Genomic DNA, 72,089 nt, shown 5'->3' with positions numbered 1-72,089 from the left:
CTTAATAAATAGAGCAAGCGTCATAATTGCCCGTCAAGAGTAATAACACCATTCGTATTTTAAGTTACAAACATGCTTTTTTCGCTTGTCACTCAGGAATATAATAAAATTATTTATTTGAACCAGTAAAATGCTATGAATTCCGTGAATATGAACAATATTAACTCTACCACCAGTTCGAAAAGTAATTCTCACTAGAGGAAAACGGACGAAAAACTCTAATGTTGCTCTTTTTAAAATAAGCTTAAGGTATATATTACATATTAAACATATATATAAAAGTTTTTTTGTGTTTTTGTTTAAAGCAATTCATTAATATACCCGCAAAGTAGGTAATAAATTATTTTCTAAATTCCAATACGAGTACACAACCTTCTGAATTTAGTATTTACTCTGGCTACAATTTGTTAAGCCAAACAGTGCTCGCAATAGTATTTTGCGCCGAATATAGCCATCAGATTTAATACCAACGTATGTGCATCATCATTTCAATTCCAAAATAAAGCGATTTTTAACCCAAGCCAGGGAAATTTTATACTCAAAATACAAGTAGTTAAATAACCCTCATCCTCTTCAGACAATCCCGTACTTACCTTCAAAAGAGATATCCATTTTTGTCCTCCAATCCGTGACAAAATATGGAAGAGCTCAGTCTTGCACCATTTACAGAAAATTTAGAGGTCTAGGTAATTTTGCCGCTCCCGGTACAAAATTACAGGAACACATACATACATAGGAAGCTCTTTCAGTAAATTTTATAGTAAAAAATTCAACACTAGTGGTCAACGGACAAAGAAAGTTGGTCGGAACAATTTTCTACTTGAAAAAGAAGTGCGGGATTATTACATCGATGGGTAAATTAATTTGATCTGTTGGATGCGGCAACTATCAATTAATTTGTATTCTCTATATGACTGTCATTTTGTATTATTTGCAAATGTATCATTATCATTTAAATGTATTAAAAAGGCTAGAAGCATCACAATTTTATTAAATATAAAGTATATATTTAAACCAGCCGCACTAGGCCAGCTTTATTGACTAAAAACTAACCAAGTAGTAAACTTAAACAGTAGTAGTAGTTGCCTTCTATTATTAATATACCTGCTTTGATGAAGGTGATTAAATTGTTTGGTGGAAAAGAAGACCTTATTGCTAGTTAATAACATTATTTAGTTCAGTTACGTAACATCGTAAAATATAAAAAAAAATTCAAAAAAGGTATTTTTAATTAAATTCGGAATTATTTTTATGCCATATCTAACGTTTTGCAATTCTTGTCCCCCTGGCCGGCCATTGACAGTAAAATGTTCCGAGAGTGCTTTAAACTTCAGCGTTTCACAAAGCGTTCAATAGTAAACAAAAAACGAAAAGAACTGAACTAATCTCACTGTTACTGACGTGTATAATCCTTCTGATAACTGGGCGCGGTTCGTATGTTTGAGAATATTTGGCAGCACAAAGAGATTTGATGGATGGACCAACTTTGTCAGTGAAAATTTGTAATATGTTTGTGATTGAAATTAGTATAGATATAGATGATTTTACGTTATTTTTTTTATACATGCAAAATGACCTAACTGGAGCTGATGGTACGTGGACCCCACTCCACTATAAGAGTGTCGACTGACGAAAGATGATTAGTCGATAGTTGACACAATTAAACCGGCCTATTCCATAATGGTAAGTATTGGAATGTAGACATAAACCTCGTGGAACCAAACTTCATGCTATTGTCTGTCAAAATTTATTTTTCCTTTGTAACTGTCTTTTTATATTATAACTAACAATAATTATTACAAATCGTATTTTAGTTTTAGTAAGCAATAAGGAAAAACAGCTAATAAGGCGGTATCACGAATGCTCGTATACAATACTTTTATATAGCATAGAGTAGATATTTGGTGTATAAAGAGACGGGAAGTTCTTTTTCATACGGGGACGACAAAGAGATCCCACCGCACCTGATGGTAAGTGGGTTGGGGTCTAATACAATCTCGACTGACGAGAGATGATTACCCCTCGGCAGTCGACACAATTATGCCGGCCTGTTGGAACTGGATATACACAGGTTGATCCCGGAACGCGACACACTTACGTAGGTTATTATGGTGGGTTTTAACTTGTGTACGGTGGTCGCTATCCAGACGGATATAATATATATCCTAACACCACCAAATAGTGTTGATTGAATTATTTGATAAAGTTATATAATTTTTATTATAAAAATAAAGATAAAGATATTAATAATGAATATGAAATTTGTTTGGAATTAAAGCATTTGGAAACAAATTTCATTACAGCTGTCACGGCTAATGCATTTTTAAATTAACAATAATAAATTACATTAATAAGTAATTGACCTAAACCTCCTTCTTTGAAAAAATAAAAGAATCAAAACAGTTATCATTCATTATAAAAATACGCTTTAAAAATGTATTAATTAAAAAATATTAATTATGCATAGTAACACACAGTAAGAGACAATCAAAGCACATTATACAGAGTGATCCGTAACACAAAAGCTTGTAAACGAGTCGGTAATTCGTGTACAATATAAAGTAAATAACATTCGACGTTATTATTTAGAGTGACACACCCGCTCCTGGGCCATTAAACAATACGACCTGCGATTTTCTTTCAACTACTTCCTTCTTATAGAGGGTGCTCCTTTTTTATGTTTTTTTTATAATGATACGGCTTAGCTATAGCTATTGTTTTATAATTTTGAAAAGCAGTTGACGATAAATTACGCAGTTTAAAATTATTTCACTGTTTGATGTAACGTAAAAATTGGGAATGTATATGTTGGCACTAACATCTCAATTAATACATTTTTTTATCAATTTGTAAATTGGCTTTAATAATAGCGAGTTATTAGCAAGTTCAGTACCATCTAAAGGTAATTACGAGCAGCATTGTAATCAATTAACTCGTAATAAAATGAAAAATTGGATAATTAAAATTGAACCATAAGTATTTAATGCACAGTTTAATGCTAAAACACCTATTTAATGTTTATGCTCTTTTTTATTTGACAACGTAGAAAAAACATAAACCTAAATCCCTTTTCCACGCACCCTGTATTTCAGACAAATTGGAAGCAATGAAGTCGAAAGCGTAAGTTCTCAATCATGCAACTTAACGACAACCGAGAAGAGGGTGCGTTGCAGAGCTACGAATGTTTTATTTAAATGGAGGTGACACATGCGTTGATATTTTTGGAAACAACTTTTGAGACCTATTATTAAATAAACATTTCGGCACTCTTGAATTCTCACTCTTGTCTCGCATTATTATTCTATTCTTAGTGTCTGATTAAAAAAATACTATTTATTCATATTATATTAAAATTAATGTGATTGATTAAAAAAAATACAATTTATTCCTATTAAAATAACTTTTAGGCCTTTTGCAGATGATGTTAACTTGCTGACCACATTATACAAAGTGACGACAATAATTTGTCCATGTTGCATTGTTATCATGGAATTATTATGCACTGTATATATTTTCATATAATCTTTAACGTAATCAAAATTCGTAACTTTTTCTACATAGGTTCCAAAAAATATTTTTATAGAAACTGAAATACATCTAGTAGTAACTTAAGTAGCTAAATACATTGCTTATAGGACTGAAATCCGTTGGGCACACGTCATTTATCAAATTTTCTTACAAGTAACGCATCCATCATTTCCGACCTCCGCGTGACCGGTTCACGAAGCTATAACAACTTAATAGTGTAAGAGCATGTTGATTGTCGACTAGGCCGACTAATGGCGGCCCTAAACAATTCACAACAGTTTTTATCCTCGCTACGTTTTTCCTGTATTGTTATTTTTATTTGTTGATTGTAACTATGGAAAGGAAAAGCGAGCATTGATAGTAGAAGTGGAAAATCTTTTATAGTATGTTAAGTGATTTTGAGTCTTAGTTAGTTTTTTTAGGCATATTTAATTTTCTACATACATAGTTTAGTCTTCTGCCCTTCAATTGTGTTATTTAAATAGTAGTTAAGACCAAATTAGTACATCAAATATGAAATTATATAATATTAGATTTTTTTTTATTAAACGTACATAGTTTTCCCGAAGCTCGTGTAAATCCTTGATTCTTATAAAATTCCAAAAATATCAACAACTCAACTCAAACATAATCCTTCTGGTATTATGCGTCTTCGTGGGAAATTCCAATCACTTACTATCAGAGAAGTTTATCATCGTTTAAAATTATATCAAAATGTAATACATTTAACATCGATATATATTATGTACAAAGTATGAAATTTGGCGTTCCAAACATTCAATGTGTTCAACTGAACTGGAATCCATTTAAACTGACTAGTATGGTCAATATTGACAGCTTGTAATTGTGTACGGAGTGGCGCTCATGATATAAGAACTCGAGTCTAAGGGTAAACCTGGATTTGAATAAAAAATATTAGTCAAATAAGTAAAATTGTTTACTGTTCACGTGAATAAGTAGGTTACACAGTGACGTTTTTGTTGCGATTTTAGTTCAGATTTTGAACAAACAGTTTATATGGACGTTCGTGTCTATAGAATATACGTCAATGACATTTAACAAACGACATCGGGTGTGAAAGCTAGTGCAGACCACATTTTGACACCATTCAAACGAGCTTTGTGTGAATAATGTCGCGTTCAGTTATAATAAATAAGGCCTTTGTGAACGCTGCGGTCAGATTACGTCATTTTCACCTGACATTCGATAAGCTTTTGACAGTTTTTCAAGATTCCTGTTGATGATCATGACATTGCCCCAGTTTATTTATTTTAATAATGATTATGATATTTTTGCTACATATTTACCATTGTATTGTATATGTTCGTCGTAGTTGGCTGGGTTTTCTCTGCTCCATTAATTTGCGTTTAAGACAAAATAAATATTTCTTGATGTGTGCATTTATTCGCGATTCAAATCAATCTTCGCGAGGAATGAATGCGTTATCGATACCATGACTTAAGGGATGAAAGGATCGGTTATGTTGGTTTCACCGATCTTACAGCTCAAGAAGCTATATTTTAATCTAATGTTTTTTCGTTTGTGGAAAACATGAGTGAATAGTATTTTTTAGTTTCTACCAACATGAGAATTTTATATAAATACTTATAACATAAATATAAATTATCATATCACCTTGTTATACTAAACCAGCAATTTGTTACAAACGTTTTTATTGTTATTTTTATTTTTTATTTATTTAAGGGCCTCCAACAAAGGATACACGGCTTATAATAAATAAAATGTCGTAATATTGGTATAATTAACAATGTGACGTGCCTCTTCAATTACAGGAGACCACAGCATGCAAATTTATATATTAGTACAGCGGCAAAAATAATAATATTTGTTACTAATATTATTTAGGTATATAAGTAGAAACTTAAAGCAGACAAAAGGGATAAAACATAATAAGAAGTGAAAAAACATAACAACATCTTATGTTATAACATGTGGTGGTGAATGTGATTAATTATAATTATTAATTGTGAGTACGTAACAGTTGTAGGACTTGTTTCCTGTACTTAGAAATGTCCGTGATATCAAAGTCATGCGTTTTTGCAAGAGCATTATACTACGTTATGTGAGATATATGAGCCAACCAAATTAAAACTAAACGAAGCCATCATAGGAATTAAAACACCCAACCCATCAACATTAACGCGAAAGCGCATGTCGTTAGCTTTGTGCGTTCAGTCAAAATAGTCGACAAACCAACCGAAACGGCCGCGTTGACACTACTTTGTGTGCATTCCCAATTAACACCTCATTTAAAATGGCACCGAAAATATACAACATGATACCTAAAATATACAACAGTAAGGCCAGATCTCGCTGCTACGAAGCCATACTCTTCATTCTGCTATTGTGCGGTTACAACTACAATTACTTCGATAAAAATATGTTCTACAAAATCACTGCCAAATTCTACTGCCTCATCCTGGTTTCCGTTATGGTATACACGACATTCGCATGTCGCAACACCCAGAATTGGCCGCATATATGGTTATTACTGGAATACGTCTTCTCAGCTCTAATAATATTGTGTTATCGGACGAAAATGAACCTATTCCTGCAGAAATTAAAGCTGATAGACATGTATTTGAGGATCAATTACAGACATTACAATTGGGAGTTGTGGAAGATCATCGGTTTCACTATTGTCTTATGGGCTTTGAGGATCGGACATATGTACTTATATTGCGCTAAAGATTGGTGTTACGACATCTTTAGCATTTTTTTGATTAGTCAGTTCTCTACTATCGCTTTGGACGTCAACGGCGTGTGGCGATGCGCGATCTTTGACATCATACGATATCGGTTGAAGATACTCCGGATTAGATTAGAAGAGTCACCCGAAAATAACTTTTATTTGTATGTAAATAAAAACAAAACGCTCAAAGAGAACAAGATTAGACTTATGTTGTTTATTTATAGAACTATTGCTGATGTGCTTGCGATGATATCGCCGGAATTGGATGCAACAGTGAGTATTACGTTTTATCTGGTTACCTATTTTTATTTATACCTATAAATGAAGCTATAAGTAATCGTAAGTCGTTTAATCGTAAATGACACGACTTAGATAGATAAGTGGATGAATGAATCCCTCCTAGCCGAATTTCGACCACGGCCAACCTCATCGGAGATCAGTTAAGTACACACGAGATATTATAGCACACAAGTGTGTGCGCAATACACAGGTGCACTCTCTGTTCCTTCACTCTCATAGTCCGGTGAGACGTCAATCCGACATGACCGCAGAAGGATCAGGTGCAGGACCAACAGCTATACGTGCTTTCTGAGGCACAGGGGTATCACACCGCCAACTTCCTGACTCCGAGCTGCGACTGAGTAATATTTTAAAATGGAAAAAACCAGTCACAAATATTTTGGCATGACCCGGGATTGGAACCCAGGACCTAAACGCAGTAGTCGTATTCGAGGCGTGTACAATTATAACTACGCCATCGAGGTAGTGATTATATTATGAAAACATCATATAGTAACATCACCTAAACATTTAATAATGAAGCTCTGCTCGCGTTATCCTAAGCGATTTTATTTCTTATTTCTCTGCCAGCCTATGTTTTAAAAATGTTGATCTATAATTCCAGTTGTTCCTGAGCGTAGTATTCAATGTACCAACATTAATAGCTCACATCTACCACGTTCTACTGGTTTTAGAGACGGGCGTGAGTACTTTACTAAATTAATTCATCTACATCAAAACCTTTTAGCTTATTGAATATACGACATCATCATCAGCCCTGTATTATATACTGTCACACTGTTGGGCACGGGCCTCCTCTACTACTGAGAGGGATTAAGCCTTAGTCCACCACGCTGGCCTAATGCGGATTGGTAGACTTCACACACCCTCAAAATTTCTATAGAGAACTTCTCAGATATGCAGGTTTCCTCACGATGTTTTCCTTCACCGTTAAAGCGAAAGATAAATTCACAAAGAATACACACATGATTTTTTTAGAAAACTCAGAGGTGTGTGCCCTTGGGATTTGAACCTGCGGACATTCGTCTCGGCAGTCCGTTCCACACTCAACTAGGCCCTCGCCGCTTTTTATTTAATATGGGACATTATTTTAGGTAAAAAAAAACAGATACTTTATATAATGTTTTGGATACGAAAGGTAAAAACTTTACACTGTTATTGGTTTAAATGTATTTATAATGCAAGCACATATCGCTCGATGACCTGATACTGTCCATAAGCAAAAGCAATACCAACCAAATTTTATAATTATAATACTGCATCACTGGATTTCGCTCGTCATCCTCATCCAGTATCGTCTACTAATATTTTTTTTTTCACAGGAACCAACCTTACTCTTCGTATGTGGATTTCTCATGTTGCACACACTTCAGATAATATTATTTCTCTTCACACCTTTCCTGATAGTGGAATTTTATTCGATTGAAGTGGAAAGAATTATATTGTTTTTAATTCATAAAGTAATTGACGAAACAGGTGAGCTTTTGCTACTGTATTAATATTTTTCTGAGGATCCATTTTAATAATCCACTAATCCTTTTACTCAGTTCATGTTCCTTCTCTTTCTTAAAAATTATAATATTGTTGTATTCTTACTCGGGTCACATCCCATCTCTGTTTTAAGTCCGTGATTCATGATTTTTTTAGTAAAGGTGTACGATGGAGACTTTAGCATCAAGTAACCTAATTTTTTCAGATTGATTATTTTATTTTATTACTTTGAATAACGTGACGCGGCTGTCATTGGCCTGATGGTTAGCGATATGACCGATAAACAGTAGAAACACCATCCGATACCTTGAATTACAAAGTATTGTTTGGTATTCCACTGCGCTCGCCAAGTTGAGACATGAGATGTTAAGTCTTACTATGTCCAATAGTTATACTGGCCACAATATCCTTCAAACCGGAATATAACAGTAACTACACACTACTGATTGATGGCGGAAATAGACATTGCGGTGGTACCTACCCAGGCGGACTCTCACATATGAGAAACCTACCACCAGTAATTGACACCACCAGTTACAAATAAGCCTGTAAAATCATGTATTTAGATACGATGATAAAGGAACAGAACAATATTTGTCATAATTCGCATATGAAATATTGAATATCATTCAACCACCCATTTATTAAATTTTTTTTTTATTACAGATCCAGGAACAAAAGTAGATGCTAAGCTATTCATAAAGTATATACAGATAAGGTCATTCCGATACAAAATTTGGCGAATTTTAAGAGTAAACGCTGACCTGCCATTCGAGTTGATCAATGTGTGCGTCAACTTCGTGTTGGTTTTACGAAATTTCATGCATTTGTATTAATAAAAAATGTATTATTTACGTGCTCAGGATTTCAGAATATCCATACCAAAATTCATCATAATTGGTTAAGTAGTTTTTGAGTTTATCGCATTCAGACAAGCGGACAGCGGCGGAGGACTTTGTTTTATAATATATTTCTAGAACATTTAATAATATGTGAAGAATTCCAACATAAATTATTTTTGCATTATTTTAACCGTTTCAAACTGGAAGAAATGTTTTAGCAACATTTTTCATTGATGTTCCGCTGCTATTGGTCATAGCGTGATGTTATATATCTTATAGCATTCCTCGATAAATGGGGTATCCAACACTTAAATAAATTTTATATCCAAATCAGAAGTTGCTAAGATTAGCGCATTCAAACAAACAAAATCTTCAGTTTTATATGTTAATATAAATGTACAAGACTGGCCATAAATATAAAAAATACCATACTTTTAATACCACCCACGTACATTGCACAACTTCCAGAAAATAATACACAATAAACAGACACCATTATCACGAAATATCCAAAGCTTAAAACTACTACGATATAACGAAACTTTATAAAACAAACATGAAAAGAAAGTGAGCCGATAAGGAAGCCGTTACACGAGTATATAATGAAACTAACGTACATTGAACCCCGGATATTGCGCTATGAAAACTCAGTTCCTTAATATTGTTCAAGATAAAACGAATGCGGGCGTTTCATATTGTGTTGGAGATTTTCTAAGATCTTGATCATTTAATAAAAATGAATTAGGCGACTCGCTGAGGTCTTAGATGCCACTCAATTTCGCTCTGAAATGTTATATCAGCTAAGACGCTGTTAACGTCAGCATCTTAAGATCGTGGCTATTTAACAAATAGATATTAACATCTCAAGTAATATTTTAAGTCACAATATAACGGATTATGTGCTTCTTAGCTCGGGGTCATCTAGATAGCTCCACCACGGCATCCCCTGCCTGTCGTAAGAGGCGACTAATTGGTGGGGGGCTGCTCGTTTGACCACAGCGACTCTGAGATGGATGACAATGCGGGTAGTCCGTCTCCCGTAGACGCCAAAGGCATCATTTAGCGTGTGGCGCCAAAGAAGGCCACCGCGGGTTTGACTCGATCCAAAGCTCGCTTGGATGATGCTATACATCCAAGTGTCAATATTGGGCTGTGAGACCTGTAAACCCAACATAATTACTCAACTCACACTCCAAGTGGTGATAGCAATAACGCGTTTTTTTTTCGCGAAAAAAAACTGCATATCGCGGATTATGACAGCTATGTTTATTAATTACTGCCTCGGTGGCGAAGTTGTACTGCATGCGCAGTATGACAGCGCTCTGAGGTCCTGGGTTCGAATCTCGGGTCGGGCAAAGTGATATTTGGGTTTTTCTGCTCAGTAAAAGCTCGGAATCTGGAATTCGTGCCCGATATGGCGATAGGCTCGGCCCCTATCACATCATGGGACGGAACTCACTTGGCGAAAAGTGGGTGCCTTGGTTGCGCCTCTGCATACCCCTTTTGGGGATAAATGCGTGATGTTGTGTGTGTGTATTTATTAAATAGCGCCGACTCAGCTGAATACTGATGCTCAAATGACAGCTCAAGTTTTGTTTGACATATAATTCAATAACTTAATATAATAATAATAATAATATCAGCCCTGTATTATATACTTGCCCACTGCTGAGCACGGGCCTCCTCTACTACTGAGAGGGACTAGGCCTTAGTCCACCACGCTGGCCTAGTGCGGGTTGGTAGACTTCACACACCTTCGAAATTCCTATAGAGAACTTCTCGGATGTGCAGGTTTCCTCACGATGTTTTCCTTCACCGTTAAAGCGAACGATAAATTCACAAAGAATACACACATGATTTTTTTTAGAAAAGTCAGAGGTGTGTGCCCTTGGGATTTGAACCTGCGGACATTCGTCTTGGCAGACCGTTCCACACCCAACTAGGCTATCGCCGCTTTAACCTTTACCTTAAACGTCTACTTAAAATCGAACTCAGAGGCGAGACTGGTCCATTAATGCGACCCATAGTTTCGTGACGATTACGGTAGTTAGGTGACGGTATGGATCGCTTGTGTGATTTTGGATTTTTTGTAAAGGCTTCTTTTAGGTAAAGCCACGAGCAACACCTATTATTTCATAAAGAATTTAATTAAAAACCTATTCAATATACCCACATAATACAAAATGCAGCCTCATTTTCTTAAATATAGCAATTATGTAAAGTGCTTCATTCGGAACAAAAAGCGGTGATTAATAACATCAGGAACTATCAGTCTAGACGATGTATAAAGCATAGCTCATTTTGCTAAACACCATGCTGATTCAGCAGTATGTATCGGTGCTGTTGTGAGGTCGTTAACTTTATATCAAAGGTTTTGTACATTAGTCGCGGCTGCGTCAAGTTTATTTCAGACGAACGTAACAGAAGGAGAAATAAACACACTTTTGAATTAATGACATTTTTCTTTAATCTTCTAGAAGGAATTTGGTGAAATCAGGAAGCATTTTTTAACCATAATATTGTTATTTTCGAATACAATAACAATATACTTAAATTACTAATATAAACAAACAGAGAAAATACATTTAAAAATACAAGCACAAAATAAGAACCTCTTTTTTGGAAGTTAGTTTACAAAGTTAATCTACAAAAAACAAATACAACTGAAATTCTCATTATCAATGTCGTCTCATTATCAATGTATTCTTTGAATATTTACTTCTTTTCCTCAACGTTGTGAAGTGTGCTTTGAACTTTGTAAACTTTTGTATCGTTAATCCGATGTTCAGTCGATCAATCACCTTCAAAGGCTATCGTTTCCTTTATGGCATTTTATCGAGGGTCGACTGTGTAGTAAATAAATATCTTCAAAATATTGTTTCAGTTTATGAAATACGTTTTACGTGTTCATATTTCCTTACAATTCTTCTTCTTCTTCAAGTGCCTCTTCATCGTTGAAGGTTGGCCGTCTCAGCTTTGCATTTATTTTTTTCCTTTTTCTTGCATTCCCCCTTGTCATTGGCCACACGGAACAGGTATTCAATGCTGGCGATACCGATCCTCTCCAGGATGTTTCGATATGGTTACCATCCTGTATCATTTGACTATGGATGAAATTACTGCAACCCAGTGGCGAAGCGTAAAATTTTCCAAAAGGGTCACAAAAAATAGGTACTTATACTAATTATAATTAAGTTTTAGCCCACTATGCTATAAATATTTATTTATTTTTAATTTTATTTATTTTAATAATGTGCTTATATATATATAACAAAAAAAAAGCCGGCAGGAATCGTGCTATATGCACCCTTCGCCACTGGTACAATTGTAGTTTGATGAGCTGATTTCTACCTGAACAGGACACAAATATACCATGATAATAAGTTAATGAGTTTAACAATTATAAAAATATTTTTTGATCTAAGAATGAACCTCGGGACGGCCGCATCCTAAGTACATTGTCAATATACCAATTAAGCCATAAATCATTGTTAACATATAGCATTTTTTTATTAAGACTGTCAGTCTTTATTATGCCTTTGACGTGCGGTGCTTGTAAAAAAACTTAAATATAAGTAAATACGATTAAATTCAATAATTATTTATAGAAACTTAATTCCAATGACCTAAAGTTTCTATTTGAAAGGTCATATAATAAATTTATACATACTAATAAAATAACATCCACCTATTGTCTAATTACTTGAAACTCGGAGACACAAGAACAATTCCGCACCATCCATTCCGCAAAGCAATCCAATCCATTTGCAAATAGAAGTTGAATTCGTTGGGTTAATTGTCGTCATGCAACATACCATCTACCGTTGCTAAAACTTCATCGATTTCATTTTGGTCTTTATTCTCGTGATCATAGAGACATGGTGCAGCGTTATTGATTGTTGAATTTAACTTGGTTTCGAGTTGGCGGTGTTGGGCTTCGAAATACGAGTATTGTTCGCACGGTGAGTGTATTGCTTGTGAAATGTGAAGGGTTGTAGACACGGCCGTCGCAACTCTTGTTTAGATTTTATTGAATGCGAATGAACTTTTATTTATAGTGTTTACTTTGGGATTGTTCGTTTCGGTACATAATTATTTGTGATGGTCACTTTAATTTATCTTGCGATACGATTAACGATTGAACCATTCATAAATAAGGCAAATAATTAATTGTATTAGTGTGTATTGTGGGATTGTGTTGCTATTTAGAACTAAAAGAAGTTAACACTTATAAGCTTCTTGAATCAAAGTCTTCGTAAATATTTTTTAAATTTCTTACTACCGATATTATATGAGAAATGAGATGAGATGAAATGAGATAATTTATTTGAACCTGTAAAATCTTATACATTATTTGGATTCCGTCAATATTAACTCTACCAACAGTTCGAAGCAGTACTCAGAGGAGAACGGGTAAGAACCTCTGGTGTTGCTTTTTTCAACATCAGTTTAAGGTATAAGGCATATGATACAGAGAAAAGAAAAATTCAAAATCACTACATAGTATAAAACAAAGTCGCTTTCTCTGTCCCTATATCCCTTTGTATGCTTAAATCTTTAAAACTACGCAACGGATTTTGATGCGTTTTTTTTAATAGATAGAGTGATTCAAGGAAGGTTTATATGTATAATAATATCCATTAAATAGTGGAGAAATACTGTTATTTTGTTATGTTATACCCGTGCGAAGCCAGAGCGGGCCGCTATGTTTTTATATACAACGTTCACAGTTTTTCTGTAGTGTATTTAGTATGAGCATTGCACCCGTGCGATGCCGGGGCGGGTCGCTAGTAACAAATGAAATTTCCATACAAGTGCACAATCTTCTCAGGAATCATGAAATATAATATTTATAATACCCCTAACAAATAGTAATAGTAAGCGAAATGGGCAGAGCAGTCCACACAAGCACCCTATATTACCTATATTAATCTGCGCACAATAATATACACAAAAAAAACATACCACATCCTTATGAGTACTCTATATACAAACAAACAAAGCTGGACCAAGCCATTCCAAAACCCATACAAGTAAACAAACTTGAAATTGGAATGCATTCCGTACACGAATTTTGAAAAAACGAATCCCGATACTAGGGTTTCCTTTATTACGGAAAGCAATAAAATATAATAAGACAAACAGGCCGGCATGAAACGCGATATTTTAAAAAGAAAAAATGGACATGGGAAAACCTTAAAACGATTCCCCTAGGGATACGCAATTTGATTTTCCAAAGGACAGTGAAATCCAAAACATATTGGACGCGATACAAATACAATGCTTTGATGTTATACAATCTTTTATTGATATTGGCTTAGTTTGTCCGAATTTTTACCCAATTTGATGGACGTGTTTTAAAATAAATTGGTAGGATTTGCGTCTTACGATCTCAACTATACGCGTGTGTTTTTTACTAGAGTAATTGATTGTCATTTGAGTAGTTCTCAAAATAAATGTAAGTAATGAAACAGTTTTAAAAAATGTTATTACAATTTTTTAAAATTTGTTTTTTTTTCTTATACATTCGTTCTGTATATTATTTGACAGAGTGAATGTATTAACAAACAAAAATGAAACATATGAGGCAGAAAAACTACTTCGTTACGTATGTTACATTTATTTTGAGAAATACTGGTTTATGAATAAAATGTAACAAGCAACATATTTTTTTTAATTTAATAGATAGTAGATCAATAATTTCTCCAAATAATCTTATATTCCTCACCATATTAATGTCTAATAAAAATTTTATCAAAATAAAATTATGGGTGCAGTATAAAATAATAGTTCCTTATACTTAACATGTTGCATAACAAACTAAACTTTTGATACATACAATGCTTATAGGCACTGTCAAATCTTCACAAAAACCTTAACATGAAGTGATCCATTTACCTATCTATCGCGACACTGTAATAATTCACATTATAATATCACATTCCACCAAAACATAATTAAACACCTCACCCGCTATAAAATAATTAAACCAATAGAGCTGCAGATGAAAAATAAAATGACAGCGCCGGGTCAAAGCGACGGCCCCTTTGTGCCGGTCACGTCGCAAAATTTTAATAATTCGCATTCTCTTTGACAAACGTACGCTTTAATTCCGATAATAATGCTATTTGATCTTTTTAGCGGAAATTGTGAAGTAAAAGTGTTTGCATATTAAATTTTGATAATTAACGCTTTTACGCAATTGGTGGGATTTAAAATAAATCAAAATGCTTTATTTATCACGTAGGCGAACTTAGTTGCACTTATAAGTCAAGGGTACATGAAAATATTTAATTGTTACTTAAATAAAGTCGCTTATATAAACTAAAGACAATTTATATTGGATATAAAATAAAAAAAGGTACAGAGTAAACAAAGAAACCAGCTCTGGCTGGCAGGAAAGAAAAGAATGAAATTGGATGTCGGTGTCATATTTTTTAAATATTTATTGCGTACTAGGTGTATCTTGCGCCTTCGCCCGCGTATAGTGTCTTTCTCACAACAAAGGCCTTGACATAATATAAGACATCAGCGCCATCTATTTCAAACCTCCTAAAACATAGGCAGGGATCTCAGCACGCAGGCAATAACAGTACACCACCGAAACAACTACCTACTTTATTTTATTCTAAGTTGACTGCACCATCACAATATCAAATCGACACCATAACTTGAGTCGTCAAACAACAAACTCATTAGCACTTACCGCGCGCGTTAAGTTAACGCGAGCGTAAACGGCGCGCTAATCCCGCGCGAGCGTAAAAAGCGCTTTGAGCGCGCGTTAAATGTGCGTAAACGTTATCAAAGTCACGCGTGCGTTGTTATGATTATTATGTACGTAGTTACCAAACAGTGATATGATATTAAAGAGGTCATATTATAAATGCAATCTTATACTAAATTTTACTTGGGAATCTGTCCGCTCAAACTCTCCGAAAAAAAACTAACCCATAGATCGTATGGGTAATAAAAATATCACGGTGGCTATTAATGAAAGATTTATTTAAATATGTTTAATAGTTTTTGGTTTTATCAATTACAAAGAAACATACAAAATTAGTTTAGATTCATTCAGTGTGAGAAAAGAATTCTGAATATTTTATATGATAGAAGGTTAGGAAATAAATTAGATGATCAGCTTTTAGGAAATTGTTACGTATGAAATTATCATATTTTACAATTCTGTGTGTGCGATATCGTAACTTTAAATATTTTTCATGGTAGGCAAGAAAGAGCTGATTAAAATGAACAAACAAAAAATACACAAAAACAAACGTTAAAAATGTGTACAAACATAAAAAAAAGCCAAAACTCTAATAATTAAAAATTGCTAATTATTTTTCACTTACATTATTCTTTATAACAGCAAAACGAACTCTACTTTCAAAATTCCTAAACGTTAATCCGCAATTACAAGAACATCTGAGATGAAATTTTAATCGCCCCAACAATCCTCATTAACAGCATCCCAAGATTTAGAGTCATCTCCCGTTGATGAGTTGTAAAGTCGCGTGTGTTTTATCTCGTCGACTGAGCAGTCAGTTTTAATGATTATTAAGGAGGGTAGTCATGATTAGTAGGTTTTCACTGCCGCCATGACGAAGGCGTAAGAAGCAACTCGAATTTACGCCATAAAGGTTGGTGGAAATGTTTCGAATCTATTTTAACTAAGTTTCGTGAAGATAGGCCGATTCATGATTTTATTGCTGGTAGGTCTCTCATATGTGAGAGTCCGCCTGGGTAGGTACTACATGATACCACTGGTTAGGTATATTTTGCCGCCAAGCAGCAATGTGTAGTCACTGTTTGCAGGACATTGTAGCTAGTGTAACTACTGGACATAATGAGACTAAACATCTCATGTCTCAGGATGGCGGGCGCAGTGAAATACCAAACAAAACTTTGTAATTCAAGGTGTTGAATGGTGTTTCTACTGTTTATAGGCGGTCCTATCGTTTACCATCAGGCGAACGTCAAGCTCGTCTCGTCAGTCAAAGCAATAAAAAATAAATTAAAAAATACTAGGCATGCGGTAAATAAAACACTATTCATCATCATAGTAGTCGATGAAGAGTAACTTCCCATTCTTATAAAATTGTTCATTTATGTATGAAACGGCGATAACCTAGTTGGGTGTGGAACGGACTGCCGAAACGAATGACCGCATGTTCATAACCAAAGGGCACGCACCTCTGACTTTTCTAAAATGATGTGTGTATTCTTAGTGAATTATTGCTTGCTTTTATGGTAAAGGAAAACATCGTGAGAAAACCTGCATACCTGAGAAGTTCTGTATAGGAATTTTGAGTGTGTGACAAGCCTTTCAATTCGCACTACAGCGTGGTGGACTAAGACCTAATCCCTCTCAGTAGTAGAGGAGGCGTTTTATACATATTTAAAATCAGCTATTTTTGTTAACTAGTTAAAAATTTTCGAAATGTCGCTTTAGTCATTAGCCTTTCAACCACCGATATAATTTAAATATTACCATATTTTACGTATGTATATTATTAGTTAGAAATATATTAATTCTGTACAAGTACAGAATTAATTTATATTTTAAATAATTAAGGTGGTAGCTCAAGGTCCATTTTCATACATTTTGTTTCGGCTTTAATCTGGGTAACTAAACAAGTATTGGCAAGTAAAGAATTTAAATTCACGTCTAGTTAGTGATTAGTTCTCGCAGTTGAAAGAAAAACGTAAAAATAATTAATAATCATGGATATTTCGGCCTTTAAAATTTAATATGACGAAATTTTAATTAATAATAAATTCTTTACTTGCCAATACTTGTTTAGTTACCCAGATTAAAGCCGAAACAAAATGTATGAAAATGGACCTTGAGCTACCACCTTAATTTGTAATTTTTGCTAGTTACTGGTCAAGACCAGTAACTAGCGAAAATAACCCTTTACCTAATCATATTCGCATTTCCAAATGTATTTTTCAACAGCAAAGGCCAAATCATAATTTTAACACAAGAAATCCCGCAAAATATTATTAACAATAATAAATCACGGTGAAATAGTGGTGCAGAGGAGCGATGTAATTTGTCACGCCGTGACGGGCAGGACGCGTGCTACATTGTGAGAATTTTTGTAAGAAATACACTATTGCTGTCGCGTGCTGCGATATTTTCTATTAATTTTAAAGATGCTGAGGTTGTTTGAAACTTGTCTAGTGTATGCTTAACAACTTTGAAAAGAAGATGGATTGGTTATGTCGAATGACAGAATTAAATTATTAGTAATAACAAATAGAATAGTGTATTGATTTTTATAGCAAGGATAAGTCGATAAGGTGCTTTTAATTCGCTGTTTATGAGCTGTATCGTTTAAGGCATAAAGTACTAAACAAAAGAGAAATTTTCACAATTAGATATGGTGTGCTAACTTTCATTAAAGTTTGAAATAAAATGATGCTTTTTGGTGTCTGTTCTTTTTATACAAATATTGTTGCCTAGTACATTCAAATGCTTTTCGCATGCAAAATGAACCAAGTTCCCTCCCACTAGCTAAACTGAACCTTATTTCCACCGTCCCAATCCCGTCCCATGATGTTATAAAAGGCGAAACTATCGCTATATCGGAAAAATTATAGACCCCAAGCTGGCACTGAGTAGAAAAACCCAATATTACTTTGCGTGACCCGGGGATCGAACCCGAGACCTCAGCACTGCAGTCATACCGTAATACACCACTGAGACAATAAAACTATGTTACTATTTAAAAATATAATATAAATATAAAGTACCAAGTCTTATATTCCGCATTTTTACCATAAAAATATCAACCCTTAACTGCAACTAGAACAAAAAACTAATCCAAATTTAAACCCACATAACCACAGCTAGGAACTGCGCATCCAAAGCAATAAACCGTCCGATTCACCATTTAAACTGAGTTTAATGTCCTCGTCGTTAACTCTCGTTCAATCTGCTTAATTGGGAACGGTGGAACGCGCCCTTAATGGCTGATACGATACCTTATGTCAGATGTTTGGATTTAGTAGTTTCTTGTTAGTGAAATTGGAATTTGCTTTACAGACATGTGAATGTTTGCGATCTGGTTTACAACATATGATGAATAGTGGCCATAGCTTGGTTAGGTGTGGAAGGGCTGTCGAGTCGAATGTCCACAGGTTCAAATCCCAAGGGCACACAGGTTGTGTGTATTCTTTGTGAATTATCGCTTGTATTAACAAGGTAAACATCGTGAAGACACCTGCATATCTGAGAAGTTCTCTAGAAGAATTTTTAGGGTATGTGAAACTAATCCACATTATTTTTGCGTCATGGACTAAGGCCCAATCCTACTTAGTGTAAAGGAGGCCCTTGCACTTTCCTCTACGACTGAGAGGATAAAGGGATTAAGCCTAAGTCTACCACGCTGGCCTAGAGCGGATTGACGTCACATACCCTAAAAAAATTTATAGAGAACTTCTTAGGTAGGTTTCCTCACTATATTTTCCTTCACGGATAAGCAAACGATAATTCACAAAATAAACACGTAATTTTAGAAAAGTTAGACATGCGTATCCATGGGTTTTAAAACCTGTAAACTTTCGTCTCAGCAGTCCATTCCACTCCTAATTAGACTATCACCAACCAGCACACATTGTCTGTAAATATATAAAACCACAAACTATTTTCATCAATAATAATCACTAATACATAACAGAGAAAGAATTATGAAACCTTAAAAACTCGGCTAGCGTTCAGTGACCCCTACCCACAACTCAGTAAGTTTCTGATCAATTTACAAAACCACATAAGTTCGCGTGTCCAAGCGCAGTAGAAAAAAAACTTATTTTTTGTTATCGCAGTGACCGGGTGCAATTTACTGTCGTGGATTTATGCTTTGATGCGTCTGTGGCCGCAGTTATTATGGCTGTCCTGTGTATGTTCGTAATGGGGGACATTTTTTGTTTAAAGAATCGATGTTCCTTTAAATTTTCGTTTGCTTCAGAAAGTTAAGTATGTCGATTTTGTAAAGGTATTTTTTGAAGTTGACAATTTACAAGTTTTATTTAATTTTGTTAATTTTACAATCTGGGGCAAAGGCCTAACATAAGGTGCATGATATTGTGGTTAAAAAAATAATTTGTAAAAATGAGTTTTGTTTTTAGACCATTAATATTAAAATAACTCAACAATTTGACAAAAATTTTCAAACATTTTTATTACACCAACGTATTGATGCTGACTCGTATATAACATTCTTTATTTTTCCGATTTGAATCAAATCCAAAACTTCATGATTCACAGCCATTCTAAAATTAACAATGAATCAAAATAAAGTTAATATAAATTCATTTCATAACTGCACAAAAAAGCGGCAAAAATAACCATAAAAAAGGAAAATAAATCTATTTTGCGGATTTATCGCGGTTTCTACCCCAAAGGCTGCAAAGTCTTCGAAATGACGAGAGAAAATTATAATTTAAAAAACAAAATATTATCCGTAAAATAGTTTTATTTTACTAAAACCAAGTAGCTTATTTAGAACACTCGTTCGTATTGCTGTAGGCAGGTTGCCGCGCGACCGTCGGATTTCTTCCTCCATTATTGTGTAAGCCGATATTATTGGGGCACAAATTGAATTGTCATGCATTCTCCCTTGTTTAATGGTGGACGCGCACGAGCGATGTTTGCTGATAAATAAGATTATATTAATAATTGTATTTGAAGTTATGTATGTAATATATCTCATTTCATAGTTTAATAAGAATAGGATAACAATATTAAAAAATACACGTCGAATTAATAACATCCTCCTTTTTTTGAGTCGGTTAAATATCTAGGTATTAAAATAGATAAGTACTCTCATCTGAGAGGCTACCTAGTTAGGATAAACAGTCGGAATATTTTTGATGTAAACCAGAGAAGAGGAGAGAAGCAAGGGACATATATTCGAAGTGATATCACAATAATTTGATTTCATATATTTTCTTCACAATACTTAAGATTAACTTTTGGTTTGTCGAGGGTGATATCACAATACTTTTGATTTTGCATTATTTTTTCAGAATACTTAAGACTAAGTTGTCCCTTTGCAAAATTATGTTAATAAAGCGCTCTCTTCCAATATTGAACTTGAACTGCAGACGTATAAAGGCTCAATTAAATAAACCATGATACTCCTAAAATGTCTGCATTAATATAAGCAGTCACTGGTTACACTTCAACTATCCAATATTACTTCATTCATAGAAAAGCTTATAAACTATGAATGGAAATGCAACATTCTGTTACAATTGAAGTTTTCACTCAAGTAATACAATGCATAAGAAATGTTAAAGATATTGCAAGTTCCACTTGATATTACTACGTTCGGGACTCAATTCGGATATTGTCGAATCCATTGAGATTTTATCCGAAAGATTATGTGTGTCCCCTACTATAGTTACTTAAATAAGTTCGAATATTGCTGTAACTTTTAGTTTGGTATAGCAGTAAATATATGAATTTTATTACTTTTTACTATTAACATTAATGTTTTATAAATTGAGCTAGATGAAAAGAGCGCAATGTTGCAACCAATAGAAGATGTAAAAGGAGGTCTACACTAAAGAGCAAAAGGCTAATGATGAAGAAGAAGATTTATATTACAAATGCAAAACTTGTGAAAATATTTGAAAGAAACTATTGAAGAGATTAATATAAAGACTACTTTTTACTCCCGAAATTTAGTAGCCCATTTGTAGTAATTTTCTACATAAAGTTGCGAGCAAGATTTAGCTAATCAAATTAGTTATATAAATCAAATTAAGACATATCACACCTTTATTTAGTTTAATCAAGTGCAATTGGGGCACTCAGTTTTCACCAACTGTGTTTTTTCACATGATGTAATAAATGTAAGCCTATCGCCATGTCGGACACAAATTTCTTTAGCCCCTCTCCTAAACAAACAGACTTGAGAATTCAATTCATATTTTTGTGGGGGGACCATACTTCACTTACCATCAGAAGTAATGTGGTCACTTTATAATAATATAATAATATCAGCCCTGTATTATATACTTGCCCACTGCTGAGCACGGGCCTCCTCTACTACTGAGAGGGATTAGGCCTTAGTCCACCACGCTGGCCTAGTGCGGGTTGGTAGACTTCACACACATTCTAAATTCCCATAGAGAACTTCTCAGATGTGCAGGTTTCCTCACGATGTTTTCCTTCACCGTTAAAGCGAACGATAATTCACAAAGAATACACACATGATTTTAGAAAAGTCAGAGATGTGTGCCCTTGGGATTTGAACCTGCGGACATTCGTCTCGGCAGTCCGTTCCACACCCAACTAGGCTATCGCCGCTTAATGTGGTCACTTTGCCGTCGACATATAAAAAAATCGGCTTAAATCCTAACACTACAAAACTAACAAATGGTAGAGTCCAATATGCAGTCTTTGGTAGAGTTCTCAATATTTTACAGACGGCAGAAAGTTTGCGAGCGATGGATTTACCTGCATTAAGTGATTAGTTCCATTTGAGAACAGCACAGCTTGAGTGAATGCTCAAGTTTATTGCCATGCAAAGTTTTGCCGATGCTTTTGTTCGTAGTAAATAATTTACATTTGAATCGGTTATTTGTACGTTTATTTTGATAACGGATTTAGGTTTCATTATAAAGAATTTATTTAATTTTAATATTTTGTGATAACGTGATTAAGTTTAAAGACTTAAAGATTATATTAAATATATATACGTCTTGAATTTAGGTAAGAAACAAAATCGCTGCTAAATTTAACTCGCTAATACATAATTATACGTACCTTCTTAATCATAAATTATACTATTACTCACATTTTGGTCAGAATGATTTCTTAAGTATACACGAATTTTGATAAGCATAGTAACAATTATGGTGTTAAATGAAATAATAAAAGACTTACAAAAGAGTGTTGCATTCCGGGATCAGCTTGTGTATACGCGATCCCAACGGGCCGGCATAGTTTTGTCGACTATCGAAGTTTAATAATCCTTCGTCAGTCGACATTCTATTGGACGCCACTCCACTTACCATAATGTGCAGTTACATTGCCATACCCATTATTAAAAAAATCATCTTTGATAAATAAACATAATAAATAATTATAAAGACTCAAGCACCTATCATAACTACGCCTTCTAATCTCTTATTTGCACTTCTCACACATTCACCATAATTCATAATGGTTTCTACAGTCATTAGTCACTGACACGTATGACTCATGCGGAAGCAGGCGGCAGACCGAGAAGTCTTAATGTCGCTGCTAATGATTCGCTTACACAGATATTCTCCCTCATGTTTTTAAAATGACGAAGAGAACACGCTCGACTGATGGGTAAGCGATACAACCACCCATAAACAGCAGTGGCTAAGGGTCCAATAACCTGAATATTGCCGGCTTCCCTTTATACAGAGTTTATGTAAAATCGAATTATCATTAGAGCTATTTGAAGACAGTATTTATGCATATTAGTACTTATAAGTTTTGTCGGCTTCACTTCCGGAAAATTTCACCTTTCACCACTGATAAACAACTTATTTATTTATCCAAATAACAGGTACAGCATTCTCTTTAACAATGATGTTTTCTTTTTACATGAACACTCCAAAGAGACCCCTCTGCACTGAGAGGAGTGGGATTCAATAAAATGTCGACTGACGAGCGATGATTGCCCTTCGACAGTCGACACAATTATACCGGCCTCTTGGAACCCAATATACACAGACTGATCCCGGAAAGATGATGATTATGATGTCCACACTAAGCTGTTTTTAATATCGTAGTCATCTGTTTTAATTTCACACATGTATTTAATATATCTAACATAAAAATAATAATTATTCTAAAGTATAAGTGAGTGTACAATCTTAAATTATGTTTGTATAGTGTTATGAAATTATCAAATTATTCAGTAATTGTTATTTATTTATTTATTTGGACAAACAGTAGTTGTTACATTGTAGCATGGATACAAAAATCGTTACAAAAAATATAATACAATGTACAACACTTTAAGTTGTCACAGCATGCACACATAATAACGTGTATTTTTCTCGGTAAATAAACATATTGAGAATGATATTACATAAGTTATACAACAAACTTAAGACAAAAGCAAACGAAATGATATTTAAAATTTAAAGAATATATTACATAAATTAAATAGAAAACTTAAAACGAATGAAATTATATTTAAAATTTAAAAGCAGATATTACATAAATTAAACAGCAAACTTAAAACAAAAACAAATGAAATGATATTTAATATTTAAAAGAATAACAAAATTGGTAATAAGTAAAGCAATTAAATTTATAAAAACGAATACAACATATTCATCCCTTCAGCAACGCCAAGACAACTTTTTTGAAAGATGGTAATTTGTCAGCAAATACATCAACTTCTCTGCAAATTTTGTTGTATGTTATGTGTATTTTAAACCGAAATACTTACACAATGTTTCTTGCACGATTTGGAGAAGGGGATTTTCAATAAAATTGAGCATAAATTGCAAAACATTACAAAATATAGGTAAATATTCTTTACTTTTGTGATACCAAAGCCAGATGGCGTAAACAATATATAAAACCTTATAAAAAACTAACAGCAATGCGTATGACAGAGTCATAGTGAACAAAGTCCCATACAATACAATAAGACAATGAAGATACAGTATTGCAATTGAATATCGTGCATTTTTGTTCGTATCTGTAAACAGTATGTAAACGACGCGACTACAATCGAGTCAGTCTGTCTGTTTGCTTTTGGCAGAGGATTGCTTGGGGACATACGGGGTTGTATTTCATCAAGCATGGAAATATTTATGGTGTGTTTATAAACATAATTTATCAACGAAACCATAACTCTCTACCAAGTATAAACAAAACGCGAATTACCTAAATATTAAGATTACGTATTACTTATAAAGATTTTTAATACCATTTATAAAACGTCACTGTCACTCTTAAAGCATTAATAATATATGATAAAATAACATAACTCTTTCAATACAGATTGTAAGTACCTAATCAGGAAGAAGTATATCATTAATCCTCTGTAACAGTGGCGAAAGCGAAATTTTACAAAAGGGAACCCGACATAACATATACATACTAATTAATATGTATAAATGCAGTCTGCAAATCGTTCTAATGATAATTAAATTCTACATTCATCACTACATAGTATAAAACAAAGTCGCTTTCTCTGTCCCTATGTGTGTTTAAATCTTTAAAACTACGCAACGGATTTTGATGTGTTTTTTTTTAATAGATAGTGATTCAAGAGGAAGGTTTATATGTATAATAATAACATCCATTAAATAGTGGAGAAATACTTGTTTTGTTTACAAAATAAATATTTTGTTACCCATTTTACCCATGCGAAGCCAGAGCGGGCCGCTATGTCTTTATATACAACGTCCACAGTTTTTCTGTAGTGTATTTAGTATCAGCATTGCACCCGTGCGAAGCCGGGACGAGTCGCTAGTTCTACATAAAGGGAAACCGATAGGAACGTTATATGAAGCCTTCGCCTACTACTTTGCAATAAACGACTTAAACTATCAATATTTTTTTAAAATAATTCTTTACCAACCAAAAGTTAGCCTTAGCCTAGTATCTGCGGCAATAACTTAGTTGGTTATGGAACGGACTACCGAGACAATAGTCCGCACCTCTGACTTTTCTAAAAAAATATGTGTGTATTATTTATGAATTGTCGCTTGCTTTAACGGTGAAGGAAACATTGTGAGGAAACCTTTTTTTTTTTTTTTTGGTTTCGCGGAGAAAGTGCCTTATTACTACCGCCCAGCCTTCGTGGGGGGCGACTGAGCGGTTATGCTGGGGTAACCGTGCCTTACGGCCCGGCGTTGAGCCGCCCGGATTTGATGGTGACCTTCAGGCGACCGCCGGGCCGAGTCCCTAACCCTATATACAACTTAACCTATGCACGGCCTACCAGCTAAAACTCCGCGGTGGCCCTCTTCGGCGCATTAGGGACGGCTGCGGGCTTCCTCTGACGTTTAAGTGTCTAGTCTGCGACCGCAGCCGCCCCTGCGCGGTGCCGCCTTACGGCCCGTCTCCTATGGGGGGGGGCTCAGAAGCCCCCGCGCACCGAAGGACGCCATCGGCATTGTGAGGAAACCTGCATATCTGAGAAATTCTCTTTTAGGAATTTTCGAGGGTGTGTGAAGTCTAACAACCCGCACTAGGCCAGCGTGGTGGCCTAAGGCCTATAATGCCTCTCAGTAGTAGACGAGGCCCGTGTCCAAAAGTGGGACAGTATATAATACAGGGCTGATATTATTTAACCAATAGTACGTTGTAATTTCCACCCGTATGTCACTAATAGATTCATCTGTATTCAGCGAAGTTTTTTTCCGTTACTTCCTTTACTCTATGCGATTGGAATAAAATCGTTTGCAACGTGCAATTGTTTCGTATTGCCTTGATTTTGAATTTCATTATGACCGTGTAAGCAATGGTTTGCCATTCTTTTCTGCATTCGTTAATTTTCCCTGACTTGTCGCTGCTCTGACTAGACTAAATTAAAATTGTAAAGAAATACAAACTGATATTTTAGAAAAAATATTGTGCACAGTATATTTTTTTATACCAGAGCCGTTAATAAAAAAAAAATACGGATCGAAATTGGATAGCGAGCATTATACATAAGGTTTGAAAGCTGTCTTGCCATAGTGGTCCATCAGAGGTAAGAGGTCCATAAAACTCGATTCGTGCCGACTTCCCTTTCGTAGCTTATGTAAATATAATTTTCTTTGGAACGATTTGTAGAGTACATTTATGCATATTAGTACCTATAAGTTGTGTCGGGTTACCTTTTGGAAAATGTCATCCTTCGCCACTGTAGCCCATGTTTCGAATTGGCCGCCATACTCGTATTCAGTCTTACTTATAAATTTGTATTAGAATTAAGAGGTAATTAAGAATGCTTAAATTTCTGTCAAAAACATCGGTTTCCTAGTTTAAACCTTATTAAGAGGTAGGATGGCGGGTTTTGATTTACATTTATAGAGTAAAATTGTGTTTTAACTAAGCATAGCTTTGTGAAAACTTTATAAGTAAGACTGTATGTATCTGGCGATGTATCTCAAAATTTTATCAAAACCTGTAATAAAATTAACAAAAAAGGTTTACATATGCGTTCTATTTAAAAACATTGATGAACGTAGGCGACTACAATGCTACAACTAGAACCTACGGTGCTACGAGCTACGAAACGTAGGCATGCTACGAGCCAGTGGCGTAGCATCCATATAACTCGATACCTACCGGCTTCCCTTTTAGATGTATTTACGTTTGTATTTTCTGTGAAATTGGCCGCGATATGTAGTGCGCTTTTGGAGAATTTCACCGTTCGCCACTGCTAGGAGCTACCAGTGGCGAGGCGTCTATAGAACCCGATTCCTACCGGCTTCCCTTTTAGGTTTATTTATGTTTGTCTTAGTTTTTGATTTTTTGTTAAATTAGCCGCGATTTGCTACCTAAGCCAGTTTTACTTGCTCGGGTTACCTTTTGAAAAAGTTCACTCACCGCCCACTGCTACGCTACTTCTACGCTATGTCTTATATACATAGACATTGTTTGTCTTAGTGCGTGTCTAATTAACCGTTATAATGCGGAACACGTGGCCGATATAATATTTACCAGGCGTGTGACGCAATTACACAATCATTATGTATGCACATGTCGTAATGAGTCGAATGTTAACAGATTCCGTTCGACTGGTCGCGTCATTAGCTAGTGCCAATTAGTGCGTAATTATTGTATTAATATTATCTTGGCGGGTCAATGGTTATGTAATTATATAAATATTATATAAAGCGATTCGTTATATAATAGAGTATTGTAGTGTAGATCCTAGGCGCTTTAAAGCAAGGAAATTAGTTACTAAGTTGAGCTTCGTGTGTTAATATTAATTGACCAGAATTAATATTAATATATGTTAGATCAGGGATACCGTCTACAAGGCCGAATCCGTCTATTCGCAATCACGGACATTCTATTCGAAGGACAGCTTTGGTAGCCGTATAAGTAAGAAAGTAATAAAATCCCCTAATTACCTATAAGACCATCAATCCATCCACGATCGGTTGGATAACAATCAATAGTTTTGAAATGTTCAAAATTATTGATTGTTATCAATAAAAAAATTAATTTATATTTTGAGGTGGGTTATTGATATTTATATTTTCACTTAACTTCACACGGCAACTAGAGCATTTTGCAGATGAGATTTTGTTCTTGGACCGTCGAAATATATTATAATATTATAACATATAACTTGGCAATATCATTTACAATTCGATAATGGTCAAACGCCGTCCGAGAATGCCCTTAAGGCTCTCTCTATTTGCTGATGATGCCTTGGTAGCCGAGTTTGAGTCTGCTTTTGATTTGCTTTGACTACGCCTTGCAGGTATACGTGTTAAGCCGCGTTTGTTTGTATTTAGTAAGATTGCTTCGATTTATAGGCATATCTATACACATACCATATTATAGTACTTTCTTTCATCAAATCTCGCTATTTTGGATTCCTGTTGCAGCCGTTATATTGAATATTAAACTCTTTAGAAGGCAAAAATACTGGCTGCAGTAACGTTTTAAGTATTACGTTTTTAAACAAAAGTAATTCCAAAAATTTTCTTTTTGACAATTATAATAAATTTGTGGTAATTATAATTTTCAAACATTTACTTATTTTAACATAAGTAACACGATTTAAAATGACGATACAAGAGTCCCACGTTGAAGGAAACATGTGTATATTAGCATTTTACCAAACATAATGCCACGTTCCGCAATGACACTGAGCTAAAAAAGTGCTTTTTCCAACCTGGGGCTCGAACCTGAAACCACAGCGCGGTAGTTACGTATACATAACCGCTCTGAAGCAAACCGTGCTCACGAACTTTACTTTTATTATAGAGTTTGCTTGTGGTAGGATATATTTTATATGCCCGGGTACCGACTACCGTGCATAAGGTGTTCAAACCCGGCATAGTGGTTCACGTAAGTGTGTCATGTTCCGGAATCAGTCTGTGTACATCCGGTTCCAACAGGCCGCTGTGTGTCAACCGCTGCGGGGTAATCGTCCCTTCAGTCAACATTCTATTGGATCCCACTCCACTTACCATCAGGTGCAGAGAGCTCACTTGGCCGTGTAGGTACAAAAAAATACTTGTAATCATTTTTGAAGCATAAACCGTTTCACTACACATATTATAGTGTATCCAGTCATCCGACAAAAAAAAGCGCGCGATCGTTCATCGCGAGCCGGCGACATGAGTAGGGAGCGGTGATCACAAACCTAACTTTTTAGGGTTCCATACAGATTATTCTTTGTATGATTTTTATATACGACTTTAGCTGGCAGCTTCGCCTGTGTGAATGACTTTCCGGGATAAAAGTCCCGCTATATATTTTTCCGAGATAGAAAGTAGCCTTCCTAACCTAACCTAACCTTCCCAGGGTTCCCCCCTGACACCCTAAGGGAACCACAGCCCCAGGCTATCATTAGTTACTAAGCTAGCTAGTAGATAGCAAATAAGTACTATACATAAGAAACATTGTGAACAATTGGAAAAAAAAAAAAACACCTTCCCAGGGTCTTAAACTATCTCCATATCAAAATTCATAAAAATCCGTTCAGTAGATTTTGGGAGAATTGATGACACACAGAGAGAGCAGGGGACTTTTTTTAATATGTATAAGTATAAAGAGGAGCTAGTGCTCATCTGACACTACACGTCATGAGCGCCCATGAACAGAAGTAACACCAGAACCTTGAGTAAAATATTACAAGGCGCTACACTGAATTTGTCACCTTGAGATATAAGACATTAGGGCCATATTAACTAAGTTCACTTTTGACTAGGGTCTTAAGTAGACGTTTAGAGTATTGAACTACTTAATAAACAAAACTTGAGCTGTCATTTGAGCGCCTGTTTTCAGCTGAGTCGCCGCTGTCCTCTACTACTGAGAGGTAATTATTCCTTCACCGCTAAAACAAGCGATAATTCACAAATACACTCATAAGTTTAAAAAAGTCAGAGATGCGTGGCCTTGGGTTTTGAACCTGCGACTTTCTCAGTCTCAGCAGTCCGTCTCACAACCAACTAGGCTATCGCCGCTTTTCGTTTTATTATAAGAAACAATTTTACCTCCGCGGAACCCTACACGCTGCGGCATGATAATGTTTAAAACATTAGACCGTGTTGTATCGGAAAACGTTTTATTTCGCCGCCATGATGAATAGATGCGCGGTTCGATTCCTCGGTTGTATATCATGTCACCTTTTTGTTATAAATGTGATTAATTTTTTTTCGACGTTTGCGCTTGGTGTTTTGAAAGGTAGCAAGTTCGATTTCCATATCTAACATTGTAACTCTTACATTTTTCAATGGTAGATGCTTTCATAGACTTGGAATACTGTATAATATAATATTATATGTACTAGTCAATAGTCCAAGTACTACACACCTTCTCCCAAAGCCACCTTCTCTCCAAATTTGGCATTATATTATTAGCCTGAACAGGAAAATTAAAAATCTTGCCATGTACTGGTAAAATAACTCTAATTTCTTGTATTAACAAGGTTAAATTTAGAACGAAAAAGTAAGTGGCACCTAAACTGCAACTGGTATCTTAAAAAAAATCAAAATCTTGATTTTTATGTCGGCAGATAGCTTAAAGAAATACCCATCCACTGGACCACCCACTACCCACCCACTTGTTAAAGAAACCTTACAAGAGTGTCTCTATCTCAGTTTTACATACAAAACTATAAAACTATATTTACAAAACTTCGATTATCTCGAAATAAGGTTTTCTCTGATTCGCCGCTTTTGCGCTTAGCACGACATTAAAGCAGGGTTTTTATTTTCCTAGTCAGCCGACATAAACATTATTCCTTACAAACATCGTCTCTGCTCACCGGACAACCAAAATATTTTCAATTGATTTCCAAAACACACAGTTAACAGTACCCACTGGTCCGTAAATATCAAATAAGCCGCTTATCCAAACTCTTTCATTGATATTTACCAATCATACAAAACCGTCTACTTCCGATTTCACAATAAATCGCATCCAATCCCTTGGCAATACAAAAAACCTTTGGCAAACAGGCAGACGTTTATAAAACCTTATTTCATTCCAATAAAGTTCAATTTCGTATGTAAAAATCGAACTATTTTTAGATTATTTGTCAACATGTCAAAATAGCCCTTTGATTTCTACACACGGTGTCCCTTATAATGAAGGTTTGAAAGGGCGAGGTAAAATATATATTTTAAATTGATACATCAAAAAGATCTGTGTTTGTCCGTGGAATTAATCTTCTTTAATTTTAAAGATTATTTCAAAGGATACTGGTCAGTTGTATACGGAAAGGATCTGAATTTAATCATTTTAATCTTATTCAATGAGTGTAATTTAGAATGTCCCAAAACACGAATCGTACGTGGATGTTTAATTTTGATGTTTATTGATCGAGAGATCAATGCGTCACGTGGTAGTTTCTCAACCAATCACAATAAAATAAATACACATTCATACTCTCATATGTAAAAGTCCGCCTGGGTAGGTACCACCGCAACGTCTATTTTTGCCGCCAAGCAGCAGTGTGTAGTCACTGTTGTGTTCCGGTTCGAAGGACATAGCCAACTACTGGACATAATGAGACTTAACATCTCATGTCTCAGGAAAGTGAAGTCGTACCGTGTTTTTTTGCCATATTTTAAGCACATAGATTTTTTTCTTCTCGGCGCCAGGTGTAAGTAGGAAAAATTTACACTTAAAACACATAATCTGTAGCCATAATAATAATAATAGTAACATCTGTGAAATCAGAGATATATCCAAAGATAGACCGCACTACAAGGAATAACCTTAACCTTAGAATTGTTTGTCGTTTTTTTTATTATCATTGTTTTACCTTATTGGTTTCACTCCAGCTAAATCAAAGGCATGTTTCTAAAATACGAATAGCATTTTTTAATGCTATCAAATTTCTTATAATTTAAAAAAATATATAAATAAAAAGCGAATAAGGACTATTTTTCTACTTCAGGTGAATTCGAAACCACACATCCATGAAATATATTATATTTATTGACAGGCATAATAATCAAAATGGATATTCTTACAACGAATTTAATTTTTTATAAAGCACACTGCACCATTCATCATTTGTCCCACATCGACAGGAAATATATCAAAATGAAATGTGGGATTCAGCACGTAAACAAATTTGTATTCAATTTCACTGTATTAGAATATAAAATTGTCTCCACTGCATTTTCGTGAGTTGTCACTTGTTAGTGCGAAAATTAATTTATAAAATATTTTAGGTTGATTCTTTAAATAATATTTTCTTATATAAAACTTCTCTAGTATGTAGGTTTCCTCACGATGTTTTCTTTATCGTTAAGCACGCCATAACTCACAAAGAATACTTCACTTTAGAAAAGTCAGAGGTGTGTGCCCTTGGGTTTTGAACCTGCGGACATTCGTCTCGGCAGTCCGTACCAGTCCAAACTACTAAAATAACTTAAAATAGTATTTGTGTTGCAATCTAAACTTTACATTAATTGAATAAAGTCGTGTTTGCACCACTCATCTCTCTTAAAACTAATGTTGTACCCAAGTAAGTTGCAAGCACAAAATCTATTAACTCAAGAAATTTAATTAAAATACGTAAAATAAACAAAAGTTTACAAAATAACGCTCCAATGCTCATGTTAGATTAAACAAGACATTGCTTATTAAACTCTGTGTGAATTCAGATCACGTAAGAAAACAGACGTGGACATTACCTCTCTACGTGCGACATGCAATTGTTTCACTTTAAAATAGACAAAATAATTGAATTGTTTCAGTTGCTGATTTATTTTAAGAGTATGTATTGTTTTGTTCTTTGCGTTTAGTTTTAAATTTTGTTGTTGTGATTTTAAAATGCTACTGTTTTTGATTTACAATAGAAGAATGTGTCAGAACGTAAATTTTATTAGTGTATGAAGTACTAGATTTTGCTCGCGAATTCGCCCGCGTGAGGAAGTATCTCAGGGATAAAAGTCCCGTTGTAACAAATAGAACAAGCAGCGCCACCTTTATTGATTTTGCAATCAAGATCATCGCAAACGACCAATAGATGGCGCTGCAACGAAAATGAGAAATTGTAAATCGCGATGTCAAAATTTTCCGACGAAACAAGAGGTTGGGAAGAATTATTAGTTATGGCATGACGCGACAACGCACATTGTACTCCCCAGCTCCCCATCTTAGTGCTTCAGTGCGTGCTTTCCGCCCGGAGACATTTGCTGGACATTATCTTGACACAGCTGTTTTTAGTTATAACTTTAAAGTCGCGCTTATAAGTAGCTTCCATTGTGTGGGACTGCATTCGGGACACGGCGGTTCTTTGTGGAATAGATTATTATTATTACAACACATGTGTTTCACTGTCCCGTGATTCGACAAACCTTCGGCTTCCTTACACCGTTATATATTTTTCCGGGATTTCATGTTCTATAGCCTTCCTCAATAAATGGGCTTTCTAACACTAAGATAATTTTTCAATTCGACCCGGTAGTTCTTGAGATTAGCGCGTTCAATCAAACAAACTCTTCAGCTTTATATAAGTATAGATTAGCATATAACTTGCTCAATTTAATATAAAAAGGAAATTGCAGCGTTATTTATATTATAATTATTAAAAGTGAACCACCGCGGCTGGACTTGACTAAGGTAGTGAACTATTCTTTCTAGAAAACTTTGATTGACAAAAAATAAATCAGAATTAAGAACCTCGAGTCGCGCGCATTAAGCCTTCGATCTCAGATCATTAATTCAAATCCAAAATTCTGTTAATCGTTAATACGAAAAAATCCTTTAAGATTTCTCATTACGCTCCACCAAAACAATTTTTAATTACATCCTGTCACTTATTATTGATTTTTGTTAATACTCCAACCCTCAAACATTAACACTTCAATAACTCCCGCAAAATAGAAAAGAAATCGGCGTCTGGCAAACATCAAACGCTAATATTGCAATATTTCTGCGTCCCTTTTTTCCAAGGAAACAATAACTTTAAAAGAATTTACGAGTACATGAAAATTACTCGAGGGTATTTTTTGCCCCCGCATTAAAAGGGTTAAGTCTTGGCCCCTTCGGCGTCAGTAATTAATGACAGTTTTTACTGTTCGAATGTATTTCTTTGATGTTACCTTTTTAATGGAGTTTGATATTGGATTTTGTGAATCAAAGTATGCTAGTTTTCATTGTTCTCTTGTGATGTAATTTCGTATGATAATATCAATGCTATATTATATACTGTCCCACTACTGAGCATGGACATCCTCTACTACTCCTAGTGTGGATTGGTAGACTTCACACACCCTCAAAATTCCTATAGAGAATTCTCGCGTATGCAGGTTTCCTCGCGATGTTTTCCTTTACCGTTAAAGCAAGCGATGGTATACATTCAAATAATTGGAGATTAGTATGAGGAATATCTTGGTAAAAATAATTAGCGTCAACTGTATATATGAGTGTCTTCACTGAGAAATGATTTCGGTATATTAAAATAAAACTTTTTTACACATTTATCGCGGTTTTTAAAAAGTTGTATAATTGTAAAATGTAGGTAGATGTCGTAACTTTGACTTTTTGGATGACCAACATCTCAGCCAAGACCACGAAGGTTGAAAAGTCTTCGAAACGTACGGAGAAAATTATAATATTAAAAACAGCCATAAAATCCGAAAAATTGTTTAATTTTAACATGTCATGTTTTATTAGGACAGCAAGCGCAGTGGAACATCAAACAATACTTTGTAATTCAAGGTGTTGGATGGTGTTTCTACTGTTCATGAGCGGTCGTATTGCTTACCATATCGTGAAAAGCAATAAAAGACCAACAGATTTCACCAAATACCATCCCAAAAGGTATAAAAATGGCAGAACTCTAAATCACAAAGCCGGAACGAGCGATCCTTCATTACAATATCAACAATGGGCGCATGATTAAAACGCCTTTACGGTCATAAAGCTGTTCCGATACACGCAATACAATTTGATTATTACTTAGGGTTGTCAAAACTAAATTAGATTTATTTTTGTTATTTATTCCTACTTTTTTGCACGCAAGTAATTTTTTTTTTATAAAATAAAACAATTAGTATAAATGCCGGTCTTATCACTTTAGGCAATATCTTCTAGACAACCATGTGATGGATATAAAAAAAGAAAATGAGAGGTCAAGTGAATACAATAATTATTTAGGTTAATAAAACAATAACAATAATATATATGTAAAATGATCTTCGATTGATAACTTATTATTTATTACACAGAATACTGTAAAGAATATATTTTCTTCCCCGAAATATTTTTTTTATAACCGGCTTTTATAACTTTATATGGCGTTCAATATTATGAGTTGATTGCTGAATCCGTGACTGTTATTATATCTCAATTGATTATAATCTAATAAACATCCAAACCTCTTGCAATTTTAGCAGTATGAGCATATCGAAAAACTTGTGTTATGCTGGCTATCAAAGAGAAAGACTTTTACCAGAATGAATAAACCACTATGAAATGAAATGAAGTGTATTGTATTCAGGAATAAAAAGTATACTGGAATATAAGCCTGGCATCAAAATCAGCAGTTTTTAAAAAACAGCACTAACTTTGGCATTTATAAATTCATCATGACGTGACAACCCTAGTAACGCGTGAGCTATTAACCACCGATCTGTTAATCGTCCATTTGGTGTATCGCCTGCCAGCGCGATATATCTGCACGAATTGTTATTTATCGCTTTATTGCGAACAGGCCGAGTTGATCTCTTTCATACTTTAAGCATGATTTGTAACGAATTTGATTCTGTAACAATTTATATTAAATTATGATTTTTAATGTAAGCAAGGTAGCGGATGTTTTGATTATTTTTGTTATGATCCTGTGTGCGAGAGTATACATCGAGCATTGCTCTTTTACGGCGTACAATTAGTTTATACACTGTCTGAAAGGTTGACCCCTGTCACAGGACGAAATATCAAATAAGTATGGGAAAAAGGAATGCACTAATTTCGCTCTAAATAATCTATTAGACATGTAGACGTACAAACATAGTTGCACTCATGGCAGGTATACAATTTTAATTATTATAATGAAGAGTTACTTATATTACGTTTTATTGATGCTAGAACTAAAATAAAAAGGAAAGTACAATGTAGCTAAAACAAGATGCTCTAGCTGGCAGGTAAGACGAGAAAATATTATATACCTATAATTTAAAAAAATAATATAAAGGACATATCGCAATTCTCACCGGTGAGGATAAATAGGCCTTAACCTAGCTAACCTTCACGTAGCTACCTAAGTGATGACTAACCGAAGAAGAAAGCGGAAAAGGAACTCCGGACTCACTTTTTCTTTTGCTTTGAATGACGAGACGAGCTTGCCGTTCGCCTGTTAGAAAGCGATACGACTGCCCATAAACAGTAGAAACACTATCCAACACCCTGAATTACAAAGTATTGTTTGGTATTTCACTGCGCTCGCCATCCTGAGATTAAGTCTTATTATATCCAGTAGTTACACTAGTTAGTTTTTTTACCATCATTTGTCCATTACGTCTTATATCTTTGCCTCCCTTTTTAAAAGGCTGTATATCTACTTTTTCATAACTATTAGTCATAACAATTTTTAAAATAACTCACAAGAATATCCAATTCCGTTTCTAGTTTCACAGTTATAAATCGCAGTGGTTGTTAACTGTAAGGTGCACTCGTCAATCATCCGTTCTCAATATCTTCTAATTGACAGTTCAAGTGGTGCGCAGGCCAGACATGCCAACTCATCTTAGATATACCTTGGTTATACAGGGTGATTTGTGAATACGCTAACAATAAAATATTATAACTACATATACATATAATGCTATAACTACATATACATACAATATTACTAACAGTGCTGGTGGTATGATATATGGTCGGAGATACGCAAAAAGGATTCAACCTACAGTATGGTCGAAAATGAGTCGATGTCAAATTAGTTCTAGTCTATAACGTCTATATTTTCCATTAGTAAAAACATGTTAGTCAAAATATGTTAATTTGAACTTTTTGTTAACAAAATATGAAATGGAATATCAATGAGCAATAATACGATTTAAACTTCAATCTTCTCTCTCTCAAAAGTTTTAAATATGTGCCCGGATAGCGATCACCGTACACAAGGTGTTAAAACCCGCCATAGTGGCCTACGTAAGTGTGTCGCGCTCCGAAATCAGCCTGTGTATATCCGGTTCCAACAGGCCGGCATAATTGTGTCGACTGCCTGAGGGGTAATCATCTCTCGTCAGTCGACTTTCTATTAGACCCCAATCCACTCACCATTAGGTGCAGTGGGGGGACACTTCACCACTACCGTAAAAAAAATTGAGTGATGTTCATAGAATGGTTTTCGTTAAAGATTAAAATTGAGCTACACTGCTGCGTGAAAATGAAAAATAAGTAGCTTAATGGGCCATTTAAAAATTCTATGCGTAGAGGAAATATATCATGTATATTTATGTATTCAAATTTACTACATAAATATTTCAGCAGTTAAAAATGCTTATCCGTGTGGAATTAAATATTTCTTTTCAAGAATTCTTGAAGAATAGATTTAAAATTATCTACTTATTATTAGTTACTACTTTATATGGAAATATAATATTATTACTGTAATAAACAAAATACACAGCCACACACACTAACGCTTTTATCTTCGAAGGGATAGGCAGACGCGAAACTGGTGGACCCACTTTCTACGTGTCTATTTCATCCTATAATATTATATAGATGAGCCTATGGCAATATTGGGTCGAAATTACATGGCAGCTGATACTGAATAGACAAACCCAATATTACTTTGCCCGAGCCGGGTATCAAACCCGAAACCTCAACAGTCCTACCGTAATACAACTACGCCACTTAAACAGAAACATAGAATATACTTAAAGTTACATACATAACATCACGCATTTTATCCCCGAAGGGGTATGCAGAGGCGCAACTAGGGCACCCACTTTTCGCCAAGTATGTTCCGTCCCATGATGTGATAGGGGGCGAGCCTATCGCCATATCGGGCACAAATTCCAGACTCCGGGCTGATACTGAGCAGAAAAACCCAAATATCACTTTGCCCGACCCGGGATTCGAACCCAGGACCTCAGAGCGCTATTGTACCGGACATGCAATACAACTACGCCACCGAGGCAGCAGCATATACTTAAAGTTATAACACATAAAACAGCTGCTCACTCTCTCATCAATTTTCATGAAGCGAAATAATAAAGAACACGCTGTATATAAATGCAAGGCTTTACCTTCCGCCCGGCTGTCATCGCCAGCACGTCGTTAATCACTGGCTATACGAAGCCAGACTTAGTATCAAACGTAATACCTAAGATATACCTAACCGCAAAATCATATCTGCACATCATCTGCACATTTCATATATGGGTGTTTCTTAATGTTTTGTTGAGTTTTCTAATGAGTTACGTATTTAATAGGTCTTGATTTCGATTGATAAAAATACAGGAAAGTATGGGCTAACTTCATATGTTTACTTTAACTAAAAGCGGCGATAGCTTAGTTGGGAGTGGAACGGACTGCCGAGACGATAGCCCGCAAGTTCAAAACCCTAGGGCACGCACCTCTGATTTTTCTAAAGTTATGTGTGTATTCTTTGTGAATTATCGCTTGCTTTAACGGTGAAGGAAAACATCGTGAGGAAACCTTCATACGTCAGTTCCCCATGACAATTTCGAGGGTATGTGAAGTCGACCAACCCGCACTAGACCAGCGTGGTGGACTGAGGCCTAAACCTCTCAGTAGTAGTGAAGCCCCGTGCCCAGCAGTGAAACATTATATAATACATTGATGATATTATATAATATGTTTATTTGTGAAAATGCACTTTAGAATGTTTATACAAAAACAACTAAACGAATTTGGATATTTGGCACACACAGACTATTTCTTAAATTAACACGTCGCCTACTATTTATACTAGTAACTTACTACCACAGAATATAATCGAATCTTTATTTGATTTCTAAAATAGATAGCGAAGGCGTGGTATCGATAGCACTATGAATCAGTAAGGTAATAGTGACATGTAGCTAGGAAGGCTTGTAATGTGTAAGAAGCCATGAGTTACACCTAGTTTTCAATACGAAAGATGTTTTATGTGGGTATCTTATATATGAAAATAAGTCCCTGTTATATTGTAGGACTGAAATAAGGTTAAATGATCATAAAATAAAAAAAAAACTCTATAAATAGCATTCATGGTCATAATTTTGCAATACTAGTCAATTCAAATAAAAAATCAATCAATACTAATGAAGCGCCATTTATTTCTATCAAATTTTCTTTATTAAGTACAAGGTATCCATCAAGGATATGCCAACCACACAGTTCCTTATAACCTAATTACTGCTTATAATATTATTACGTATGGACTCATTAATAAGAAAAAAATGAAAATAAAATAACTCTATCGTAGGTATTGGATAACTGATATTGACTTTATCAACTTGTACCAGATAAAGTCCAAACTCAAAGAATATTCTTCACGAATTAGACTCTTCCTACCGAAAAGGGTAAGTACATAAAAACCTTAAGTTATTGAAAACCATTACTATTTACCTTCCTTAAATGTTTTCAAGTCACGCATTCCTTACATTTGGAGTAAGTTCATCAGTACGACCCAACAGGGGGCTATTTTCCCATTTCAGGAGTAAATAGGCATTAGCAAAACGTTTCGGGAAACATAGGGCCCTAATAAAATAACCACCAACATGTTATTTTTATAAAGATCTGAATTGAAAATCTTCTTGTGGGATAATATAACGTTTGTTTTTAATTTTATGTACTGTATAATATTATGTTTTGAGAATCATTTTGTCCACAAAATATGCAAGCAAGCAGATTGTTGCCTTGGTGCTACGAGGGACCTAAGTATATTCCCTATATTCAAGGGGTTGAGCAGTTTTTATAAAATTACGAAATTAAAAAAAAATTGTCAAAATCGTGATTCAGTTTCAATCACATCTTTGAAACAGAGGTATCAATTTTAGAGGTGTTAGTAAATTACTTTCGGCTGTAAAGTGTAGACAAAGGCTGCTACCTTGCTACTTTTTGTAATAAAAATACTCGGAATAACAGTAGTGGACAAGAATGCTAGATAAGATGGAATTTTTATATTTAATGAGGCACATATCATCATATAACTAGAATATTTCACAAGGAATTCATATAAAAAATCACATCCGAATTCGTGGCACATCTATATATATTGGAGCAGTGTAAGTATATTCATTTTGACCGGCATCATGCTACGTGTGTTACTGCTGGCGGCGCTGGCCCAGTTCTCAGCTTGCACGTTCGACCCAGAGCTGAATCGAATGCACTTGCTGCTACCGAAGGACCAGTTCATAGAATACTTCAACAGCCAAAACTATAGTTGGAAAATCATCGACTACCCTTATCTTGAGGGTAGAAATTTAACTGGAACCGAGATTACCAAAGGGCCCATTCCAGGCGTCAAACAATTATATTACGATCCAGAACAATTTAAGGACCTGCCAGAAAACTTTGATGCCAGAGAGAAATGGCCTAATTGTGAAACCATAAAGGAAGTATATGATCAAGGGGATTGCGGCTCCTGCTGGGCATTCGGAACTGCTACAGTAGCATCAGACCGGACATGTATACACAAAGATTTGCACGTCCGTCTATCAGTACAAGACTTCAACTGCTTCCTTGGTGGTATTTGTAATGGAGGTATACCATTGGGAGCATATTTATTTTGGATTATAGACGGCCTTGTAACTGAGGAATGTAAACCTTACAACATAACCGAATCAAAACGAGGGATATGTGTTAAAGAATGTAAAGATCCTAGTATTAATTATTTAAATGATAAACATAAAGGCAAAGACGTTTTTTTAATAGGCGATAATGATGACAAAATAAAAGCAGAGTTAGTCAACAATGGTCCCATACAAGCTGGATTCACAGTCTACTCAGATATAAAAGATTATTCCTCTGGTATATATGAACATAAATATGGAGAAAAAAAGGGCGGACATAGTGTTAGAGTCATTGGTTATGGCGTAGAAAATGGAATAGACTATTGGCTAGTGGCCAATAGTTGGGGAACGCAGTGGGGTGAGCAGGGAACTATAAAAATTAAAAGGCACCAACCCGAACTTTGTTTTGAATGTGCTTTGTTAACCGGAGTACCAGCTTGAACAGTTATTGTATGTATAATAAAATAAAGTTTTGATGATATATTTTTTTTTTCAACGGCAATATTTTTTTTCTCTTGTATGCTGATAGTTAAAGCTACTTCTTTTTCTCTCCTACATATGCTACTTCATCATGGTATCAGCGCAACATAATTCTTCAATGCAAATAAAGCTTCCTTAGTTTTGAACCTGAAATAATCTCTTCTGAGCATCCAGATTTGGACAAAATGAAAGCACAATAAAGTATTACATTTTTTTTAAAGAAAATGATGACTATTTATTAAATACACATTTATTTTAAATTAATACATCATACATCGTACACTCCACTGTATAAAGACTATATGTATACACTAGTATAGTGTGGTGACCCGTCACCACGGCAAGCGTCGCCACGCCAAGAATCCGGTGTATCCCTGCGCCTATAGATATTTCACTTCAAAACATATAATTACTACTGTTATTTCAATTCTATTCAATTCAGCAAGAGAGACTAGCAGACAAATGACAAAGCTTTAATAATAGATCTACAAAGGTACCCTTTGGTACTCCTTAAATACAATCCTTCAAAGACACTGCAGAATCAAATAACTACAATAATACCTCTAACCCTTTGACTGAATAAACACAACATAATAGGATAACAAAATTCAATCTGCATGTATAATGTTCATTTAACTGGGTTTTTGTTAGTGGACATCGGGGCCTATTGTTAGCTTCCGTGTCCGAGCCGATTAACAAACGTATGAATAATTAAACAGGCTTTTAGACAAAATGAATCAGATTGAGCAGATATTTTTAAGTGTGGAATTACGATAATAATAGATGAAATGCTTTGTGAGTTTCTCTGTATTGGGAATTTTATTAGTAAATTGAAAATCGTTTTTTTAATGCTTTGAATGACGAGACGATCTTGCCGTTTGCCTGATAGTAAGTGATATGACCACCCATAAATAATAGAAACACCATCCAACAGCTTGAATTACAAAATATTGTTTTGTATTTCACTACGCTTGCCAACCTAAGACATGAGATGTTAAGTCTCAATATATCCAGTAGTTACAATGGCTACACTGTCCTTCAAACCGGAATACAACATTGACTACACACAGCTGCTTGGTGGCCGAAATAGACATTGCAGTGGTACCTGCCCAGGCGGACTCTTACATATGAGAGACCTACCACCAGTAAATTTTAATACTTAGTATAATGACAGTGCCTAAAAAAATATTAAAAGCCGCAAATAAAACAAAATAGACTGAATATTTAAAGATAATTGCGAGAAAAATTAGAATAGACACTGCAGAAGGCAAGGACGAATAAAGTAGGTCACAATGTTATCGATCGTCGTAAAACCGATGGATATTTAGTGGTATTTAAAAATTCTACTGTCTTCAAAGTAGATACCAAAATGCTTTGCATTCTAAACATTGCGTATAAATTGGGTAGCGAAGTACAGACGCACACAAATATCTGGAACCATGTTACGAGTGTTGTTACTGGTGGCACTAGCACGGCTCTCAGTGAGCACTTTTGACCCAGAGCTGCATGAGAAGTATCTACAACTGCCGCGGCATCAATTCATTGAACACTTCAACAAGCAAAACTTCTCCTGGAAGATTACGAATTACCCGCATCTAGAGAACATAGATCTCAACTGCGACACAACAGATGAATCAATTAAAGATTTGGAAATCAAAAGTCACGATCCTAAAATGTACTCTCAACTTCCAGATAATTTCGATCCAAGAGAACATTGGGACGATTGTCCAACTATAAAAGAAATTTATGATCAAGGATTTTGTGGCTCTTGTTGGGCCTTCGCGTCAGTCACTTTGGCATCAGACAGAACGTGCATAAGAAAAGGATTGGTCGTGCGCCTATCAGAACAAGACTTGACCTGTGTAAAACCAATTTGTTTTGGAGGCTCTTCGACGGATGCCTTAGGTTTTTGGAAAGACAAAGGTTTGGTTACTCTGGAATGCAGACCATACGATATATCTAAACAACATGTTTGTGAAGAAAAATGTATAGATTCTAATATTGACTACGCAAAAGATAAACATTTTGCTGAAGAAATATATGCTGTATCATCTAATGATAATGATATCAGAGCTGAATTATTCACCAATGGACCAGTGTATGCTGGTTTTGACGTATATGGTGACTTCCAGCATTACACTTCAGGTGTTTATGAACATCAATTTGGTACATATTTAGGAAGACATGGTGTTAGAGTACTCGGATATGGTATTGAAAATGGTATAGATTTCTGGATGGTGGCTAACAGCTGGGGCTCGAGTTGGGGAGAGAATGGATTCTTTAAAATAAAACGACATCAACAGTTACTTGGATTTGAGGAAAAAATGTATACTGGACTGGCAAAAAGTTGATTTTGTATTCTGCGAACGCATACGGGAGCCATTTTTGTTAGAAACTTCTTCTTATTGTTTGAATAAAGTATTTTAATGCATCGATGTTTTGTTAATTTCATTTTTATATCCCAATCTCATGTATATTTTTATAGTTAAAAGTAATACTTAATTTTGAATTTATTGAAAACTGAAATAATTAAATGAATATTTCCTCGAGATGCCCTATGCTCTTTAATATACATATTTAACGAGTAAAACAAGTTAGTGTTATTTCGATGGAATACAACAATGTATAAAGTTATTTAGGTGAAATTATTGAGAATGCGAGCAACGCAAAACTTCATTATTATTTTTTATGATCAAGATAAAATTCTACACAACTAAGAAATTAATAAATTTTAGAATACGCAATGCTATTCATTTCAAATTGTAGATAATTTAAATATGATAGTTGGTGAAGGTACCTTAAATTTTTATTAAAGTTTTGTGACGGGTTAACATAAAAAATAAGAACATGTCCAAGTAACAAATATCTTGTTATGCCCGTATTCATAAACGTTATTTATCTAAGGACGGAGCATTGCTGTGATAACAAGTCTGTTTCTCAGTGCCAACGGCATGGCAGCCTTCGCAGTGCGTAGACGTAGAGCCGTTGTGATTGGCTAATATTGAGATACAACTTTAATCTAGCTGGCTGTCAGATAAACAAAGCTGAGAAACAAACTTGTTATCACAGCAATGCTCCGTCCTTAGATAAATAACGTTTATGAATACGAGCGTTAGTGTTTAACTAATTATTTCTTAAGCTAATTATTACGAACTAGGCGTAAATTAAGTACTAACTTTGGACGGAAAAGTTTTAATTTTCTGGCGACAGAAATCTGCCAAAATCAAGGTCTAGCCAGTTATATGTCATAGAGAAGTAGCATATGATGATTGATCTACCTCACTTAAAGGGGCAAGTCTTAAGTCCAAAACTAGTGCAAATATACCATAGCTCTCAGAACCAGTCTTACGACTTATTTATTTAAAAGCAAACATACTCCCCCGGCTGTGCTCAGCAAGCAAAACATAAAAAAACAAATTTAATATTGTACAGTATAAGCAGCGTCGGTTGGTATCGTTGAATATGCCGGTAAATAATGGAAGGGGGGAACTGCGTATCAAATAGCGGACCCCCCCCCCACCTTATGTGAGAGACTATTGTTAACCATTTTTGATTGTGCCAAACGACCAATTTCGAATCATTTGAGAAAAAAAAAGTGCCGGTAAACACTGTCAGCCCTTATACGTCACGCACACGCAACTCCTTGTTATTGTTCTGACCACGTAACCGACTCCCTGACAATACCCAGAAGGTCAATTCATTTTTATGATTCAAAGTTAATGATACAAAATTATTAAAAATCAATTCCACGGTTGACTGGATTTGAACTCGGGTGTCAAGAATTTCTTCATAAACAATGGGGCCGATAGCTCACTTAGAGCTTCGACCAAAACTTATGACCATTTGGAGTGACTATATTATATTTTCATATAGTAATTGTACATGGTAGGAGTACGACTACTGCGCTGAGGTCTTGGGTTCGAATGCCGGGTCGATCCAAGATAATTGTGACTGGATTTTTTCATCTTAAACATTACTAAGTCGCAGCTCGAAGTGAGGCCAGGCAATGTGATACCCCCGTGCTTCGAAAAGCGCCTAAAGCCGTTGGTCCCGCGCCTGGTCCCTCTCCGGTCTTGCCGTCGCCCCGGACTATGAGAGAGAAGGAACAGAGAGTGCACCCGTGTATTGCGCACACACTTGTGCACTATAATATCTCCTGCATACCTGGCTGATCTTCGTCAAGATTGGCCGTCTCAGCCGAAAATTCGGCTAGGAAAGATTTAAATTATATTTTCCTGCTTTGATGTGTAAACCGATCCGTCTTTATAAAATAATTGTATTATAATAGTTTAATTATAAGAGACACTAGTAAAGGATTTTTGTATATTCAACCCTCGAGAGATTTCCTTCAATGTTTTTTTGGCAAAAATACATGTAGTATTAACAAATTTTCATTTGAAACGTAGTAGGCGTATTAAGACAAATAGGCCATTTATTTTACGATTGTTATTAATGAATCCTTTAGAAGAAAAATTGAGCTAACTATGCACAAAACCAAACGATTATTTCTATTAAACCCGCGAACAAAATCGCACGAACAGCTAGGCGTTATATTTCTATAATTTTTTAAAAAAATATATTCTAACTACCTGATCCCGTCTTAACTATGAATTTGCAGAGCGCATTCTGTCAATCGCTGACAGTTATTTCCAACAATTGTTTTTTCAAACAGTTACATAAAATTAATATTTTCGTTAAGTTTTCTTAAATTTTCTAATTTTCCGCGCAATTTTTCGATTTTTTTCTTTCATAAGAACTTTCTCCTGACAATAACAAACACAACAAAAAAAAATGTGAAATCAGTCCAGCCGTTCACGCGTGATGGCGTGACGAAGGGAAATAGGGACTCATTTATATATATATATATATATATATATATATATATATATATATATATATATATATATATATATATATATATATATATATATATATATATATATATATATATATATAAGATTACTAGAACCCATACAATGTTAATAAGATATCGTAAATTTTTCTAACAGTTCGGTAAGTAGATTCCATTAGAGAAGGACAGAAAAACTCTTGTCTTTCTCTTATTACGACTGTGTGTCCATTCGAAATTCTGAATATGATAACAACATAAGTATAAATACAACTGTTACATCTCCTCTTCTTTTCTTAAAATATGTTGGTCTGAACATTTTATTATAAATCCCTAAAAGATAAAGAAATATATTATGCCTAGTAAGAACCACGATGTAACTGTATGCGAAAAAAAATATCAACCCAAACAAAATTCATTTGCAATATTTTTTAGTAGATTAGATAACATTCCAAGCCTGTACATTTTCCGCGCACCACAAGTATTGAAGTGCTATAAAAATTATCATTACCACAATATGCAAGAATGCAATACATAGGATACCAAACATTTGTAAAATACCAGATGATTTGAATAAATATCAAAGTAAGGGCTGTCAGTGTACACTTTTTCAGTACCATGTTGCACGTATTGTTACTGCTGTCGTTGGCAGGTCTCTCGGTGAGCGAGTTCGACCATGACCTCCATGCCAAGTACCTACAAATGCCACGGGACCAGTTCATACAATACTTCAACAGCCAAAACTATACATGGAAGATGGCAGACAATCCACATATAGACGAAAGTTATCATGACTGTCTCAAAACAGACGGTATACAGCTGGAAAACTTCGAAATTAGACGCTACGATCCGAAACTGTATGGACAATTACCGGAAAATTTCGATGCGAGACAAAAATGGGCCAATTGTGATACAATTAAAGATATATTCAATCAAGGACCGTGTGGTTCTTGCTGGGCCTTCGCAACAGCCACTGTAGCTTCAGATAGAATGTGTATTGAGAAAGGTTTGACAGTGCGCTTATCAGAACAAGACTTCGATTGCGTACGCCCCATTTGTGGAGGTGGTAACCCAAGTGAATCCTTTGATTATTGGCAGGATCAGGGTGTTGTGAGCTCAGAGTGCAGACCTTACGACATACATTCTACCGACTACTGTCCACGAAAATGTGATAATCAGAGTATAAATTATCAAAACGACAAACATTTTGCCGAAAGCTTTTACATAATATCGTCAGAAGAGAACGATATAAAATTTGAATTATTTAATCATGGACCTATATTTGCTGGATTTACGGTGTATGATGATTTCAGGAAGTACACATCGGGCGTTTACATACATCAATTTGGAGAGAGACTAGGTGAACATGCTGTTCGAATCATCGGATATGGAGTCGAGAACGGAGTAGACTACTGGCTAGCGGCCAACAGTTGGGGAAATATGTGGGGTGATAAAGGAACCTTCAAAATAAAACGATATCAGAATTTACTACTACCTTTCGAAAGCATGCTCTACACGGGACATGCGATGAATTAACATTTTATTTTGAGACCACTGCTTTCTTTTCACTATAATAAATGTAAACATAATCAAAAAATATATCTATATGCGTAATGATGATTTTCTGTAATTATTGAAGACATTTTCTATTAGCTTTCCTAAATTCATATTTATGAATAACTGAAATCTAAACATATTTTTTTTCGTACAATTTAATTAACTTTCATTGATTATTATTGAATTTAGCAACATTATTAGTTAATCAATAAAATTTTATAAAAATGAATTCCACCCGGTCTCGGTCAAGTACTTGGATGTAATAATTGATGATATCTGTATTATTTAACTTAGACTCTGATGTTAAAAGCCTGTAATAGTCATAGAACATAATAAAAAAATAATATTTCTTTACTGGTCAAAACCTATGACAAAAGAAAAACCGACATTCGTTGAGACCCGGGCATGAAACTGATAAATTTCTTCAAAACGGAACTTGATGGTAGATATTCACACGACCAAAATATTTCTCGTTGACAAAAAAGTTAAGTTTCTTTCACTATTTTTTGATTTTTAAGGTAGATTTGTACTTTTAACGATGAAATGCCGATTAACGAGCAAGTATCAACCAACCAATTTAATTAAACCGCCCCATTCCGTAAAAATCTGTATTAATAAACAGCGTAAAAACATCACGCCGTCTTCCTCTTAACCCTCACAATAGAGTTGACGGTAAATTTAACATTCCACAAGGGTCTATTCGACCCTTCCTGTTGTCCATTGAATAATGTTCCGCTCTCGTACTATTATGGTAAGTAGTTTGACCCTTTCGATTTTTGTTATTATTTGTGAAAAATAGGGACTATAAATAATTTTTATGGTACATTAGTTTCTTTTGGTGATTTTATTGTTCCTTAATGTAAAAATCAAAACTGGTTGCAAGATTTCCAGGTCTGTTGCTTACCATTCGTCTCAAAAGTAATTTCAGGCATATATATACATTTTTTTTATTAACCTGGTCTAATTGCTCTATCCGATGACGTATTGTGGGGTCAATCTGCATTCTAGAAAGCTCTCATAATTCTGACGTCCGTCATGTCAAGAGACAAAATGGACCTTATGGCTTAACAATGTATTAAAGTTTACTGGATTGACTGTATTGATTTTATGATGACAGGCAGTCAGTCGGCGTCCCTAATTAAAAAATATACTTACCAACCAACACGATTTTTTCCTATAAAAACTCTATATTTTTCTTATATTTAATTATTTATGCTGTTACTTTGTTTCTCAATTAAAACTCAGTGACATTCGGCTTTTCAAAATATAATCAGAGTTAACTGTTTATTAATTATCAAAACCAGAATTTTTTTACATTTTTGAAATGAGCAACACCAAGTCCGATATAAATATGCTATACAGGATGTTTTTTTTATGGAGCAGAAAGGGCATCTTTTGAGTAAATTACCCATTTTCTTGCTGGCTGTACATTTTATTCAAAATCTGTGAATGCAGGTTGTTCAAACTGATTATAAAATAAATTAAAATTTAATTTCTCTTTCCGCCAATAGATGGCGCTAGTTCAAATATAGATCGCGCTATGGTTTACAAGAATGAGAAACTATAAGTATTTGTGAATATTTTTTATTAAATTGTCTTAGACGTTCCGGAAATTGAAGTTTTCATTTCCTTGGCTTTGTATACCCTTCGTACAGGGTCCTTCGAGCCGGATCGTGTTTTTGTGAGAAATGTGCCCTCCCTTTTTATACAAGCCAAGTGGATAAATTCAACCGTGAACCAGTGACCAGTGAGTGAAGTGCCATCGGAAGTTACTAAAGCAGCAACGCCACAGCAAATTTTAAAACTAAGAAGTTTGAAGCGACATCTAGTGTCAGTTGGCAGTCAACAACGAAAATAAAGTGGTGGTATATGGACAATATCCTGTGAGTACAAATCCATTAACTTACATTAGTGACAATCAGTGTTGTTATATGAAAAAATAAACTAGTGATTTACCAAATTTAGAACTTGCAAAATTTTAAGTGTTGTGTTTAATAATTCATTCGGGACTTAGAATAATTCGCGAAAAACGACAAGACGGGGAACCTATGCCCGAATTTGGAATGATTACAATATTCAAACACTTAGAAAAATTCTGCATTATTTGGGACTTAGAATAATTCGCGAAAAAACGACAAGACGAGGAATCTATGCCCAAATTTGGAACGGGTTTAATACTCAAACACTTAGAAAAATTCAGCATTGTTTTGGACTTAGAATAGTTCGCGAAAAAACGACAAGACGAGGAATCTATGCCCGAATTTGGAACGGTTTTAATATTCAAACACTTAGAAAAAATCTACGATCAAATAAAATTTGATATTAGAAACGAAGAAATAAATATGTCAAAGATAGAAGCGGATTTAAGAGTCATGGACGATTTGAAGGGGCAAATAGAAAGAGGAAGAAGTAATTTTAAAAAATCTCCGAAGGAAAGAATTACGGAATCTTATGTGTCAGCGAGATTAGAAGGTTTAGAAGAATTAATATCAACATTTTCAAAAAAACACGAATATATGATTAGCTCATACAAAACTGAACAACTAGAGACGTACATAGAACGTGAAACATTTAATGATGGTTACGAGACATACATAACTTTCAAAGGGGAACTGAAAGCCGCTTTGGATTCAATGAAATCCAAGTCATCAATCGACATTGACATGCCTTCAAAGGGCAATAGAGAATCCGTGGCGAAGTTGCCCAAAATTTCTATTCCTACATTCACAGGAAGTTATGGAGAATGGTCGGCGTACAAAGATCTATTCACGTCATTAGTGCACACGAACCCTACTTTAGACGACGTCCAACGTTTGCATTACTTGAAGTCCACGCTAAAGGGAGAAGCAGAACGACTCATCCGGCGTGTTCCGACGACGGAAGTTAATTATAAAAAGTGTTGGGACTTGTTACAAAATCGTTACGACAACAAAAGATATATGTCGAATTGTACCCTTAAACGTTTATTTAATCAACGCGCTATGACTTGTGAATCTGCTCACTTACTAAAAGATCTCGTAGATACTACATCTGACTGTATTCATGAATTGTTAAACTTAGGTGTAAAGGATTACGGAGATTTAATCATAGTTTACATTACACGTTCCAAGCTGGATGCGGAGACCCGTAAACAATGGGAACTCCACATAAATAATTTAACAGAGGAGTTGCCGTCGTTTACGCAGTTCAAAGAGTTTTTAGAGTCGCGATACCGCGCGTTGGAATTCGTTGAACCCGCTAAAAGTAAATTAAATGTTCCAAAGTCTCGCCCGAGTGATAGCCCCAAAGTATTACACAACACGGAATCAAAGGTAATTTGTCCTCACTGCACTGACAACCATAAATTATTTTCGTGTCAAAAGTTTATTAAAGAAAATATACAAAGTCGTAGAGACATAGTTAAATCTCTAAAACTTTGTTTCAACTGCCTTGGTAATAATCACACCAATAGTTATTGTAGGGTACCAATGCGATGTCGCATATGTAAACGCAAGCATCACACTCTTCTCCACGGTACAGCTAGCCCATCTACCGAGGTATCTTCAAACGACGTCACGGAGAACGACCAACAGCCGGAACCGTCTTCACCGACGAATAAGACCACACAGATAGTTAGCAATTTTGTGAGGGGAGAATTGCAAACTTTATTAGCTACAGCCTTGGTAAGAGCTCAATCAACAAATGGCCATCCCCAAGTATTGAGAGCTTTATTGGACCAAGGGTCCCAAGCGTCCTTCATATCTGAAGCGGCAGTACAATTGTTGAGATTGAAGAAAATTGGCGCTAAAAGTACGATTTCAGGCTTAGGCGGAGGTCAGAGTGGTTTAACCACGAAGCACGTGGTTAAGGTTAATATTCAATCACTACATGACCCGTCTTTTTATTTGCAAGTACAAGCTCATGTGTTAAATACAGTAACTTCCATTCTCCCAGAAAGGAAATTCATCCTGCCTGCTTGGACCGAGTTAAAGCAGCTCAATCTTGCCGATCCGCAATACAATGCGCCGAACAAAATTGACATGTTGTTAGGAGCCGAGGTATATTGCAGTATCCTGAAGAAGGGATTGCTTAAAAGCCCTACTGGGAAAACTATTGCGCAGGATACGCATCTCGGATGGGTATTGTCGGGTCAAGTAGAAGGTTACAATGAAAAAGAAGAAAAATCGCACAACATCATTTTAAATATGCATGTGCAAACAGACGACAATGAATTATTGAAAAGATTCTGGGAGCTGGAAGGTGAAACCAAACCATTCGATAAGGTTTTGACACCTGAAGAGCAAGCATGCGAAGAGCATTATAAAGAAACTACATGTCGAGACGAGTTTGGACGATACATAGTAGAGCTGCCATTCCGAACGGAAACAAAGAAATCGACAGGATATGGAAACACGAAAGCTATAGCTTTACGAAGACTTTTGAGTTTAGAAAAAAGATTAACCCGAGACAAGGAGGCTGAACAGAATTACAAGGAAGTATTAAATGAATATCTCCAGTTAGGACATATGGAACAGGTACCTAACGACCGGAAGAGCAGCGGAAAAGTATGGTTGCCTCATCACGCCGTGGTTCGCATGGATAAAACAACCACGAAGACCAGAATAGTGTTTAACGCCTCGGATAGAACAGCTAACGGAATATCACTAAATGATACTTTGATGGTAGGACCGACTATACAACCAGAGTTACGCCACATTATTATGCGTTGGCGCATGCATCCAATATGCTTGACAGCTGACATTGTTAAGATGTACAGACAGGTTAAGTTGGCTGAAAAGCATGTTGACTATCAAAGGATCGTGTGGAGACCAAACGTTGAATCAGACATTAAAGAATATCGCCTATTAACGGTGACCTTTGGAACGTCCTGCGCCCCATACCTAGCAATAAGGACACTTCAACAAGTGGCAGAAGACGAAGGAAACGATTTTCCGCTAGCGTCTTCCAGAATCAAGACAGATTTTTACGTGGATGATTTGATAACTGGGTGTCAAACTGAAGAAGAAGCTGTAAATCTGTATCACCAAATCAATGCTATATTAGGAAAAGGAGGATTCACATTACAAAAATGGGCCAGTAATAGAATAGAATTGTTAGAAGATTTAAAGGCTGATACAGGATATGATAAGGAAATTCGAGTAGATGATGTTAGCAAAATTTTGGGCCTAACTTGGAATCGGCGGACTGACGAATTTGATTATTCAATCAATTTATCACTTGATACGTCCGTGCCGAATACCAAACGGCAAATCATATCAGAAATTTGTCGGTTATACGACCCCTTAGGGTGGATAGCTCCATGTCTTATTATTGCGAAGATTTTCATTCAAAAACTTTGGATCGTCGGGATTTATTGGGACGATAGAGTTCCAGAAAATCTTTTAACCGAATGGGAGCTTTACAGAAAAGACTTACCTGCTTTGATAGAATTTCACGTCCCACGCTGGGTCCACACCACTAACATGAACAAGCGAGTGGAACTTCACGGATTTAGTGACGCCTCTAATGTGGCTTATGCCGCCGTTATATATTTAAGAGTTATCTCAGTCGAAGGAATAATAGAGTCTCGTTTAATTACATCCAAGACTAAGGTCGCGCCAATAAATCAAGTTTCGACTCCGCGATTGGAGTTATGCGGAGCAGTGTTGGTAGCAAAATTACTTCGCGAAGTAGCTAAAACATTGAATATAAACAAGTCCAACATACATGCATGGACCGATTCGACAATCGTTTTGGCATGGTTGAGCGACCATCCAAGCCGTTGGAAAACGTTCGTTGCCAACCGTACATCCGAAATTTTGACCATATTAGATTCATCACAATGGTCTTATGTCCATTCCAAAGATAATCCTGCGGACTGCGCCTCCCGAGGAATCACTCCGACAGAGCTGATTAATAATGAATTATGGAAGTACGGTCCGAATTGGCTTCGTAATATTGATATCGCATACGGAAAACCCCTATCCATATGTACCAAGACGGATTTAGAAATGAGAAAAATTAAAATTCATAACGTGTTAATAGAGTCACAATTCGATGCTAACATTTGTTCGAGATTTTCCAGTCTACGAAGACTTGTTCGTGTTGTCGCGTATTGTAGACGTTTCCTACGCCTACAGGCTCCAAAATCAAGCCCATTGCCATATCTTACAGCCGTTGAAATTCAAGAAGCTCTTTATACATGTATTCGACAGCATCAAGCACAGTGGTTTCATGAGGAGATTGCCAGCCTTCTGAAAAATAAATCACTTAACAAAAGGAGCAAATTGCTTATGCTCAATCCATTTCTCGATGACAAAGGGATATTGAGAGTGGGAGGTCGAATCCTCAATTCGGACTTACCCGACTACAGCAAACACCCTATCATAGTCTCTGGGGATTCGTGCTTCGCGAAACTCATAGTAGGCGACGCACATCAAAGAACTTTGCACGGCGGTTCCCAATTGACTTGTAATTATGTTCGTATGAAGTATTGGCTCACTAAGCTGAAGACCTTAGTTCGTAGTCACATACACAACTGCGTACCGTGTATTCGTTATGCCGGCACCTTAAAAAATCAGTTGATGGGTCAGTTACCGTCATGTAGAGTGACGCCTAACAAACCATTTCTCAACACTGGCGTGGATTACGCCGGACCTATCAATGTGAGAGTCGCTAAGGGTAGAGGTCAGAGATCTTACAAAGGTTACATATGCCTTTTTGTTTGCATGAGCACCCGAGCAGTGCATTTAGAAGCCGTGTCTGATCTAACTACGCAGGGTTTTCTAGCTGCTTTCAAGCGGTTCACGGCTCGACGGGGTCGCTGTAACCAACTATGGAGCGACAACGGCACTAATTTTGTCGGGGCAGCGAAAGAACTCAAAATCTTGTTCGCTAGTGAACGCTCGTCATTTCATAACGAAGTAGCAAAGGCTTTGTCAAATAACGGAACCGAATGGCATTTTATACCCCCGCGTGCTCCGCATTTTGGTGGAATTTGGGAGGCCGGTGTAAAGAGCACGAAACATCATCTTCGACGAGTTATAGGAGACTCAACCCTTACGTATGAGGAGATATCGACACTACTCTCCCAAGTGGAAGCTTGTCTGAATTCCAGGCCGCTATCTCAAATGAGTTCGGACCCCACCGACTCGGCGCCACTGACTCCAGGCCATTTTTTAATAGGAGAACCGCTGCTTTTAGCGCCTGACCATAGTTATGAAACTTCCCAACTTAGTAGTCTCCGTCGTTGGCAACTTACACAGCGTATGTTGCAAAATTTTTGGCGACGATGGTCGCAAGAATATTTAACGGCATTCTTCCAACGATACAAATGGAATGTAAAAACGTCCGAACCAAAAATCGGTGATGTAGTTTTAGTGCGAGAGGACAACTTACCTCCGGCCAAGTGGCTTTATGGCCGAATAGTCAAAATTCATCCCGGCAAGGACCACGTTTCAAGGGTCGTTACTCTGCGCTGTAAAAACTCTTTAATTCAACGATCAACATCTAAACTTTGTCCATTACCGATAAATGATGATTAAAGTTCGTTAAGTTTCCTTGAAGAAATGTCAATTACTAATTCCAAAAGATTATAAATCTATTGTTACATTTTTGTTTGTTTTACAATTAAATTTAATTTGCTATCAAGCTATTGAACTTGGTATGATATTGTAAGTTAATTTAACGTTTTGAAAACCATTAGTTGTGAGGGATTGGTTGTATTTAATAACCCAATTGTCTAGTTACAAGCTTACAGTCCACGATTTGAGTTGTATTAAGTGATGTTCAAAGACAGATTGTTTGCAGACTGAGCTATTGTAAACCTTTTAAAATTAAGCGTACTTTGAAGGACTACTCGTCCTTGGCGGGCGGTATGTTCAAACTGATTATAAAATAAATTAAAATTTAATTTCTCTTTCCGCCAATAGATGGCGCTAGTTCAAATATAGATCGCGCTATGGTTTACAAGAATGAGAAACTATAAGTATTTGTGAATATTTTTTATTAAATTGTCTTAGACGTTCCGGAAATTGAAGTTTTCATTTCCTTGGCTTTGTATACCCTTCGTACACAGGTTTTATTATCTTAATTTTAATTTTAATTACATAGTCAATCTATGTTAATGTATTTATCTAGCTTAACTAGCAATTTTAATTAGACACCGACTCCAAAATTGGTACCCGATATATACCTATTATGTGAAATTATTTGGTTTTGAGTGATTTTTGAAGGCGGTTTAATTTTTTGTTATAACTATTTTAATTATTTGCTTTTTTGTGTTAGTAAAAAATAGACTGTTTCGCTCACGATATGACTATCGCGCTGAGTAGTTATAACTCTGCCTACCCCTGAAAAGACGAAAAGGTGGGATGCTATATATATGTATGATATGAGTATGCAAGGAGTAGATTCAACCAAACCTAACACATAAACAACTAATGTGTTTCAGGCGCGGTATGACTATCGCACTGGCGTGTTACACCTCTGCCTACCCCTGAAAAAGGGAAAAGGTGCTATACTATATATATAAGTGTGTATGAAGTAGACTCAACCAAACCCAAAGTAAAATCATAACTAAAAATGTCACAGAAAGCATAATTCGTAACTTCGGTTACATGGGCGACATAATTATTCTACTTCTTTTAGTTTTAAAACCAAACCACTAGAGTTATTAAAAAGCTATGTGACCAATTAGGAGGTATATTCTTTCCAATAAAAAAAAATATTTTCCCATAGTTCTTAAAAGATCGAGTTCTGAGGCAACAAATTTAAAAAAAATATACGTGGAATTGATTGACCGCCTTTTTTGAATTCGGATTATTATATTAACACAGAATCTCGATGGCCATGCCGAAAATCGAATCTCGTTGGATCATAAAATCAATTAATTTCTCAAATTAAGCAAATAGAGGATTAAATTATAACTTGTACGAATGGTTTTAGATGCATTAATAGTTTTTATAGGGAAATTACTATGCTATATAAAGTATAAAATTAGACAACACAATTTAAGTAAATATATTTCATATTATCTTCTGGTTTCTTAATTCATGTTTTAGACTTTAATTATGAATTTTGTTTTTGATAAATGCTGTGTACCCTTATAATTAGTAGCACACATCAGATAATAATATCAGCCCTGTATTATATACTCGCCCACTGCTGAGCACGGGCCTCCTCTACTACTGAAAGGGATTAGGCCTTAGTCCACCACGCTGGCCTAGTGCGGATTGGTAGACTTCACACACCTTCGAAATTCCTATAGAGAACTTCTCAGAAGTGCAGGTTTCCTCACGATGTTTTCCTTCACCGTTAAAGCGAACGATAAATTCACAAAGAATACACACATGATTTTTTAGAAAAGTCAGAGGTGTGTGCCCTTGGGATTTGAACCTGCGGACATTCGTCTCGGCAGTCCGTTCCACACCCAACTCGGCTATCGCCGCAACTATCAAGTGCTGTGGAGTAACTTTGCCGTGTCCTGCCGTGTCAACATCAGATGCTGTACCTTATTTCAATAAATAAATAAAACACCTTTGGGAAGTAAGTATTCGGCTTATGATATCATAGATGAAAAAGTAATTAGAAACATATAGATATAAATTTTTATCTACTTTAAATGGAATGTCAAGAACTGACATGAACCAGGGTGACATACGATTCAATTTATCTCGAGGTAAACAATGTACTGCGATTGCGGCTGTTGCATGTGTAGGATTTAATTTATTAAATCCAAACGAGTGGGTCAGGAGTGATATCGATTATATAGTAATCATTGGCGATGAGTATTATAATGACTGCATTTCTGCTAGAGATAATCCTGCGCCCGGCGAAGTAAACCCAGACTACCTTGCGGTAAGGGAGCTTATACCAAAACTAATTTATAATAGACAAAATTTAGAGTTCACAGTTCTCGAAGAAACTAATTTGAATGGTCACATAGACAATGATAACAGTACAGAAGGCTTCCCTAACTTAAAAAATGCTTTAAGAAGTTTTTTCAGAAAACATTCAAATGGGATACTTACAGCAAGTGACATCTCGGTGGCAATATATTGTAGTTCTTTAGCTGAAAGTTAAACATTCTGGTTATTTTATTCCCATGCTCGTGGTCCTAACGGTGCTGCAGCACCCAGGAATGTCGCTGCTTGTTGTATGCGCTTAAGTGATCTGGATGATTTCCATGCCGTTTTGCGACGCAATTTATTTGTATCCCAGAATAAAGTGACTGAAGAAAATTTTCGTGACAATCTTAACGTATTTTCATTAGCGCCATTAATTATAGCTGTAGAAAACCAAATACAATCATCTAGACTCATATTGGAACAATCGGCAATAGTAAGGACAATGAATCCTACGTATACACTAAGTAATAATTTCCTCCTACCAACTACTCAAGTCGTCGAGTCCCTCCAAATAACAAATCAAACAGCATTAAACCACAAATCAACTCAAGAACCAAAAATACGGCTACCATTAACGATCCATAATTTTTTAGAGTCCATTTATATCGAATCAACAGGAATGCTCCGAGACATAGACGGTAATATACCTAATTTGGAAAATGTTATCAGAACAAATAGTTCGTCAAACGATACAATAAAATTGGTTACAATATCAAAAAACTGCACCACCCTTAAATTTCGAACATGAACGGCGTATGGAAGAACTATGTTGGTATTTTCTTTTTCCTGATGGCAGGAATGGATTTGGCGAAGAAAGAGAAAATCCAGTTACTCCCCTAAATTACTTCCAAAATCGAGTGATGAGCGGTGACAAAAGATTTAACAGAAATGAATATATATTTTATGCTTTATCCATAATTGAGTATTTTTGTGCAAAGTCAAGCGTTTCTGTATCATGTAGGATGCGACAAGGTCATGGAGAGCAAACACCTCATGGGCTTGTGGATAATGTTCATCTCACTATGCAGAATATTAGAGGATCAGCGGCATATTGGCATAAAAGTTGCTCTGAATTGATTGCAATGATTAGAACATTAGGGCCTCCAACTTGGTTTCTAACATTTTCTTGCAATGATCTGAATTAGCCAGATATAATAAAAGCCTTGTTGATCGCTGATGGACGTAATGTCGATGATACAGATCGCTTGACATTCCCAGAACGCTTAGAATTAATGCAAAGATTCCCGGTAGTAGTAGCACGACAGTTTACACAGCGTATTAACGCTCTCATACGATTTTCAAAGCGTAATCAAAATTGTTTGGGTGGTCCTATGGAAGACTTTTGGTACCGAGTGGAGTCTCAAAACTGCGGTAGCCCACATCTACACATGTTAGTGTGGTGTAATAATCTTCCGGAATTCTGTACCCCACAAGGAACAGAAGTAATTGAAAGGGTAGTTTCTTGCTCACTAAATCCTAATGACCCTGTGTTGCAAAAAATTGTCAAGGATGTGCAAATCCATAAACATACTGCGACATGCCATAAAAATCACTAAGTCGGTAGTTGTCGCTTTGGTTTTCCAAAGCCAGCTAGTGATAGGATTGTTTGTTTAACCCCAGATGAAGCACTTGCTAATAATGGGCGATTCTGTTTATTAAAAAGAACGCCAGAAGAAAGTTTGGTCAATAATTACAATGCAGTCCTTTTGAGTATATGGGAGGGAAGAATTCAACCCTGTCTACCACAGGTCAACGCTGTAGCTTATTACGTCGCAAAATATGCAAGTAAGTGCGAACCACACGACACATGTAATGTGATACGAGAAGCAATTACGAAGGTGAGACAAGGTGGTGATATTTGGCAAACATAAATTTTTCTGTGTGAATGGTTATTTTAAATCAACGCTTGGTGAGTGCGCCAGAGTGCGCGTATAGATTATGCCATTTGCCATTAAAAATGTCGTCGCGAAAAAGCGTTTTTTGTAAATAGTTGCAGGCCAGAAGAACGCTTTAGACTTTTGAGATTGGACAATGATGAAAAATGTATTTATAATAATATTTTTGATCGTTATAATATATGTTGCGTCGAAACGAGCTTGAGGATTTAAGCCTTGCTGATTTTGCTGTCCGATTTGAAACTATCTATAACACCTCATGGTCAGAGGACGATTGTGATGCAGAACTAAGAGAAGACAATATTACGCCTATAAGATATATTAAATTACAGGATAATACTAGAATGCGTATAAGAAATAAGCCGGTAATATTACGTACTCACTATTTTACCATTAACAACGCCAAAGAAACATACTATTATAGTTTAATAGTGTGTCATATACCATTTCGGAATGAAGGCGACCTATTAATCGAAAACGAAACCGCAGAAGATTGCTTTATAAGACGCCAAAGACACTTTCGTCCAATGCAAGGTAACATAAGCGCAGAACAATTTGTTCACGCTGAACAAATAATTTAACAGGCTCTTGCCCAAACTGTTGCACTTAATGCTACGCGTGAAACCCATGTCGATAACGCTCCCATATTATGTGCTGGTGAAGACGTGGGAGAACGAACCGTTATGTCTGATGAGCTGTTCTTTGGAAATATTTGAAGATTAAATATACAGCAGAGGAAATTATTTAAAAAAAATTAACAGCAATTGAAAATGATTTGCACGGATAAGATAGTCAGTTATTACTTTTTATTACGGGCGGTGCAGGTAGTGGTAAATCGTTTCTCTTGAAATTAATCGTAGAGCACATTAAACGTTGTTACGTACCAGCATTTGATACACTATTGAAGCCTAGTTTTGTGGAGGTTGGGTCATTAACTGGAGTGGCCGCTCGTCAGATATTTGCAAAACTGTACACAGTATTTTCTTGCTTCCAATTGCAAAAGGAAATATAATGTCATACAAAAAAGTTACTGGACAAAGACTTGAGAATGAACGACGTAAATGGCGCTACATAAATTGTCTCGTAATTAACGAAATTTCTATGGTGTCTTACGAAAACATAAGAATAATTTACTTCAGACTTCAGGTGTACAAGAATAATAACAAATTATTCGGTGGAGTCAACATTTTACTCTTTGGTGATATTTTTCAGCTTTCCCCGGTAAAAGGCCATTGGTGTTTTATGCTGCCATCTTGGTTCCCGGCGGAAGTAAATTTGTGGCACCAATTTTCATTTTGTGAACTGACCATTAACATGAGGCAGCGCAATGACAGCGAATTCATTGATTTATTGAATAGTTTACGGGTAGGTGAACTAATTACGGCTCAGCTAGAATTACTATATGAGCGGAGGCATGTACCTTTAACGGACGACTTTACGAACGGAATCGCCGTTCCTATTTTCCCTACGGTCAGGCAAGTCGACGCATATAATAAAAAATGAGCAAGGAAAATGCTAAGTTGCATCGTACTTATGAAATAAAAATCCGAAATGATGTTAAGACGTAATATTTCTGTCTCAGAGGGACTTGTGAATAGCGCAATGGGAATAATAAAAAAAAATGGCCGGCCCTAAGAAAGGGATCAACTGGAGGAAGGAGAGCTACCGGAAGTCATGTACGTAGATTTTGATGACGAAACTATTGGTCTTGGGTTAAAAGATAATAGCGGTTGCATACCCATACCTCCATCAAGCACTACGTTTCAGGCAGCAAGGAGTTATGGAGATGTAGAGCGTCGCATGTTACCTTTAATATTGAGCTGGGCAGTCACGGTCCATAAGCTACAAGATACCACCCTCGACGGAGCAGTCATTGATCTAGGCAAAAAAAACTTTGCAAAAGGCCAAATATATGTAGCGTTAAGCCGTGTCAGGAGTTTTGAAGGCATAGTATTGTCAGATCAGAGATTTGGACGCCAACAAATTATTAAATCGACCACACGACGACAAATCATTAACGGAAATGACAAGGTAACGAAATCTGTCTTCTGATAATCAAGGCCACACATGATGCCCGTTTTAAATACTAAATGTTATCTTATATCCAGAATGCATCACATGACAATCTCAAACATTATTAAACCCAAAAACAGATAGGTAAATATGTTTTATTATAAAATTCTTAACCAACTTTTCGGTTTTATCATCTTATGACGAATTTGGAGGGTCGTTAGTTCAAAGATACGATTGCACTATCGGTTATTGACCGAAACCACTACTGAAAATCATAACAAATCGAATAAACTTTTGTTAAAATATCTTATTTTTTCATTTTTTGTGTTATAAATAGACTGCTTCGATGACGTAGTTGTATAACGTACGCGATACGGCTATCACGATGAGGTATCAAACCTCTGCCGACTCCTGAAGAGAGGAAAAGGTGTGATGCCATATATAATATTTATGTAAGAAGTACATTCAAGTTAACTTAACGCAAAAACACAACTGATATATTTCGATTATAGTACAACTATCGCGCTGTGGTGTTATCTCTGCCTAGCCCTAAAAAGGTTAAAAGGTGTGATGCTATATACATATATGTATGTATGTAAAAAGTAGTGTAAACTAAACCCAACGCAATAACACAACTGATATGTTTCACACACAGTACGGCTATCGTGCTGAAATGTTACGCCTCTGCCTACCCCTGACACGGGGAAATGTGGTATGCTATATGTATAAGTATGTGAGAAGTACACTCAACCAAACTCAATGCAAAAACATAACTAAAAACGTCACAGGAAAGCTAAATTCGCGATTTAGTTTTCTTGGACGACAAAATTATTCTATTTTTTTTAGTTTTAAAACAAACTACTGAAGCGATGTTGAAAAAAAAATTATGGGACCAATCTGGAGAGATATTCTTTCGAATAAAAAAAGAATTTTCCAAATCGGTTCATAAATGAGCAAGTTCTGAGGTAACAAACACAAAAAAAAACATTCACGAATTGATTACCTCCTTTTTTTGAAGTCGGTTAAAAATGATCGAGTCTCCTAAGACAGTTTTCTCAGCAGTAGGTAGCAGCCCTTGCTATCATATCTAAAAGAACCACCCTGTATACTAGTTGTGTTTAAACACATAAATCATGTTCTTGACGTGCATTAAAGTAAGGAAATGTAATTAATACGTTGACACCGTCTGGAGCTTTCGCGACTTTGTTTCTCATTAAGACTCCATTAGCCGGAACATGACGTTTTACAAAGATGGCTCTTTTGCAGTATATATCATAATATACAGAGGCGGCTTTAGAGGTTGGCGAACCGAGCAACCGCCCAGGGCCACTTACAAGGGCCTCACGCAGTACCTTGGAGAACCCTTTTTTGATCTTACCGACGAAATTGTTAAGGGACCCTTCTTTGTGCTCCGCTGGAGCCTCGCGTCAGTTAAGGCCACCACTGATCAATAGTTCTTTTAATATGCTTGTAGCTTTATCACTGGAATATATTTGGTTTGTTTACTACAAGCACTAAAAGTTTATAATTGTCCGTAGTTAAAGATTTTAATGTTTACGCGAATGTTAGACATCGAAATGAAATTTTTTTTTTCTGATTTTATCGCGGTATTTATATTTTAATCTTCCCACGACGTTTTGAAGACTACAGCCTTCGTGGTCACGGGGTACTGAGGTGTTATAATAATGCATTTATCTTTATTATATTTATATATATTTTAATCATTTATATTTATATATATTTTAATAGGTGTTGGTCATCCCCGCAAAGACAAAGTTACAATATCTACCTACATTTTATAATTATACAACATTTTAAATAAAATCATCATGACTGACTGATTGATAATAATTATTATCATATATCTTAACATTTCATAAGTGCAACTATGTTCGGCTAAGTCTCTAATAAATTATTATTTTATTTCCTAGAATGCATTTCTTTCTTTTAAATTTTACTTAAACATTTCACACAATTCAGTTTCATGTACCAGACCACAAAATACTTTACAGGTAAGACTATCTCCCAGATGAGGTTAATATAGTTTTAAAAGATTTCAATAAGACCTTGTACGCCTTATAACACTCCAATTATTTTATAGAAATATCCTTTGGGAAAGCTTCAAACATCTGCGAGTACAAATCTTTTACATGTTCTGCATTGAAATTATTATAACTATAGTACAGTTAGCCACAAAAATAACTGAACAAATTAAAAATTTCAAAACGCTTGTTGGATATTGTTTCCATTTTCTCAAGGTCCTAATGTAGGGTGGATGTTTTTATTTTATAATTTTCGCTTGCCAAAGTCGTGGGTAGTTGCGGAGTTGTATGCTATCTGAGGCGAGTGCTCCGTGCGCCGCGCCTTATACCTCGGCCCTCATCGTCGTCGTAGTGTGACATTACATATTAACTAAAATAGATTTTCTTTATCTATATAATACTAGCGACCTGCCCCGGCTTCGCATGGGTGCAATGCTGATACTAAATACACTACAGATAAAACTGAGAACGTTGTATATAAAAACATAGCGGCCCGCTCTGGCTTCGCACGGGTATAACATAACAAAATAACAGTATTTCTCCACTATTTAATGGATGTTACTATTATACATATAAACCTTCCTCTTGAATCACTCTATCTATTAAAAAAAAACGCATCAAAATCCGTTGCGTAGTTTTAAAGATTTAAGCATACATAGGGACAGAAAAGCGACTTTGTTTTATACTATGTAGTGACAAAGCAAACACTGTTCTTTTTTTTAGAATAAACGATTGTTGATAAGAACCCAAAAGTTTAAATGCGATTTGAAATTCGAATTTATTCAGCTATTTTTGGTGACTGTACATACCAAAATTTGCACAACAAAACCCATAACCAAAATCCCAATCGTAATGAAACGGAACGCAACACAGGTCCCATTTGCCAATTTTCGTCAACCCTTAATCTGCAGCGTGCATTTTACGACACCTCCGCCAATATCTGTCAATGTCCTTATCAATAAATTGTGGACGTTTAGAGTGAACGACGTCGTTTGACGGTTAGAAGCGGGCGGTTGTAATCCGCGGTCTATTGGACCCCATCTGCGCGCAAGGGTTAAGTCGCGACAAATAGACCATTTGCAAATAATAAGACGCAATGAAAGAATAAATTAAGCTTCCGAGGGTCTGTTGAACGTTTGAGGGTTTAGTAGAAAGGTTTGTTTAGAATTTCGGTATTTTATTGCTTCGTAGACAAATATAATTTAATTTTTAAAGTCTTTTCTTTCCTTTTATTACTACTAGCTGTTATGAGAAAACCTTGATGTCACAAAGGTACCCACGAGATTTTTTACAACCTCTTCAACAGTGATCGTTATATTTAAGTCAATTTAGATAATATAATAATAATAATATCAGCTCTGTATTATATACTTGCCCACTGCTGAGCACGGGCCTCCTCTACTACTGAGAGGGATTAGGCCACCACGCTGGCCTAGTGCGGATTGGTAGACTTCACACACCCTCGAAATTCCTATAGAGAACTTCTCAGGTGTGCAGGTTACCTCACAATGTTTTCCTTCACCGTTAAAGCGAACGATAAATTCACAAAGAATACACACATGATTTTAGAAAAGTCAGAGGTGTGTGCCCTTGGATTTTGAACTTGCAGACATTCGTCTTGGCAGTCCGTTCCACACCCAACAAGGTTATCGCCGCGTTTGTTATTTTAATTTAGATACAAAGGTAATATACTATTAACATAAAACCTTCTTCAAGAATTGCACTATATTTTGATAAAAACCGAAAAAATCCGTTCAGTAGATTTTGAGAAAATCGATCACATACAAACAGCTTTTGGGGACTATGCTCGAAAAAGTGTGTTGCATCAATTCCTTAAAACAGGGTAGGGACAGAGAAAAAGGAAGGAAACGAATTTTCATAACATTTTATAGACTTTAAGGTTGAAAATGTATCTGTTTATTCAAAACATCACAAACAATTTAATTGTCAAAATTCATAAATCGAATCGCTTCGTCGGCGGACGCCCCGTGGCGCCTTAAGATTTCGTGTTCTGTCTTGCGAAATAGTAATTAATAATTATTGCACCTAGTTCCGGCGATATCCGGCGCGGCACTTCCGGTGGCGACCCTTCGAGGGAGGACAATGAGCAACACCAATAAATATTAACATCTCAGGAAATGTGATATTGTCTTGGAAAGTAGCTTTCTTAAAAACGCAATGTTAAAAAAAAATATGCAAATGCGAAATGATTATGCTAAGATTTCTATCCCTATTATTGGAGGACGTTTTTATTGGCACTATATTATCGCTTTTATGATGTAGCCGAATTTGCCTTTCTCATATTAGTCTAAATCATCTACAATAGATATAACAGGCCCATAATAATTACAAGAACAGAATCAAGGCTTAATTCTTTTATCCATTCAGCTACGTGTGTACTCTTAATAAACATATAATTTTTTTCATACTTTTCCATTTATTATATTACAGTACTACTTCATATAATTGATAGTAGCTTTTGATTTTCGCACGAAAAAGTTTTCCCGGGAAAATATTTTTTATTTATAAAAAGGGATCGATGAATGGCGGAGAATTTCAGGAGTAATGTAGTGTCTTAATGTTGATAAAAAATCAAAATCGGTTTATTATTTCCTAATATTAGCGCGTTGAAACATACTCTTCAGATTTATATATTAGTATTTTTATGCGGACACGGCAAAGTTACCCCACAACACTTGATAGTTGCGGCGATAGCCTAGTTGGGTGTGGAACGGACTGCCAGACGAATGGCCGCAGGTTCAAATCCCAAGGGCACACACCTCTGACTTTTCTAAAATCATGTGTGTATTCTTTGTGAATTTATCGTTCGCTTTAACGGTGAAGGAAAACATTGTGAGGAAACCTGCACATCTGAGAAGTTCTCTATAGGAATTTCGAAGGTGTGTGAAGTCTACCAATCCGCACTAGGCCAGCGTGGTGGACTAAGGCCTAATCCCTCTCAGTAGTAGAGGAGGCCCGTGCTCAGCAGTGGGCAAGTATATAATACAGGGCTGATATTATTATTATTATTATTACTTGATAGTAAGTGAAGTGGTATCCAATAGAATGTCGACTGACGAGAGATGATTACACCTCAACAGTCGACACAGTTATCCGATTATGCAATTATATATTTATTTATTTTGACAACCAACGAAACATACACCATACATAACTATTTGTAACATTACAGTAAGTAATTGCTGCAGTGCAGTTTTAATTACAGGCTGTCACAGCATGAACATATTATTACATACCAGTAAACAATTGGCTGCATAAGTGCAGTATATTCTAAATATAAGACTGAATATAAAACTAAATTTAGGTTTCAACAAGCGAGTTCAATATTTTCTATATTAAGACTTCAATCATCAAAAATACAACCAAATGCATTTTCCATTACAGCATAACAGCTCATGGTTAATATCCAGTTTTAATTACAGAGATACGCGCATCCGAGTTTATGGCCGCTGTTATTGTCGATGCATAGTTTATGGTGCCGAGTAAACCGATAAACACTGCACATTTCGACAATTTTGATTATTTCGCATTTATTATAGTCGAAAAAGTTATAATAGGAATAATATAGACGTAATATATATTATACTAGCTTTAGCTCAAGGCTTCGCCTGCGTGAGGCATTTATCCGAGATAAAAGTCACGGAAAAACGTCTCCGAATTAATTATATTTATGGCTCACTAATTTGGTCATAGTGGCTTCCACATAAAAGGTAGATATATACTGTTGCAGACTATTATTTACAATTATTTAAGACAAACAATCCTACGATACATCATTTTTGTCCAACTCCAACGGTTGAGGCAGCGTACGCCAAGATAGCATTTTTTTCCGACTTACTTGATATGTGTCATTATATCATGACCAAATTACAAAAAAACATAATGAATTATAGCATCTGTGTTACTCTGATGTAAAACCCATTTTACTGTAAAGTTTCATTCAAATCCGTTCAGTACTTTCTTCGTGAAAGTGGAATAAATAAACATACATAAATCCATGTTCACAAACTTTCATTTATATTAGTAGGATCATGTATTGTGTATGTTATCGATATACTAGCGACCCGCCCCGGCTTCGCACGAGTGCAATATATCTCCACTATTTAATGGATTTTATTATACATATAAACCTTCCTCTTGAATCACTCTATCTATTAAAAAAAACTGCATCAAAATCCGTTGCGTAGTTTTAAAGATTTAAGCATACAAAGGTAGGGACAGAGAAAGCGACTTTGTTTTATACTATGTAGCGATAATACTTTTGATAAAACAGCGGAGCTTGGTGTATCTACCAGTGAATAGTCCCTATAACCCGATTCCTGCCTGCTTAACTTTATGTAGAATCTAATTATCATCAGAACGATTTGCAGACCACATTTATGCATATAATTACCTATATGTTGTTTCGGGTTCTCTTTCAGAAAATTTTACTTTTCGTCAGTGGTGTCTACAATGAAAGAAAAGTAATAAAAAAATGGGTGTAAAGAACTGTTATCTTCTGTCTTTTTTTGTCTTTTTCTGTTTGTTTGGTAGTACACGTTTTGAAACAGATTTTTGTGAAGTTATCACAGGTAGAATATAATTGGAAGATATTATGAGCTTTGTTTAATTAAAATTGAATATCAGAAAAAAGTTGGAAAATATTATTTCTAATTTATTTTATAAATGGTTTAAATTCTTCTTCGCAGGCGTAGCTGTGGGCAGAAAGCTATAATCAATATTTTGAATTAAGTTTATGAAACTATTGATCACTTATCTATTCAATTGAAGCGACTATTTTTAATCAATTGTTTATCGGTTTCGCTATTAATTTAACCGTACCGTCACTTCTATAATAATTTCATGGAACCACAATATTCAAAAAGGGAAATATATTTTATTTCACACATAAGTTCACGCCATCCAAAAGGGCTAGGCAGAAGTGTAAGACACGCTTTGCTAACTCGTGATGGGGTCTTAACCCATATTGTGGACATTTTCACCACATATTCCCGCCAAAATCCTAAGATGACACGTCACACATCATTAATCTCTGATCTATGTGACGTTTAATTACCTAAAACACCATATATTACCCGGACTTCCGTCCCTTGCCCTTTGGACGATCATAAAATATCATACGAATTTAAACCTTATTCCGTTGGTATAAGGGTTCCATAATTAATGCTGTCGCTTATTGCTTCACGCCCTAGATTTTATTGCTGGTTTATTATTTGGTGTGATACGTAAGTTTCAAATGTCTTATGTTTTGCTTTTTCATTTAACATTAGGTATAAGAGTTACCTTGTTTTATGTTAACAGTCTTAGTAGAAAAAACTGTATTACGCAAATAAAAACACAAAGGCCTTCAAATTTACGTATACCGAAAACTTTGTTATATGAATACATATACTCGCCTTATTGAAACCACAAAAATATATACCTAGAATCAAAATCAAACAAAATAAAGGTAAATTAAAATATAACATGAGTTCCTTTGTGAGAAAAGATGGGGATACTACATATATTTTCATAACACTACAAGAATAAGTTTTACCCCCTAGTTATTGAATCGTCTCAAAAGTACCTTTTTTTTTGTACCTGACTTACGTTTGTTAGCCTGGCAGGGCCGGCTTATACAAACACACCGGTCTTGCGGGTGAGTGCTTTAGGGACTACGAGCCCTTAAGTGACCATGCTGAGGGCGACCTTCTAAAGGGTCACGGCCTCGGATCAGGACGGCCACTGAAAGGAGATGTTTTTGGGGACATCAACGATTATGGAACAAAAGTACCAAGGGATCTGAGAACTAGGGGTCGACCTATGTTTTCCATCTCTCTGAGCAGCCGCGCATCCGGCCACTCCCAACATCATAATATTATATTCAAAACTAAGATAAGAATATAATAACCTATACTAGGCCAGCGTGGTGAACTAATACCCTCTCAGCAGACGAGGCTCGTGTTCAGCAATAGACGCTATATAATTCAAGTCTGCTCTTATTATTTCAAATTAAATATCTCCGTGTTCCAAAAACTAAAATAATCTAGATACTTCAAAACTTCCAGCTTCATTCCTAACTTCCTAATGCGCATTCCCATTTGAAAATTACACTGCTCTGTGCCAGTTGACAAATTCTACGACATTTTACAGTCTGGCGATCACCTTTGTGGCGCTGAAAGCATTCACAATGGATGCACTATTTTAACTAAAGTATTATGTTGTTCTGTTAAATATAATATGATTGTATGCTGTTTATTGTACACAAATTTTACTATAAAGTCAATTGTTGCGGCATGAATGAATATTATAAAAAAACGGAATGAATTTGCCCATCTTATTCTTGACTTTGATAATGTTTCTGCGAAGGCTATACCATTATGTAATCCCCTAACCTTCCAAAGTTGTCTTTTCTGTTATTTTGTCAAAATTATGACGTTTGTGTTTATTTATTTGAAGTTAGGTTAGGTTTGAAGTAACCTCAGTATATTGTTCTGAGGAAGCAACTCCTGTAGATTTTATTTTAGTATTTTTTATGAATTGACAATTCTTATGACTGTCCATAAAGAAATTAACTATGAAACATTTCAGCTTAATTATTTAAGCTAGCCCTTGGCTGCGGCCCCAGGTTATCATTCAATACCTGAAATAAAATTAAATCTATAACTCAATAAACATTAGAGCAAGGAGTCATAAATCGTGCCGTGAAATATATCCTCTGTAGACATTTATTTGATGTCCACATAGCGCTGACAAATGGTTTGAGCGCGGATTCCGAACGTATTTCGAGGAGTATCGGTAACCCTTACTCGCCTGACATTCTTAATTTAAAAGATTTGAAGTATATGACGTAAATATTATAATGATAGTAGTCTAGTTTCATTTATTTTTTAATTTTCCGGCATTCGAAAGTTGTTTCCTTAAACTAGCAGCAGTGTCGTTTTATAACACTCAATATTAACAGCTTTAATATCGCTTTGAAATTAAGTTATATCTATAACTCGAAAATGCTTTAAAAAGTTATATAAAGAACTCACCTCCAATTACCTGTAATGAAATTACGATGGAAATAACTTACTCAATGCTACTTAATTCACCTCATATGTTATTTACCGATGTACGTATCGGAAACAAACGTTCGTGTAATGGTTGCAACGGTTTCTCTGTCCGACAGAAACAACCCTTTTCACCGTCCACCTCGTGCGCCAATCGTAAATACATCTCCGAAGCTATTAGTTCGATAAAATTCAACTAAAACGATAAATAAAACCGACTTTGACGGATGGCCAGCTTCCCCCGCAAAGAATACATAAACACAGTTCTATATTCCGTCCGAAACTGACCACCAATTTGAAAATCACTTTGGAGTGAATGAAATAGAGTTGCGTGTTGTCTGGCAGAGATTTGGCGGAGTGATGATACAAATTGGTTGAATAGTTGTATCTGTGTCACATGGGAACGTTTTGTCCGAAACAGAACTTATTTACCGTCGTCGACTGAATAAAACATAAGAAAAAGAAATGTAGCTCGATCGAATTGGGAGCGGATGATTCATTTGTTTATATTGATAATCATGATCTATGATGTAGTTTGACAGCTATGAAAATAATGATAATATAGACGGTAAAAACAGAATTCAAACGATAAAATGGAGGAAAAATTGTATAGCCCATCAATACTTGTAGAGTATAATCTATTGGAAGAAAGAAAGACGAATAAGGTTTTGTCAATTAATTCGCCCGCATTCGTCACTTAAGGCTGGTTTCTTGCAATCAAGACTTATATAATATTGTGTCATGTAAGAATCAATTTGAAATATAACTTTATAAATAAAATAATGTACTGTGTTGTTTGATATCAGATTAATATTAATGCTTTTACTGGAATAGAAATAATTACCTTTCAGTCATTGTGGTTAGTTGTAGTCTCAATATTCAAAACGAAAGTCGTTTCAAACATGTTAAAGTTAGACAGTGGTTTTCTTTCACCATTCAACATCATGATGTTTGTTCGGATGATTTTTGGAAATTACCATCCAATTGCCAAGTCTAAACTGATTTCGATGTTTTTAAAATTGTATTGTGTCTCGGTAGCATTCGTTCTGATTTGGTGCACTGCGGTGTACTTTGAATTTTATCTCATTTTAACATTTCATTGCATCATAAATATAATATTTAACTTAATCACCAATGAAAAATACCTCATAAAATACTACAACACAATTAAAATCAACGACGTCATCATGGGCTTCAAGAAAACATCTGAACTGGACAAACGAATAGCATATGTTGTAACTATTTTATTTTTTATCAAACTTGCTACCTATGCCGTATATTACTTTGTGTCTACCAATCGCACAACAGGATATTTTACATTATTTGTATCATATTCAATTGATCTGAATTATATTGCAATTGTCATGATATTTGCCTTGATGTACGATCGAATGGGTTTATTGAAAATATATTTGGAAGGCGTCACTACGTCTGTAATCATAGTTCAGAGAGATGAAATCGCAGCAAATATCAGACGTGTAAAGAAGTTCTTGAAATATTACAACAATCTGCTAGATAACTTCGACTCTATCGAAACGCAG

The 72,089-nt window shown here is 35.5% G+C and overlaps 4 protein-coding genes across 4 annotated transcripts; all 4 read left to right on the top strand.

Moving 5' to 3' along the window:
• Positions 1–5,803: 5,803 nt before the first annotated feature.
• LOC119192853 lies at positions 5,804–8,868 on the top strand. The gene is made up of 3 exons (XM_037446609.1): positions 5,804–6,535; positions 7,864–8,017; positions 8,699–8,868. The coding sequence occupies exons 1-3, from the start codon at positions 5,804–5,806 to the stop codon at positions 8,866–8,868; spliced, it is 1,056 nt and encodes a 351-aa protein (XP_037302506.1).
• A 31,420-nt stretch (positions 8,869–40,288) lies between these two features.
• LOC115455975 (cathepsin B) lies at positions 40,289–41,245 on the top strand. The gene has a single exon (XM_030184815.2). The coding sequence runs from the start codon at positions 40,291–40,293 to the stop codon at positions 41,209–41,211; it is 921 nt and encodes a 306-aa protein (XP_030040675.2). The 5' UTR covers positions 40,289–40,290; the 3' UTR covers positions 41,212–41,245.
• A 1,415-nt stretch (positions 41,246–42,660) lies between these two features.
• LOC115455983 (cathepsin B-like) lies at positions 42,661–43,686 on the top strand. The gene has a single exon (XM_037447409.1). The coding sequence runs from the start codon at positions 42,690–42,692 to the stop codon at positions 43,599–43,601; it is 912 nt and encodes a 303-aa protein (XP_037303306.1). The 5' UTR covers positions 42,661–42,689; the 3' UTR covers positions 43,602–43,686.
• A 3,001-nt stretch (positions 43,687–46,687) lies between these two features.
• Positions 46,688–47,698, top strand: LOC115455971 (cathepsin B). The gene has a single exon (XM_030184811.2). It carries the CDS (start codon positions 46,718–46,720, stop codon positions 47,633–47,635), a length of 918 nt encoding a protein of 305 aa, XP_030040671.2. The 5' UTR covers positions 46,688–46,717; the 3' UTR covers positions 47,636–47,698.
• The last annotated feature ends 24,391 nt before the right edge of the window (positions 47,699–72,089 follow it).

The sequence above is a fragment of the Manduca sexta genome, chromosome 6 (genome assembly GCF_014839805.1).
Source record: "Manduca sexta isolate Smith_Timp_Sample1 chromosome 6, JHU_Msex_v1.0, whole genome shotgun sequence".
In the NCBI taxonomy this organism is placed as follows: domain Eukaryota; kingdom Metazoa; phylum Arthropoda; class Insecta; order Lepidoptera; family Sphingidae; genus Manduca; species Manduca sexta.
Note: the sequence above shows the minus strand (reverse complement) of the source record. Positions and strands in the feature narration are given on the sequence as shown.

Bases quoted from the DNA above. Each gene is read 5' to 3' on its own strand.
- LOC115455983 (XM_037447409.1), top strand. From the start codon at position 42,690: ATGTTACGAGTGTTGTTACTGGTGGCACTAGCACGGCTCTCAGTGAGC.
- LOC119192853 (XM_037446609.1), top strand. From the start codon at position 5,804: ATGGCACCGAAAATATACAACATGATACCTAAAATATACAACAGTAAG. The intron at 6,536-7,863 runs GTTACCTATTTT...TTTTTTTCACAG, and splicing joins TGAGTATTACGTTTTATCTG to GAACCAACCTTACTCTTCGT. The intron at 8,018-8,698 runs GTGAGCTTTTGC...TTTTTATTACAG, and splicing joins TAAAGTAATTGACGAAACAG to ATCCAGGAACAAAAGTAGAT.
- LOC115455975 (XM_030184815.2), top strand. From the start codon at position 40,291: ATGCTACGTGTGTTACTGCTGGCGGCGCTGGCCCAGTTCTCAGCTTGC.
- LOC115455971 (XM_030184811.2), top strand. From the start codon at position 46,718: ATGTTGCACGTATTGTTACTGCTGTCGTTGGCAGGTCTCTCGGTGAGC.